At 41.9% G+C, this 72,089-nt stretch overlaps 1 long non-coding RNA gene across 1 annotated transcript; it reads right to left on the bottom strand.

Annotated features, from left to right (window-relative positions):
• Positions 1-52,648: 52,648 nt before the first annotated feature.
• Positions 52,649-57,956, bottom strand: LOC135573376 (uncharacterized). Its single transcript, XR_010464703.1, has 2 exons — positions 55,156-57,956; positions 52,649-53,454 (listed from the first exon to the last, which is right to left on the bottom strand). It is a non-coding gene; the product is annotated as an uncharacterized LOC135573376 (long non-coding RNA).
• Positions 57,957-72,089: the final 14,133 nt, after the last annotated feature.

Here is a 72,089-nt window from a genome sequence, read left to right as displayed (position 1 = left end):
AGGAAAGGTTCCTGTCTGAATCTCACAGCCAACTGACTCCTGGGTTTTTACGCTAATACAAATAGAGTGCTTTCTGTTGCATGCAGACAGAGACAGGCAGGCAGGCAGACAGACAGGCAGGTATAGACAGAGACAGACACACACACGCACACACGCACACACACACACACACACACACACACACACACACACACACACACACACACACACACACACACACCCACGCACACACGGAGAAAAATCATTCATAGACAAACACTTCTCAATGTAATTATATCTAACCATGGGGGGGCAGATATAAAGGCATGGTTGTTACCGTTTCAATATCAACAATATCAACAACGCCTAGGCGTCACGAATAGAAGATAACGACAGAGATAATGCAGTTTAGATTACTCTCCAATCCCCTCTCTCTGAGTTAATGGAACTACTGATTGAATTATTGTTTCATTTTAATATTAAAAAAATGCTTGTCCTAATGACCAAGCTGCTGCTGCCGTAAGCTTCAGGCTATCCTTCCAAAATAGTTTGAAAAACTTTTCATTGAAACTAGCAGTGCTTGACTTGGGATGAAAGAAATGCAGGAGCTGTCTTTTTCCAAGTTGGTCCATTAGACTATGTTCACCAAAATTCACAAATGACATTATGCTATAGAGACCTCTGATTATTCACTGTAAAGGGTTTATACACATTCTCCATGGCTTTTAACCAAATGTTCATGACTATTATTACAGCCTACATGAAAAAAGTATGAATTATTGACATTGGAAGGCTGCTGTGTCTACCGTTGTGCTCTTGATCAAGGCACTTAACCCCCACAGAGTAGAACTGTACTGTTAGTCACACGTTGTCAACATGTGGTCAACCCTCCATCTGGAGAGCTCCTGGGTTTGCAGGCTTGGCTTTTGATCCAGCCCTGAAACACCAAAGTCTGCTTATCAAGGTCCTGTTGAGCAGCTGATGTTTAGGCTACAATGTGGTTAGACGAGGACTTGAACAAAAGCCTGCGAACCCATGCAGTAGCTATCCTGGAGGATGTTGCCACCCTTGATACAAAATATTGCAACATTGCAACCAAATACTTTGGTCTTTATAAAATGATTCCCTCATTCACTGAATCTGCGATCAAATGGATAAGGTAGGCTACTTCAAAGCAAGGTATATAACTAGACATGTTTATACATAAGGCTCAAATATTCATGTTTCAGGGGAGATCTATGCACAGCAAGTTACTTGTCATTTAGGCTATTCATAGAATATTTTATGCATTGTCTCAATTACTGGACCGGGTCTCTCTTGGAAAAGAGATGTTATCTCAATGAGACAAAACCTGTATAAATAAAGGTAAAAAATAAAAATAAAAGATGGCTACTGTTTAGATGGCCAATAGAGGGGAATCCCAGTTTTCCAACGGTGCAGATTTATTTAGGCTCTACAGTGTCGGTGGAAAGGTGACAACAACATTAAGATTTTTGAATTGGCCATCTAGTATATCTGTTGTCTCTCATTATTTTATACCTGCTGCTCTCTCTTCTTGGATAACGGCCCACTCGCACTGCCACACACCCAGCACACACAGACATGTACTGATTTGAAAGTGTGCCTTCATGAATACCATTAAAACAAATTATGAAACTAATTTCCGTTACTTTTGATGACCTTACAAACCCTCATTTGACCATTTGGGACAGCGCATCATGTACATTCAAACGGGCACATTTTCAATCTGCGCAATCTTGAACGACCAACTGTCGTTCGCACAGTTTCACAGACTAGCAGCAAATAGATTTGAACAAAGCGGAATCAAGAAATGAATGCACACTCTCCATTGCTATTCAATGCAGATCCTTCCTTAATTCCTATTTGATCAGCCTTTTTTTGCCTCGGTGTGTGAATCTGGGCCGGTGATAGAGTAGGTTGTCACAGTTTCTAAACCCAGAGGCGCAGCATCGCGAGACTCCTGGGAACGCTTGCGAAACAGACCACGCTGAGCAGGCTGGGGCTTGGGGTTTGAGCACTCAATGAGAGAAGTGAAAAATTATTCCTTAGTTGTGTCACACCCTGACTATAGTTTGCTTTGTATATTTCTATGTTTTGGTTGGTCAGGGTGTGATCTGAGTGGGCATTCTATGTTGGATGTCTTGTTTGTCTATTTCTATGTCTGGCCTGATATGGTTCTCAATCAGAGGCAGGTGTTAGTCATTGTCTCTGATTGGGAACCATATTTAGGTAGCCTGGGTTTCACTGTGTGTTTGTGGGTGATTGTTCCTGTCTCTGTGTTTTGCACCAGATAGGACTGTTTTAGGTTTTTGCACGTTTTGTTAGTTTATTCGTGTACAGTTTCTTTATTAAAGTACAATGAATAACAACCACGCTGCATTTTGGTCCGCCTCTACTTCACCTAAAGAAAACCGTTACAAGTTGTTAATTTTCTTTAAATCTAAAGGCACAACCTAGATTCGAGCGAATGTCTTAAGTAGTTGAACAAGTTATAACTCCAACTTTGTGAAAGTGAAAAACTGGCATGTTTTAATTTTCATAAAAATGACTTTATATCGAAGGAGTGCCTTTGATTTGACAGTCTGCACATGTGCAGTTCGGTGCGAGACTCCCATTAGACCTGATTATCCTTTTCTACGCATGAGCTTAGCCAGAAGCAGTTTCTGCCTATCTTCATACTGTACTTTCTTTGACTTTGTTTTCCTAGAGGAGCCAGTATGGCAACTCCCCAAAAATGGGAAGCCCCAGTATGGCACTCCGGCCCAAGTCAAGCATTGGTCATCTTGCGAAAATGTTATTTTCTGAAAATGTGTTCTCCTAGCACTCTGTCTCTGTATTCAGCTGACACTGTTAAGTAGTGATTCTGCTGTAAACCACACAAAAAAAGAAAACATAGCAAATCATTACCGCAGTAACACTGGCGGCCTTCTGGTCAGGTCAGCAGAATAATGGAGCGAGGGAGATAGAAATCTGAGAAACTTCAAAGTTGGTGTGTGAGTGTTTGTGTGGATAGATGGAGATACTGTACATAGCCCCCTCCCCTGTCTTTGTTTACCATGGAGGGGCAGACCTCCTTGTCAATTTGTTTGTGTAAGCATCTGATTGTGTTCAAAACATTATCCAATCCATACATTTTCACTGTCTGATATGAGCTAATGTGGTATCCACTGTGTGTGCTGGTGCTAATCATTAAAGTGGGTTGAGACACTGAGTGGTTGGTTGGGTTTGTGGTGTTTGTGATTGCTATGTATAAGGGCCCCTCACCAGGGATAGGACTGTAGTAATTGGTCTGCAGTGTGTATGTCCCTCCTCCCTCTGTCTGCTGGTGACTCCTCACCACAGTCCTCTGCAGTAGCTTTAGTATTCAGTGAGAGAAGCAGGTGATGCATCATCTCACACACACACACACACACACACACACACACACACACACACACACACACACACACACACACACACACACACACACACACACACACACACACACACACACACACACACACACGCACACACACGCATGCACACACATGCACACACACACAAAGAGACTCTGTGCAGCTCAATATCCTGAAGCTTTATTAGGAACACCAGTGGCCAAACAAAACAGTGGAGGAATACAGAGAGGAGGATTCACCTTGACTGACCGGGCCAGGCACAGAGGGCTGTTTTGACATGAAACACACACCTCATTTGAATTGTAGTGTAATCATACATTGAAGTAATCTGTTTATGACAGTCAGTGTGTTCATATGAGTTCATATGAGTTCATCCTGGCCTGTGTGTTTGTTTGTTTCAATCAATTGGGTTGGGTCAAGTTGACGTCTGTACTGTAGTGGCTTGGGACTGTGGTGAATGTGTGGACTAACCAGAATATACTGGGACTGGTGAACTGCACTAAACCAAAATGTGTACGTATCGATGTGCAGTTGTGCACTTTCATACATCTTAATTGTACTGCACGAAATGCACTTTTTTAATGTGCCCTCGTCAGATGTCGAATGAATCCCCAGATGGTGTAGGCTACACACTATTTCAGTGGCCTCAAAGTCAGTTCCTAGAAGGTCACAGCGCTGATAGTTCTTCCTCTTTACTTTAATGTCTGATTTGTCGCTGGGAATCCAGGTGTGTGGAATCCCTAGCCAATCAGTGTCATTAAGTGATCAGTCACGTGCCAGGGAGAAACAGTTAGGCTATGGTCTGTTCCCTGCTGTGGTGCTGTAGCAGACAGTAGCAGACCCCCGATATTCATCTGGCCCCTGGACCCCAGAAACCCAGGCAGGTAGAACATCTCTTCAGTACCATTGTCAAGTGGTTCTACTCCCCAAGCAGCTAAAGCCATTACATTCATTAACACTAGTCGTTAAACGCTATACATTGGGTGTGTGATTGATTGATAACCTGTATATTTAGCTTATTCTCTGTGTGTGTGATTAACTATACTTTCCTGCTGTGAGTGACAGTGAAAGGTGAGGTAAAATTGAGTGGGCACTGCGTGCATGCATTTGTGTATGTGTGTGAGATCAATCATCTGTAAAAGTACAGTATCTGAAAAGGCACAGAGTAAATTAAATCAAGGTTTATTGGTTGCGTATACAGTTTAACAGATGTTATTGTCACGACCTCCGCCGAAGTTGGCTCCCCTGCCTGTTCGGGCGGTGCTCGGTGGTCGTAGTCACCGGCCTACTAGCCGCCACCGATCCCTTTTTTCGTTGTCTGTTTGTTTTGTCTTATTAGTTTCACCTGTGTCCTGTTGTATGTGCTTAATGGGCTTCCTTATTTAAAGTACGTGTACCCGCCCTTGTTTTGTGCGGGATTGTATTTTTGTTACGTGTGTGCATTAGGTAGAGGTGTTCGTGTTCTGGACCTGGCACCCTGTGTTTTGGGTGGTCCATATTATTGTCCGCGCCCTGTGTTGTGGGCTTGTTATTTTGTGCCTCATTAAAGTGCACCTTTTCCCTGTGGAACTCTCTGCGCCTGACTCCTTCCTCACCCACCTAGTCCTGCTTGACAGTTATAGCGGGTGCAACGAAATGCTTATGTTACTAGTTCCTAACAGTGCAGTAAAATGTCAAACAGGTACACAAATAATCAATAAAAACTCAATAAAAACAGAAAGAACAACAAAAAAAATCAAGAAATGTCAGAACAAATCCAATTAACAACCAAATAGCAAACAGTAATCCAAATGCAATCTTAATCAAATCAAACTTTATTTGTCACATGTGCCGAATACAACAAGTGTAGACCGTGAAATGTTTACTGTACATCCCTGCTCTGTTCTAGGCCCTCTCCTATTCTCGCTATACACCAAGTCACTTGGCTCTGTCATAACCTCACATGGTCTCTCCTATCATTGCTATGCAGACGACACACAATTAATCTTCTCCTTTCCCCCTTCTGATGACCAGGTGGCGAATCGCATCTCTGCATGTCTGGCAGACATATCAGTGTGGATGACGGATCACCACCTCAAGCTGAACCTCGGCAAGACGGAGCTGCTCTTCCTCCCGGGGAAGGACTGCCCGTTCCATGATCTCACCATCACGGTTGACAACTCCATTGTGTCCTCCTCCCAGAGCGCTAAGAACCTTGGCGTGATCCTGGACAACACCCTGTCGTTCTCAACTAACATCAAGGCGGTGGCCCGTTCCTGTAGGTTCATGCTCTACAACATCCGCAGAGTACGACCCTGCCTCACACAGGAAGCGGCGCAGGTCCTAATCCAGGCACTTGTCATCTCCCGTCTGGATTACTGCAACTCGCTGTTGGCTGGGCTCCCTGCCTGTGCCATTAAACCCCTACAACTCATCCAGAACGCCGCAGCCCGTCTGGTGTTCAACCTTCCCAAGTTCTCTCACGTCACCCCGCTCCTCCGCTCCCTCCACTGGCTTCCAGTTGAAGCTCGCATCCGCTACAAGACCATGGTGCTTGCCTACGGAGCTGTGAGGGGAACGGCACCTCAGTACCTCCAGGCTCTGATCAGGCCCTACACCCAAACAAGGGCACTGCGTTCATCCACCTCTGGCCTGCTCGCCTCCCTACCACTGAGGAAGTACAGTTCCCGCTCAGCCCAGTCAAAACTGTTCGCTGCTCTGGCCCCCCAATGGTGGAACAAACTCCCTCACGACGCCAGGACAGCGGAGTCAATCACCACCTTCCGGAGACACCTGAAACCCCACCTCTTTAAGGAATACCTAGGATAGGATAAAGTAATCCCTCTCACCCCCCCTCCCCCTTAAAATATTTAGATGCACTACTGTTCCACTGGATGTCATAAGGTGAATGCACCAATTTGTAAGTCGCTCTGGATAAGAGCGTCTGCTAAATGACTTAAATGTAAATGTTAATGAGCATTTCTCCTTTGCCAAAATAATCCATCCACCTGACCGGCATATCAAGAAGGTGATTAAACAGCATAATCATTACACAGGTGCACCTTCTGCTGGGGACAATAAAAGGAAACTCTAAATGTGCAGTTTTGTCACACAACACAATGCCACAGATGTCTCAAGTTGAGGGAGCGTGCAATTGGCATGTTGACTGCAGTAATGTCTTGCCAGATGATTTAATGTTCATTTTTCTACCATAAGCCACCTCCAATGGTGTTTTAGAGAATTTGGCAGTACGTTCAACCGGCCTCACAACCACAGACGTACGTGTGTTCTGGCGTTGGGATTATGGTATGGAGAGGCATAAGCTATGAACAATGAACACAATTCCATTTTATTGATACAATTAGAATGCACAGAGATAACATGATGAGATCCTGAAGCCCATTGTCGTGCCATTCATCCACCTCCATCACCTCATGTTTCAACATGATAAAGCACAGCCCCATGTTGCAAGGTTATGTACTGTACACTTCCTGAAAGCTGAAAATGTCCCATTTCGTCTTCCATGGCCTGCATACTCTTCAGACTTGTCACCCATTGAGCATGTTTGGGATGCTCTGGATTGACGTTTACTACAGCGTGTTCCAGTTCCCACCAATGTCCAGCAACTTTGCACAGCCATTGAAGAGGAGTGGGACAATATTCCACAGGCCACAATCAACAGCCTGATCAACTCTATGCAAAAGAGATGTGCCACGCTGCATGAGGCAAGTGGTGGTCACACCAGATACTGACAGATTTTCTGATCCACGCCCCTAACTTGTTTTTAAGGTACCTGTGATCAACCAACATATGCATATCTGTATTACCAGTCATGTGAAATCTATAGATTAGGGTCTTGTAGAATCGCGGACCCAGAGTACCCAAGGGAGTGATAGGTGGGAATGAGGAGGACCCATGATTGTACAAAAACAATACTTGAATTTATTACAGGGGCAGGATTTGTGAGTACATGTGGATTAGCGTGAGGGAACTCCCTACATTAACCGTGAGTAAAACCCAAACAAACTTTGATAGATGACAACTTCGACAGATGACAATGCATTCTGGTTGTGTTTCAAATTTGTCCCAGTCTTCCTGTACCAGGCCTTAATCAGAGCAGTGACTGAGAAGCCTATGACTAGGCAGGTGCACCTGCCAAGAAAGTTGAAAAGATATGAAAGTGAAATGTCTGTAGAGTTCCATTGTAGTTCTTTGTTATGTGTCTGTTAATTGGTAGTGTTTGATGGGCTGGGCTGTTGGACTGTGAAGACCATACACTTTCGTTTATTCAGGCTTAGAGACCAGCATGGACACTCCGTTTCATAGCCAGATATGCACACAGAGCCTTGGAGAACTATCAAAGGATAAGCTTATCAGTCTGTGACAGGCCTCTAGTGGTATTATTCAGAGCACAGTGTGTCTCTAGTGTAGGGCCACTTTCACTCTTCATCTTTCCTGGATCTGGGGTCCTTCATAGGCTTGCGATGGCATCTATGAGAAAGTGATTATTGGTTGTCCTTTAAGAGGCTTTTACTTTCAGTTGGTTAACCAAGTCTTTAGAGGTCATTGATGCTAAGCCTTCTCTCGGGAGCACTCACACACACATGTCAAAAACAGGTACTAAGATCTCAGGCCACCACACAGACAAAGTTATACAGGTTGGGTTTTTTAATAAAAATCAATGATATCAGGTTCACATCATCCATAGGTTCAGTCCCAGAGGTAGTCCATGCTGCTGGCGTGGTCTCGGTGACGGCAGCGGTGGTCACTAATTCGTTGTGGTCCTCCTCGTCTTCTGTAAGGTTTAATTGCGATTGGCATGTTGACTGCTGGAATGTCCACCAGAGCTGATGCCAGAGAATTGAATGTTCATTTCTCTACCAATGTTGTTTTACAGATTTTCGCAGTGCGTCCAACCAGACCCAAAACCACAGACCATATGTAACCACGCCAGCGCAGGGCCTCCACATCCGGTTTCTTTACCTGCGGAATCATCTGAGACCAGCCACTCGGACAGCTGATGAAACTGAGGAGTATTTCTGTCTGTAAAAAAGCCCTTTTGTGGGGTAAAAACTCATTCTTATTGGCTGGGCCTGGCTCCCCAGTGGGTGGGCCTGGCTCCAAAATGGGTGGGCCTGGCTCCTTAGTGGGTGGGCCTATGCCCTCGCAGGCCCCTGCCCAGTCATGTGTAATCCATATAGGGCCTAATGAATTTATTTCAATTGAGTTATTTCCTTATATGAACTGTAACTCAGTAAAATCATTGAAATTGTTCACTATATAATAAAGATCACTGCAAACTAGAAATAAGTAAACATACACAAAAAGGTCTGGTCTCCAATTTGGGGAAAATACTGGATAAGGTAGGGCAACATGTGTAACACACATGCACACTCATGCAGGCACGTAGACAGGCGCGCGCACACACACATACACACACACACACATAGTGACGTCACTCACCATGATTGGCAGTATAGAGATTAATCAGTGTGTACTTTGGCATGAGAGTGTAAAGAGAGGCTGGAGTAGCTGCTCAACATCAATCCTACAGTAAATACTCACTGTCTGCTGCCCTGTTTGTGTGTACATGTTTGTGCGTGTGTGTTTGAGAGAGAAAGAGAATGCAACACAACGTTTGATGGCAGTTATCAGGTGCCTGTAGAGCAGGCCTGACTCACAGAAGACAGTTCCTGCCCCAACCCTGTTGCTTCCTCTCTGGCTGTTATACTGCTACTGTAGACCCAACGTTTGGAACTTATCTCTAAAGTTTCTAAGTGTTGGAGTGTTTGAATATTTTCTTAATCTCCACACCCACATCTCTCTCTTTTTGTGTGTGAGTGTGCTTGCGCTCCAATGGTAGGATTGGGTGGAGGAAGGGGAGGAGGGGAGAGGGTGGATAGGAGAGAAGGAGGAGAGGGAATTGTTCTGAAGGCTGTTGTGTGAATGCAGTATAAAACAACTTGACCAGACCATTGAATGACTGTTGATCTGAGAAATACATTATTTTCAGGTACTCCCCATTTCTCTCTGTCTTTACCATACAAGCACGAACAGATCTTGGTCTGTGTGTGTGCGTGTGCGTGTGTGTGTTTACTCACTGGACAGCCTGTGAAAGAGATTAAGGGTTTGCTTCTGAAATCTCTTTTGTCTTCCTTCCTTCTGGAAGTTCCTTCCCTGTACATGGGTTTCCATGGAGACGCCTCAAACAACATGCTGTATGTAGTCTCTGAGTGTGTGTGTGTGTGTGTTGTCTGCTGCTGTAAGCCGTGTTCAAAGCTCTTATCCCAACTCTCTGTCTCTCTCTCTGTCCAGGCCAGAAATGCTGCCTAATCTCTATGGTTACCTATGGCCTACGTCTCTTTCCTGTCTCCACTGAAACACTTCGTCCTTCTCTGAGGGTAAGTTACACAAAACCTACATTTTCTTTCTTCTTGATTTTCTCATGTATTTCTCATTGAAATCTCATCAAGTTTTTATAGATTTAATGTCCTAAGGACACACAGCTGCGCTGTGCATACTGACTTTTTCATACATTTGTCAGAAATAGTATTTGTTATGTATTTGTTATTAAACCCCTCACGGTAAACTGCTCTTTTGTTCCTGCTAATGATCTTTTAATCTATCTGCAGCATTGTGGAGTTCTGTAGCACTCTCACTGTGACATGCATTTCTGATTTCCGAGTGTGCTGTTTCTTTGCTGGGAATTTAGAAATATAATTTTCAAAGATTTATTTCAGTAAGAGGGAGCACAGGTATAGTCTGACATTTGTCACCATGAGGAGATCACGAGATCAGATATACGTGTGCATTTCTGTGGAAGACCACACGGCTGAAGGCACAAACCTCTAGGCACTAATTGGAGGACAAGGTTAACATGTTGTAGATAGGCAGGCCCTAATGTGTGTTTGTGTAAAGCCTCTGCTGTGCAGGACCATTAACCCAATGAGTCATGCCGCAAAGCCAACACGATTTGGACTTCTAACCCCTTTTAGCCTTTACTGCAGTGGGCTAAATCAGAGTCACACAGAGTGAATATTGGTATTCGTATAAAAGAAAAGTACACACCTCACACACATGATTTTGGGCTTAAAAAGAAGATGACACCTGTGCCATGTCAGATATTATCACGTTTAGGTAAGACCCAGATGCAGACAGTGTAGAAGTAATGATTTTATTACAAACCACAGGGGCAGGCAAAAGACAGGTCAAGGCAGGTCGGGGTCAATAATCCAGAACGGTGGGGTAAGGTACAAAACGGCAGGCAGTCTCAGGGTCAGGGCAGGCAGAACGGTCAAAACCGGGAAGGACTAGAAAACAGGAGCAGGAAAACAGGCAGGAGCAGGGAAACAAACGCTTGTAGGTTAGACGAACAAAATGAACTGGCAACAGACAAACAGAGAACACAGGTATAAATACCCAGGGGATAATGGGGAAGATGGGCGAGATATGGAGGGGGGTGGAGTCAAGCACAAAGACAGGTGAAACAGATCAGCGTTTGACAGATATAGAGTTTAAATGTATTACATTTTGAGTTTGCGTCCCAATATTACACTTTATATACACCACAGACGACTGAAATATAGCAAAACTGTTTGACATAGACACACCCGATTTTCTGCATTTAAAAACAATCTATGTTTGTTCATGATAAAATCATGAAAAATAGGAATAACATTCCACCCATGAGGCCACTAGGTCATTTGACTGCGGGAAAGGGCTACACATTGTGTGTTTGTGCTACAGACTTCTGGGTGTGTCATTGGATTTGTCAAATTACCATTTTACCAAGTTTATGTGAGGGCAGGCAGAACTGAAATAGAGCAGTGTTTGTGAGACAAGGGCGGATACCGAAAACAAGGTCTGTTTACAAAAACGTCTGTAAGAGTCCTAATGGTTTGAGCTACAAACTATTAAAAGCTATCTACTCTCACAAACACTCACATGCAACATGTGTTGCTCTGTGATGCTTAGAAGCTACACAAGAGTCGTTAGAAGGTAAGGGGTTCTTCTACATAGAAAATCATAGGAAAGCCAAGAACATAGTGTTTATAAAACTGCAATAAACTCACATAGTTGCTGTCTTCAACTCCAAACTCCACACAGTTGTTTTTGACTAGTTGAATATTAATTTCCCACTGAGCAAACAATTTGTGACTCGTTTCAGGGAACTAGGCTTATGTTGCGCTTCACTACTTCACAGGAGAGCCGTTTGAATGTAAACTTTAAAAAATATATTTTTCTCAGAAATGCCTTCTGGAACATGTGAACTTTCATGTGCTTTAATAACAGACTTGTATGCCATCTTTAAATACAATTAAAATTGTTAAATTACGAGCCTTGTTGGTTTAGACACGGGAAAAAGACCGGAAACTTCCCGCTAGCCATGATTGGATGAGCTGGATATGCAGACAAATGTGTTGAGATTGGTCTGCCATGTTGCACGTTTCTGTCTATAACATGAGCCGATCAGTACGTGTAGGTAATCCTTTCTAATGCTGCTTTTTTGAAAGATATCACGTAGTAGAACTGCAAAAGTGTTGCTCTGCACTTTCTGGAGGACTGAGTTTTGAAATCAGTGGAATGATAGCTATGGAGATGGAGAAAATGCTGGCGTTTGATTGCAAATATGCAGAGGGAGTCGAAAAGAGAACCCACAGAAGGCTAAAAACACTTGTCTCCAGATGACATCTTCAAACTAAGGGCAACCATGGCATCCGTGACAGAGAGGGAGAAGCGTCCATCCATGTATATGGGTAAGATGGTCTAGCTAGCTGCATTTTCAGATAATACACGTTTCTAATTTTGTCAGAAAGTCATTTTCATATGAAGTTAAAGCGTTAGTTAGCTAGCAAACGTTAGCTGTCTGGCTCTGTGTAGTATTATAATTTGTATCTCAGAGCCATTTGCATTGCTAGTTATAACCTAATGTTAGCTAGCTAGCTAACATTGAGCCTGGTTGGTTAGCTACCTGCAGATTCATGCAGGGTAGTAACGTTATGAGTTGGGATTATAGTTAATTGTTTAGCTAGCTTGCTAGCTACATGTCTAAACAAAATACTCCACTATGCAAGTAACCATTTCAATAGAATGTTCATGATGTCACTGCGACAACTGTTGATGGATTTATCAGGTAAATTCGCTCTGGCTAGCCTACTCCGATATCAGAGTAAAAATGGTCAAAGTGAGTTGTTCTCTCATTTGTGTCTGGAAGTTGCTAGCAAGCTAGCCAACGTTAGCTTGGGTGCTTGACTGCTGTTGTTAGGTCAGAACGTTCGGATCAACCCTACTCCTCGGCCAGAGCATCCAGTGTGGGCTCTGAACACTCCGAGAGTGAAACGCTCTAAATTTATGAACTGACAACCTGACATTGCTCTGAGTTTACGAACGCCCAGAGTGCACTCTGGCACTCCAGATTGAATTTACAAACACACATGTAGTATAAACTAGCCTTTAGTCTTGAAATCTTTGGTTGTTTAGAACCTGGCCTCACATGTAAATCCTTAAAGAGATGGGTGGGGCTAAGGCTTCAGAGGGTGTGAAAAATGTTGAATGGGTGTAGACAAGGAAGAGCTATCCGTTAGGTTTAACAAAACATTCAAGGGCAATTTTCTCAAAAGTTTATCAACTTTTAAAGCAGAATTACTTTCCCATTGTTCCTCAACTGTAGTGTATGATATACAATTTTCTAGCTCTGAATCTCTACTTTAATCCTATGTAAAAAAAAATCAAATAAACATTTCAAATGACCGAATCGAGCCGGTCATTCATATTTCTTTGTAAAAACGGTAATTAAATGGTGTGTAATTTTTACCCCCCTTTTTCTCCCCAATTTCGTGATTAATGATCTTGTCTCATCGCTGCAACTCCCCAACGGGCTCGGGAGAGGCGAAGGTCGAGTTATGCGACCTCCGAAACATAACTCGCCAAACTCGCCAAACTGCGCTTCTTGGATAAACAAGTTATTTTGTCATGAAAAGATGCTATGTATATAGTCGAGCAATCCCGCATCCGGGAGCGTACTCCCGTATCTGGGAGCGTAATCATAGCCTCAAGCTCATTACCATAACGCAACGTTAACTATTCATGAAAATCGCAAATGAAATGAAAGAAATATATTCACTCACAAGCTTAGCCTTTTGTTAACAACACTGTCATCTCAGATTTTCAAAATATGCTTTTCAACCATAGCTACACAAGCATTTGTGTAAGAGTATTGATAGCTAGCATAGCATTAAGCCAAGCATTCAGCAGGCAACATTTTCACAAAAACAAGGAAAGCATTAAAATAAAATAATTTGCCTTTGAAGAACTTCGGATGTTTTCAATGAGAAGACTCTCAGTTAGATAGCAAATGTTATATATATTATTATTATTATTATTATATTATTTGTGTAGGAGAAATCGCTCCGTTTTGTTCATCACGTTTGGCTAAGAAAAAACCCTGAAAATTCAGTCATTACAACGCCAAACCTTTTTCCAAATTAACTCCATAATATCGACAGAAACATGGCAAACGTTGTTTAGAATCAATCCTCAAGGTGTTTTTCACATATCTATTCGATGATAAATCATTCGTGGCAGTTGGGTTTCTCCTCGGAAGCAAATGGAAAAATACACGCAGCTGGAGATTACGCAATAATTGCGACGGAGGACACCAAGCGAGCACCTGGTAGATGTAGTGTAAAATGGTCAATCTTCCAATGATATGCCTACAAATACGTCACAATGCTGCAGACACCTTGGGGAAACGACAGAAAGTGTAAGCTCATTCCTGGCCCATTCACAGCCATATAAGGAGACATTGGAACACAGCGCCTTCAAAATCTGGGGCACTTCCTGTTTGAAATGTAATCTTGGTTTCGCCTGTAGCATCAGTTCTGTGGCACTCACAGACAATATCTTTGCAGTTTTGGAAACGTCAGAGTGTTCTCTTTCCAAAGCTATCAATTATATGCATAGTCGAGCATCTTTTCGTGACAAAATAACTTGTTTAAAACGGGAACGTTTTTTTATCCAAAAGTTAACCTCTTACGTCGACCCGACACGCATGCGTCCCATCTAGCCATCTGGAAATGCAAATGCACTACGCTAAATGCTAATAGCACTCGTTAAAACTCAAACGTTCATTAAAACACACATGCAGGGTACTGAATTAAAGCTACACTCGTTGTGAATCCAGCCAACAAGTCAGATTTTTAAAATGCTTTTCAGGCGAAAGCATGAGAAGCTATTATCTGATAGCATGCAACACCCCGAAATACCCGAAGGGGACGTAAACAAAATAATTAGCATAGCCGGCGCTACACAAAACGCAGAAATAAAATATAAAACATTCATTACCTTTGACGATCTTCTTTGTTGGCACTCCTAGATGTCCCATAAACATCACTATTGGGTCTTTTTTTCGATTAAATCGGTCCATATATACCCTAAATATCGATCTATGAAGAGTGTGTGATCAAGGAAAAAAAACGTTTTAAAACACAACGTCATTTTTTTTAAATGAAAAAAGTCGACGATAAACTTTCACAAAACACTTCGAAATACTTTTGTAATCCAACTTTAGGTATTAGTAAACGTTAATAATCTATCAAATTGATCACGGGGCGATGTGTATTCAATAGCTCCACGTCTTGAAATCATGTTCAGAAATTTCTACGCCAAAACATCCTGTCGGAGACCGGAAGGAATGGGCTCTCTCTTACTCCTTTGACCAAGAAACAAAGCGCAGGCAATTGACAAGACTGGCGACATCGTGTGGAAGCTGTAGGACTTGCAATCTCAGCCCCATCTAATTTGCTTTCCAATAGACAATACATGCAAGTGGCGCATTGATATATTTTCCAGTTTTCAGTGATCAGTTTTTCTTGCGGTTTTCGATGAAACACACGTTATGTATAGTCACAGCCGTGATTTAACCAGTTTTAGAAACGTCAGAGTGTTTTCTATCCACACATACTAATCACATGCATATACTATATTCCTGGCATGAGTAGCAGGACGCTGAAATGTTGCGCGATTTTTAACAGAATGTTCGAAAAAGTAGGGGGTAGACTTAAAAGAGTGCCCCCTATATCCAAGAAGTTAACACCCGCTCGCTTAACCTCTAGCGACGAGCAATCCCGTATCCGGGAGTGTAATCATAGCCTCAAGCTCATTACCATAACGCAATGTTTCCTATTCATGAAAATCGCAAATGAAATGAAATAAATATATTCAAACACAAGCTTAGCCTTTTGTTAACTACACTGTCATCTCAGATTTTCAAAATATGCTTTTCAACCAAAGCTACACAAGCATTTGTGTGAGAGTATTGATAGCCTAGCATAGCATTAAGCCTAGCATTCAGCAGGCAACATTTTCACAAAAACAAGAAAAGCATTCAAATAAAATCATTTACCTTTGAAGAACTTCGGATGTTTTCAATGAGGAGACTCTCAGTTAGATAGCAAATGTTCAGTTTTTCCTGAAAGATTCTTTGTGTAGGAGAAATCGCTCCATTTTGTTCGTCACGTTTGGCTACCAAAAAAAAACGAAAATTCAGTCATCAAAACGCCAAACTTTTTTCCAAATTAACTCCATAATATCGACTGAAACATGGTAAACGTTGTTTAGAATCAATCCTCAAGGTGTTTTTCACATATCTCTTCGATGATATATCGTTCGTGGAAGTCTCCTCTCTCCTCTGAATCACATGGATGAATGCGTGCAGCTTGGAGATTACGCACCAATTTCGACAAAGGACAACGGGCGGACACCTGGTAAATGTAGACTCTTATGGCCAATCTTCCAATGATATGCCTACAAACACGTCACAATGCTGCAGACACCTTGGGGAAACGGCAGAACGTGTAGACTCGTTCAGGGCGCATTCACAGCCATATAAGGAGACAATGGAAAACAGCGCCTCAAAAATGTTGCTCATTTCCTGTTTGAAGTTTCATCTTGGTTTCGCCTGGAACGTTTTTTCATCCAAAAATGAAATACTGCCCCTAGTGTTCCAAGAGGTTAAAACGGGAACGTTTGTCATCCAAAAATTTAAATATCCAAGAAGTTAACCCGGAAGCCAGCTGCACCAATACGTCAGAGGAAACACCATTCAACTGACGACCATGGTCAGCCTGCCACAAGGAGTTGCTAGAGCGCGATGAGCCAAGTAAAGCCCCTCCTGCCAAACCCTCCCCTAACCTGGACGATGCTGTGCCAAATGTGCTCCGCCCTGTGGGACTCCCGGTCAAGCCCGGTAATGACACAGCCTGGGATCAAACCCCAGGCTGCAGTGATGGCACAACACTGATGCAGTGCCTTAGACCGCTGCGCCACTCGGGAGGCTGGCAGGTCACATTTCTGTACTTACAGCATGCATATAAATTCATTTGTATTAGGTTTCTGCTTTGGCTGACTTTATTTCTTTAAATTGAAATTTGTCAATATAGCTCATGAATTCAACTGTTTATGTCAAATTGTTTTGTGTTCTACTTGTAGCCTTGGTTGTCCTGAAAAGAAAACAGTAAAACCTACATTGTGAGGCTAAATATAAGGGCTGGACATGCAGATACTGTATATGAAAGTCAGATAAATGAAAATCTTATTTTTGCTGGGGCCTCGGGACTGATAGGGTTAACAGACAACTGGAAGGCATTTCTTCTCATTAGCCCACAATGACAAATAAATCATCTTAGATGAATTAACAAACGTTGGGAAACCTTGAACTGTCGGCACGGCGCCAGACACACACGCGCACACGCACGCACGCACGCACGCACGCACGCACGCACACACACACGCACACACACACACACACACACACACATACACACACACAGAGAGGGAGCAGAGGATAATTGGCAGCTATTGTTTTTTGAGCGAGTGTTTGTTTGTGTGTTAATTAACTAAATAAGGCTTCAGTCTTACAAGGCTAAAGAGCAACCGTCTGATATGACAATCCCTAAGATTAGAGATAACACTTTCAACTCTGTTAATAGTGTCACGTTCTGACCTTAGTTCTTTTGTTTTGTCTTTGTTTTAGTATGGTCAGGGCGTGAGTTGGGTGGGTAGTCTATGTTCTTTTTTCTATGATTTGGTATTTCTGTGTTTGACCTGGTATGGTTCTCAATCAGAGGCAGCTGTCAATCGTTGTCCTTGATTGAGAACCATACTTAGGCAGCCTGTTTTCACCCTTGAGTCGTGGGTGATTATACTTTCTGTTTAGTGTGGTTTGCACCTGACGGAGCTGTTTCGGCTGTGCTTTTTTGTTTCTTTGTTAGATGTTGTTCAGTTTAAATACATAACATGAACAAGTACCATGCTGCGCATTGGTCCTCACCTTCTTCCACCGACGACCGTTACAAATAGTCACACACACACAGTAACAGCGAGACACAGACAAATATAAACCTACAGTCTGTCTAAGCTTTTTGCTTGCAATTCATATTAGGGAGACAGTTATCTTATTTAGCTAAAATTCTGTATAATACTTGTTTTATTATACTGCTTGTGTTTTTCTGAATTGTGTATATTTGCAGAGAGTTTCACAGTCTTTTGGCTTCCTGAAGAGAGAGGCTACATGCAACAAGTGGAAAGGGGGCAGAGCATCATACTGTACATTCTGTAGCTGTGGGGGTTAGACCTTTAGTTGATTAGTTAAATGAATAATCAGCTCAGTAATCATGATAATAATAACAATCATAGCCTGTCTGATTAGGAACCTACAGTTGAATTCGGAAGTTTACATACACATTAGCCAAATACATTGAAGCTCAGTTTTTCACAATTCCTGACATTTAATCCTAGTAAAAATGCCCTGTCTTTGGTCAGTTAGGATCACCACTTTATTTTAAGAATGTGAAATGTCAGAATAATAGTAGAGAATGATTTATTTCAGCTTTTATTTCTTTCATCACATTCCCAGTGGGTCAGAAGTTTACACACACTCATTTAGTATTTGGTAGCATTGCCTTTAAATTGTTTAACTTGGGTCATACGTTTCGGGTAGCCTTCCACAAGCTTCCCAGAATAAGTTGGGTGAATTTTGGCCCATTCCTCCTGACAGAGCTGGTGTAACTGAGTCAGGTTTGTAGGCCTCAATGCTCGCACACGCTTTTTCAGTTCTGCACACAAATATTCTAGAGGATTGAGGTCAGGGCTTTGTGATGGCCACTCCAATACCTTGATTTTGTTGTCCATAAGCCATTTCGCCACAACTTTAGAAGTATGCTTGGGGACATTGTCCATTTGGAAGACCCATTTGCGTCCAAGCTTTCACTTCCTGATGGATGTCTTGAGATGTTGCTTCAATATATCCACATAATTTTCCTACCTCATGATGGCATCTATTTTGTGAAGTGCACCAGTCCCTCCTGCAGCAAAGCACCCCCACAACATGATGTTGTTAAGTTACAGCCTTATTCTAAAATGCATTAAATTATATTTTTTCCTCATCAATCTACACATAATGCCCCATTATGACAAAGCACAAACAGGTGTTTAGAAATGTTTCCTAATTTATAAAAATAGATAACAGAAATTCCTTATTTACATAAGTATTCAGACTCTTTGCTATGAGACTCAATTTTGAACTCAGGTGCATCCTGTTTCCATTGATCATCCTTGATATGTTTCTACAGCTTGATTTGTGTCCACCTGTGGTAAATTCAATTGAATGATCTAGAAGAAAAAGAAACGCACACCTATTAAGACGAGGTGCTGGCTAGCGGAGTAGAAACTTGAAAATAAAAGAGAGCCGCACACTCTTGGAGCTCAGATGCAAAAATGTAATACCAACGTTTCGACAGCCAAGCTGTCTTCATCAGGGTATAATCACAAACACTGCGGGATGACTCGTTTATATAGTGTCAAAAGACACAGGTGTCTGTAATCATGGCCAGGAGTGGCCTAATATCATTGGTTAATAATCAAATATTAAAATGTCATACAAAGAACAGCATACAAACAAATGGATAGCATACGATCATAGATTAATTTGACTATACAAGTTTACACACAATTACAATGGCAAAGTCACAATAATCACAAGAATGGCTTCAGATCAAAGTCTACGTTGAGACCGAAGGGCGCAAGGGTCTTTAAATTAAAGATCCAGGCAGCCTCTCGTTTTAACAATATATTATCAAGGTCACCCCCTCTCCTAGGGAGGGTGAAATTTTTGCATCTGAGCTCCAAGAGTGTGCGGCTCTCTTTTATTTTCAAATTCAATTGAATGGACATGATTTGGAAATGCACACACCTATCATTGTATTGATTAATGTGGCGACTGCTGTTCGTCGAATGATTAACGGTTCATAATTACGTGATTAAATTAATCCGGCAATTATTAACTCATTAACCTGTGGCACCATGGGAAAGTTTTAGCTTTATTGAGTTTCTATTCAAAGAATTCAGAATATTGATTTTACAACAGTCACGAATTAATCAATTTCTTCACAGTCTCATTCTGAACATCGCATAATCTGGGAATCTGCACGAACCCGAGTCTCACTAAATAAGTCGGTACCACACCAATTGAGCTGATTATTTATTTGCTAAGAAGCTAAAATGATCATATAAAATACACATATGCAACACACAGTCTAGGTTATTGATTAGAACTTAGTACGATAAAACAGGTCCCTAGCAGCCCAACACAATATGACACGTGTTACACAAAATGGGGATTTAGAGAGAGAGAGAGAGAGAGAGAGAGAGAGAGAGAGAGAGAGACAAATAAACTTGGGTGTGTTTGTCAGTTATGCTTATTTTAACCCAACCTTGCCCCGACGGTCCGTCCTGCTAACCGGGTGGTCCTGCTTGAATTCACCAACTTTAGATACAGCTACTCGTCCGTAGCATAGGTTGGGGGTTTGCTGACCACTCAGACCTTGGCTGCAGCTCAGGGTCACTTAGTCTGGCATGTTAATTATTAACTCACATGTTTTATACCTTCGGGTCAGAAATGGGCATTTCCGCCTTTAGGGCAATTCTGTGGGCTTTACAATTCTGTCATCTTTACAAAAACATTATCTTTGATCTGGACATTTTCCACACAAGTCCAATATGCAAACATCAGGCACATATTTGGAAAACTCTTCAAGTTTCAATGTTTTCTTTATAACGTCGTCCTTTAATTATAGTTTTTCTCAGTCGCTTTGGTGCATTTTTCACATCATCCCTAACATGTGCAAAATAATAAGTGCATTTCTCAGAACAATTTGTACAAACTGCAATATACAATAGATATGTTTCTAAAGCTAGTCAGTCACTAAAAATCCTTAGTACATCTCTCAAAAGTAAATATTCATGCCAATGATCATGTCAGTGTCATCAGAATGATAAGTCATTGAGTCATTGTTCACGAACAAGGTCGTCAAAATGTTTAGGCATGTTGTCAATGTAACTGTGTACTTTGACAGTATTACCTGATGTAAACTTAGGCTACAGTTTGGATGACAGTTACTGTATTGAAAATGCACAAGGCTGCACTTCTATGGCATATATCAATTTCAACAGTACTATTTACATATGGCTGTATGTGGGTTATTGATTGAAAGAGACTGGACAACCCAAGGGGCACAATGGAAAAAAAACTAAATTAGAAAGAAACACAGGAAACCACCCCTAAGGCACAACTTTACCCGCAGCACTGTTGTGCTGTCTCTACACATCCAGACGTTCCTGTCTGTCGGCCCACATATTCTCATCCACATCACACCGGATATTTTCCCTTCCAATGCAACGTGGAAAGAATATTTTGGAATGCCTTATCCATCCTCTGCAGGCGTCTACTGTGATGTCCTCACATGCTGCATCCATTGCAGCCAGCAGGGTCAACTGTGTGTGTGGCTGACGATCGTACACCTTCCACCTCCATGCTGAAAATAACTCCTCAATTGGGTTAAGGAATGGTGAATAATGTGGGAGGAATTCTATGAGCATCCTCGGGTGGGTCACAAACCATTGCCTTATGATGTTTGATCGATGGAAACTCACATTATCACAAATGACCCTATACTTTGGCAAATCCTCTCTAAGCAGACCCCTCTCATCATCAGGGATGAGAGCCCTGTAGAGAGTCTCTAAAAAGTTGAGTAGATGCTGGGTGTTGTATGGCCCTATAAGGGGGATATGGGTTAGGACACCATGCTCCGAAATAGCAGCACACATGGTGATATTTCCTCCCCGTTGGCCTGGCAAACCCACAGTAGCTCTGTGACCGATGATATTCCGACCCCGCCTTCTGCATATGGTCAGGTTGAAGCCAGCCTCATCCACGTATACAAAGTTGTGAGAGGGTTCACTTGATTCCAACTCCATTATACGCTATATCCCAGAACACACAGTTGAATTTGTTTTGGTAAGGAAGAGTGACATAAAATGTACATATATTGCATGTTCCTTCCACAGCAATGGAAATGTGTGCAGTTTATGCTTACTGTACTATGTATCACTATAAAATGCTGCTGTAAAGTAGTTACATAGATATATGTTTTACCTGTACATACTGGTACCGTAGCTCCTTAACTCTGTCCTCATTCCTTTGGAATGGTACACGGTACAGCTGTTTCATACTCATCTGGTTTCTATGCAGCACCCTGTCGATGGTTGAGATGCTAACCGTATGGATGTTTTCAAAGACATCGTTGTCTTCTATAATGGTCCTTTGTATTTCCCTGAGTCTCATGGCATTGTTTACTCGGACCATGGTGCAAATAGCCTCCTCCTGTTGAGATGTGAAAAGGCGTCCTCTGCCACCGGTTTGAGGTAATCTTGCAGTCCTATGTGGGGAAAAATGCAGTGATGCATCGCACACTTTCACGTAGACAAAAACTATGCGAACACACATTTTACTGTAAAACATACAGGTGGGTGCATGTAAGGTGCAGTATGTATCTGTATAGAGTATATTTCTGTATGTTGTGAAATACAAGTGGACTACTGTAATATGAAGCATTGTAGGAAGTATACAGTATACTGCTTATATACAGTAACAGTGCACTGTACATTGGTGGACATACCTGTTCTCTCTTCGAAACGTTTGAACTATTGAGGACACGGTTGATCTCCCAATATTCGGCTGCACCCTTCAACCCGTCTCAGCCATTGTAAGGCCATGATTGACTTCATGAGTGAGGGTCAATTTCACCTGCACGATTAATCAATTCACGTTTTTGTACAAAAGGTCTAATAGAAATGTGTAAAACTATGCTTGACAGTTTATGACAAATAGTTCAACAATTTTGCATGTAATGGCTTATGCAAGGAACTAATGCCTAGATGTTTTGAGGGGTAAGACTATTCAACAGAGAACCATCTACTATATTTTGATCAACATGACATGAGCAATTGATAATGTGGAAAAAAGCTGACACTTGTACATTATCAATTGCAATTTGTTCAAATGAATAAGAAATTGCTTTAATGATGTGCACAAGTGACTAGATGATTTGGAATTTCTACAAGTAGTATCAAGAATTGCACTTTTGATCTAAGAAATGCACCAAAGCGACTGAGAAAAACTGTAACTTCTTATGGGCAGGTGGGACGGTCGCGTCCCACCTGGCCAACATCCGGTGAAATTGCAGAACGTGAAATTCTACAGAATTATAGAATAATACATATTTAACTTTCATAAAATCACAAGTGTAAATACATCAAAATAAAGCTTAACTTCTTGTTAATCCAGCCGCTGTGTCAGATTTAAAAAAGGCTTTACGGCGAAAGCACACCATGTGATTATCTGTGGACAGCACCCCGCGTACAAAACCATGAAAACATATTTCAACCAGGCAGGTGCGACACAAAAGTCAGAAACAGCGATATAATAAATGTCTTACCTTTGATGATCTTCTTCTGTTGGCACTCCAAAAGGTCCCAGTTACATCACAAATGGTCCTTTTGTTCGATAATGTCCTTCTTTATATCCATAAAATCTCAGTTTAGCTGGCGCGCTTCAGTCGATAATCCACCCAGCTTCCCTCCCTCAAAATGTATACAAAATGAATCCCAAACGTTACTAATAAACTTTTCCAAACAAGTCAAACAACGTTTATAATCAAACCTTAGGTACCCTAATACGTTAATAAACGATACAATTTAAGACGGAGAATCGTTATTGTCTTTACCGGAGAAAAATACCAAAGATCGTGTGGGAGCCACATAGAAAACTACAATTTCTGGCTCAGTTTTCCAAAAACCAGCCTGAAACTCTTTCTAAAGACGGTTGACATCTAGTGGAATCCCTAGGAACTGCAATCTGGGGGGACTTCGCCTTATAATAAAAGTGACAGCCATTGAAAATAGTGGTAGGCTGAATTATTTTGTTTGTCCTCTGTGTTTTGGGTTTTGTCCTCTGTCCTCTGGGGTTTGCCTGCGATATCAGTTCTGTTATACTCACAGACATTATATTAACAGTTTTAGAAGCTTTAGAGTGTTTTCTATCCAAATCTACAAATTCTATGCAGATCCTAGCTTCTGGGCCTGAGTAACAGGCAGTTTACTTTGGGAACGCTTTTCATCTCATCCAGACGTGAAAATACTACCCAAGAGAGGTTAACTTTGATTAACATAACAAAAATGACATACATTTTCATATTCCATCTATCGTCATTACCACCATTGTTGCTGACAAAACCTATTGTCCCAAAGTCCATTTATTGCATGTTAATGTTCTGAGAACAGCTCCATAGTGAGAGGACAATGGGATTTTCTCTGCTGCCCTCATCTACATACCTCTCGATCTCTTCCCCACTGCTAGATGTGAGAGAGCTCTATGTAGGATTCTGGTCCACGGACAGGGAGGTGACCAAGAACCCGATGGTCATTCTGACAGAGCTCCAGAGTTCTCCTGCGGAGATGGATGGGAGAGCCTTCCAGAAGGAGAACCATCTCTGCAGCATTCCACCAATCAGGCCTTTATGGTAGAGTGGCCAGACAGAAGCCACGCCTTAGTAAAAGGCACATGACAGCCCGTTTGGAGTTTTTCCAAAAGGCACCTAAAGGACTCAGACCATAAGAAAAAAGATGTTCTGGTCTGATGAAACAAAGATTTAACTCTTTGGCCTGAATGCCAAGCTCCACGTCTGGAAGAAACCTGGCATCATGAAGCATGGTGGTGGCGTCATCATGCTGTGGGAATGTTTTTCAGTAGCAGGGACTAGGAAACTAGTCAGGATCAAGGGAAAAATGAATGGAGCAAAGTACAGAGAGATCCTTGATGAAAACCTGTTCCAGAGCGCTCAGGACCTCAGACTGGTGCAAAAGTTCAACTACCCTAAGCACACAGCCAAGACAGCGCAGGAGTGGCTTCGGGATCTAGCCCTGCCAGAGCCCGGACTTGAACCCAATCGAACATCTCTTGAGATACCAGAAAATAGATGTGCAGAAACGCTCCCCATCCAACCTGACAGAGCTTGAGAGGATCTGCAGAGAAGAAAGGGAGAAACTCCCCAAATACAGGTGTGCCAAGCTTGTAGCGTTATACCCAAGAAAACTCGAGGCTGTAATCGCTGCCAAAGCATATTCAACAAAGTACTGAGTGAAGGGTCTGAATACTTATGTAAATGTGATATATCGGTTTATTTTTAATACATTTGAAAACATTTCTAAAAACCTGTTTTTGCTTTGTCATTATGGGCTATTGTGTGCAGTTTGATTGGGTAAAAAACAATTGCATTTTTTTTAGAATAAGGCTGTAACGTAACAAAATGTGGAAAAGGTCAAGGGGTCTGAATACTTTCCGAATGCACTGTACTCATGTAAGTTATATTAATCAACTGTTATTACTATACCACAGGATATGTGGGTGTGATATGGTGCTAGTTTGCTGGGATTCATTGTAGTCGTGACGGTTTGTGTCGGTTTCTGTCTGTTTTTCTCTCCATTTGATTGCTGTTGCTCTGAGTAAGCGTTCTGCAAGAGAACACACATTGACATGACTTAACCTTAATACACACACACACACACACACACACACACACACACACACACACACCACACACCTTAGATGGCAGGGGTCTAGTTTATTCCCTCTGCCAGCTGTTCACACCAATCAAGCAAGCTGACAAACCAAGCCCTTGTCACAAACACTGTTACCATAGTAGGAGATGAGACAGGGGAATCACCTCCAGAATTTATTTTACTTCTTTTTATTCAGCTATCAAACAAATTAAGTAGTCAGTAGTGGTTTATTGTGCAATAACTTTGGTTAGTCACCTCCATATTTGTTCACCATAATAAAAAATTAAGAAAACATTTACACACAACAACAAAAAACATCTGATCATACATCATTTCTGTACATTTAGATGAGAACATGCATTGATTGAACACATACAGCCAGTGAGTCTTTAGGGACTTGATAGATAGATAGATAGATAGATAGATAGATAGATAGATAGATAGATAGATAGATAGATAGATAGATGTTTTCTGAATTGGCTGTGGAGAATCTCTCTCTCTCTCTGTCTCTCCATCCTCTCCACTCCATCACCTAATGTCCCCAACACTCACACAGCTGACCTTCTACATTTCCCAGCACATCTATCTACCACTTTCATCCACCTGCTTTCTCTCTCCTTTGCTATCTTTCCTTCTCCCCTTCTTCCTTTATCTCCCAGCACTGCTCTCTCTTAATAATTATCTTGTGCGTCATAGGTGCTCTCTTATTCCTTTATTCATTTTCTTCAGCTCTCTATCTACCTTTCTACTCGCATGTGCATAGGTGCTCTCTCTCTCCTTCTCCCTCTTACATCTGCATGCTAGTCATCACTTTCATCCTTTATCTTTGTTTCTCTTCATTATTTCTCCCTCTCTCTTGCTCTCTCTTTCTTCCTCTGTTCCAATCAGTCACTATTTTCCTCCCAGTGTTTGGGTAAAATCACCATGAAAGGAAGCCATGAAAAAAATGCCACACGTGACCCACCATCTATATTCGGTCCTATGTATTGTAGCAAAATCTGATTTAAAACGTCTTTTTTTTTACTTTGGATAAACGTTGGGAGCTATAAAATGGTATATCGCTCACTGCAGTTGAGGAACAATGAAAGGTGATGAACTTGTAACCCCACTTTTGAGAAAAATGGCCCATGATTGTTTTGGTACACCTACTGGAGAGCACTTCTTTGTCTACACCCATTCAACATCATTCACACCCTCTTAAGCCTTAGCCCCACCTCTTTAAGGAGTCATATTTATTAATATAAATACACTATCTTGTCCTTGGCTTATATCTTAATCTTCGGTGCAGGTCATGTTGTTCTTCACATTACTGTCTCTGGTAAACACAAACTATATGAAATAAAATCAAAGTTTTATTTGTCATGTGCACAGGATACAGAAGGTGTAAACAGTACAGTGAAATGGCTACTTGCATTGTGGAGTCTTTTGTATTAACATGATAGCTAGCCAGCTAGGTAGCTACACAATGAACCATAAATTAATCCCAACTCATACTACCATGCACCATGCATGAATCTGCAGGTAAACCTAACCAACTATGTTCAATGTTAGCTAGCTAGTCGGCCATCAATGCAAATGGCATTCTGAGATACTAAAAATATTACTAGATCATACATGTAACGTTAGCTAGCGAGCCAGCCAGCTAGCAAGCCAGCCAGCTAACATTATGCTTTAACTTGCTTTAACTATGCTTTAACTTGCAATGAAAATGACTTTCTGACAAAATTAGAAATGTATAATAAATGAAAATCTTACTCGAGACTCTTACCAGTGTTCATCCATGTACATGGATGAACACTGGTTGCCCATAGTTTGAAGATGTAATCTGGAGACAGGTGTTACAACAACCTTCTGTGTTCTCTTTTCGACTCTCCGCATTTGGCAATCATCTCTCTGCTTCCACCGGGCATTCCACTGATTTCAACTTCTTCTGTCACAACATAGCTGTCATCAGAATATTCTACAATGTCTGGCTCAATTAAAATGTTTTACCTAAATCAGGGATTTCCTCATTGTTTGAGAGAGTGGCACATGGCACAATCGTCCTCCAGAAAGTAGTCCATCACAACTTTTTCCCTCTGATTTTTGTCGATAGTGGCTGTTAACATGGTAGACCAATTCAAACTCATCTCTCATGTCCAACCCTTCCATTATCTCAGCCAATCATGGCTAGCGAGAAGGATCCTGTATTTTTATATGGCTGAACCAACTAAGCTTTAACAATTTTGTTAATGTTTACAGATGGCATAGAAGTTTGATATTAAGGCATATGAAAATTCACATGTTGCAGAAGGCATTTCTGCCAAAAACACAAAAATAAATGTTCAAATGGCTCTCTTGTGAAGTAGTGATGTGCGACATATGCCTAGCTTCTTGAAACGGGTCACATATTACAACCTATAATTGTGTTTGCTCTATAGCCTGTTAGTTCAACGCCTTTCCCCCCCTTTGTATATAAGCATAAGCCCGAGACAATAAGAAGACACTGTGGCAGAATAAATTCAACCACACCTTTGTTTCTTCATAAAACCGAAGAGCAACATCTGTCTGGTGAAGTCCACAAACAAACAGTGACATGACCTACTACCGTGCAATTATTTTCCATGGAGGGCCACATTAGAATATATATTTTGCCATCGCAGTCACAATCATATTACAGGATTATACATCATGTGTATGACTGTGTTGACAGATATATCTACTGTAAATCACATCCATGCACAGAAATAAACCACATACATGTTCTCCTTTTAGTAGGTATTTTCATTATTAAACATGCAAAGAACTACACTGAGTAAAAAGTACACTGTGCATTCAGCACCACAGGCTCTCATGCCTCAGACAGATTGCCAGGCTCCTCTGCCTCTGCTGGTTCATCAGGCTCTCATGCCTCAGCCGGATCGCCTAAGGCTTTCATGCCTCAGCCAGATCACCAGGCTCCCCTGTCTCAGCCGGAATGTCAGGCTTTCATCCCTCCGCAGGATTGCCAGGCTCCCCTGCTTCCACCGGCTCATCAGGCTCTTATGTCTCAGCCGGATCGCCAGTCTCCCCTACCTTAGCCGGTTCCCGTGCCTCAGCCGGCGTGACAGGTTCCCGTGCTTCAGCAGGGGTGACCGGTCTGCTCCTGATCCCTGGGTTTGTCCCCTTTGTCGGCGTCCTGCGGCTGGAGCCGCGCGTCGGGCAGGGGGTACTGTCACGTATACTCCCTCTCCGGCCTCTAGGTCATGAGGCTGCTGATTATCACGCACACAAGTCACCATCGTCAAGTGCACCAGCGTCTCATGACACTCACCTGGACTCCATAATCTCCTTGATTATCTTCCCTATATCTGTCACTCCCATTGGTTCTTTCCTCAGGTGTTATTGACTCTGTTTCATGTCGGTGCGTTGTTTGTGTTTCGTGTTCATTGTTTTGTTTATTTATTAAAACACTCACTCCCTGTACTTGCTTCCTGACTCGCACTCGTTACATCAGGTATATTTTCTGACGTCGCTATGCGCAGGATTGGTGAGAGTTGAGAGTCAGTAAGAGATGACCTGTGCCTTCACTTGTTATATTTCATCACTGAAAATGTCTGTTCACATATGTTGTGTATTGGACTACAATTAATGTTATATTATCAAATCAATTCTCTAGGTGTAATTATTACATGACTAATCTAATCATGTAAACATTAATTAACTAGAAAGTCGGGGCACCACAGGAAAATGTTGTTTAAGGAGTTACTATTTCCCGAATTTAACTCTCTTCAGATATTTTCGTATCTTATCAGTCATATTCGGAATGTCGCAAACTCTTGTATATCTGCACGAACCCTAGCATAAATGATGAATCGGCGGTATACAAATTGGCTTAATTTTTTATTCACTAACTAAATAATCACACGGAAATGGATAAACACCCACACAGGAAATGTTATACATTGAGTACTACATAATGCAATGAAAAGTCCCTAGTGGACTAAAACAATATGATGGCTTGTTACACCAAATGAAAAGGGGGGGACAGGTAAGAAAGAGTGTGAGAAAAGACAAAGGACTCCACTATCGTACACATAGCTGATAACTACGCTTGTGGAAATGCTAATACTTTGCACATGAACAGCCGCTCATTCGAAAATAATTGCAATTTATGATTGTATGCCTTTGTCTCTGTTGAAATCGCTGGTCCATCAGCTGGAGAGTCAGTCGACAGAGAGTCTCTGGTCATGTTCCCCATAATTTACAAGGTCTTTTATGGATGTAGCTTGTCCTCTGTTATACTGGATACGTCAGACATACCAATGGTCATTTGATAGGGAAATGTTCTCCAGAAAGGATCTTTCAGAGTACATTCAGTCGTTCGATAGGGAAGTGTTCTCCTCTCGTCTTCGGTTGAGTTTACTAGACTATTTTACATATTCAGCTGCAGACTGTGAATGTGTAGTCTCGTTGTTTTCTTAACCATCTCCATGCTCTCTGGTCTATAGAGTAGTAGCCATTTCAGTGCGGGGACTCCCGTCCCTGTGTTTTCTTGTACATTTGTACATTTTGTCACATGTGCTATTTAAGCACTCAGGGGAAAACATGGCATTCCCCCCTTTTTTCGTAATCTCTATGCTCCTGTGGGCGTAGCCACTGACTTTGTTAAGACTTCATATGAAAAACAATTATCTCATTTAGAAGGCTAACATCACATTACATCTTCTCACAAATAGTTTCATATTTATTCATATCCGTTCCCTCACATTTAGATGCGACCTGACAACTGGGAAATATATATACATTCAGAGATACAGTTATGTTGTTATACTGTCCTTCATGAGATCCCCAAACACATCTGATCTGACATAATGTTCTTCGAGCACCCACGGACCACTCCAATCGTTTCGATTTACAGAAATATTGTTTAATTCCACACTTTAGGATGATAAAGTTTTGACAGGAAGAATATCTTTGTTCTACAGAGTACATCCTCATCTCAATACTGCATGTCCAGTGAAGAGAGTTTCTGAAAGGAATTTATGACCGTCATAAAATGGCCAACTTCACCCCTCTTTCCCTCTGCAGGAGAGAGAGATTACGCTGTAGAGAGGACCCACTGTCACCTGATCCTTCAGATCTGAACAGGAGAGCCATGACATACATAGGTTGACCCAAACAGTACAAACATCTTCTGAGCATGACTCCTAATCTTTGGAAAGTGTTGTTCATCGAGAGATGCATAGAATCTCATCAGTAACAACATTGTTTTGAATAGTTCTCCAATCACTGCGTCAGACTGAAGATCGATAAATGAGAATTTATTGTCAACTAGCCTACCTAGTTAAATTAAGGTGAAATAAAAAAATAAAAAATAAAAAGTTGCAGGTCAGTGGGAGCATTATCCACATTGAAGGTGAAAGGAGAGGAAACCAACAGCATGTAATTTTCCAACACTTTGAAATCATCAAAACGACGAGAAAACTCACCGTTCAAATACGTGCCTTCAAAATAAATGTCCCACAAGCAATCATTACACAAAGGTGAGTATTCATTGGGCTTTTAATTTGAATAACAAATACGTTTTTCAAAACTTTCATATCGCAAATTCTTTATGTGATCTGAGCAGGATTCCGCGGGCCGTATTGAATCAGGTTGTGGGCCACAGACTGGGACGGCTCTTGCCCAGGCCTGTACTAGAGCATGGTCAAGCAAGTTAATGTTTCTGACATTTTCAGTCTACTAATTAACTATTGATTTAGAACCATGCAGAGTTTCCGCAAGCCCCCCAAAAAACAGGAATATTCCAGCACCATTTCAGCTTTAGTATTTTGTCACGACTCCCACCGAAGGTGGCTCCTCTGCCTGTTCGGGCGGCGCTCGGTGCTCGGTGGTCGGCGTCGCGGTCTACTTGCCGCCACCGATCCCCTTTTCCTTTTCTGTTTGTTTGGTCTTATTGGTTGCACCTGTCTCTTATTTAGTTTTTTGATTCAGTCTATTTAAGCCTGTTTGGCCCGCCTGTTTTTGTGTGGGCTTGTTTTCTGTCAGTCAGGTTGTGCATGTTGTGTTCCTGTCCGTTTGTGCCCTGTGTTGGGTTGGACAATTTTGTGACTAATTTCGCCTGTTGTTTTGGGTGTTCGCTTTGGAAACCAAATAAAGTCAGTTTTCCCCAGTATCCTCTGCTCTGCATTTGACTCCACACCCACCACTCAAGGCGTTGTGATATATTTCAACCTCAACAAGTCACTAATAGTCTAAGACAGTGACAACAAAGATACCAAAAACGATTTAGTCCAATCAACGTAAGCTAAATATGATGTGATATGACTGACAACTGGTACTGATTTCTCTCTCTGTGTGTGTGTGTGTGTGTGTGTGTGTGTGTGTGTGTGTGTGTGTGTGTGTGTGTGTGTGTGTGTGTGTGTGTGTGTGTGTGTGTGTGTGTGCGTGCGTGCGTGCGTGCGCAGAAGTCCCTGTTATAATCATTGGCCAGTACGGAGAATTAAGTAAAACTACTAAAACCACACGTCCAAATCCCTATCTCCATCCATGGCTATTTAAGAAAGGAACTATTTTAGCCACCGGAGGACAATGACACAACGAGATGCAACAGTTAAAGTTTTTGCTGTAAATGATGTTTGGCTTGTGATTGGTGTGAAGCCTAATCCAAACTGGCTTCCCTGTCACGTTCTGACCATAGTTCTTTTGTGTTTTCTTTGTTTTAGTGTTGGTCAGGACGTGAGCTGAGTGGGAATTCTGTTTTGTGTTTCTATGTTGGGTTTGTTGTTTGGCCTGATATGGTTCTCAATCAGAGGCAGGTGTTTGTCATCGTCTCTGATTGGGAACCATATAGCCTGTTTTGTGTTAGGTTTTGTGGGTGGTTGTCTTCTGTCTTTGTGTCTCTATGCACCAGATAGGACTGTTTCGTTTTTTTCACATTTGTTGTTTTGTATTTTGTAGTATTCACGTTTATTGTCCTTATTAAACATGTTGAACACTAACCACGCTGCATTTTGGTCCTCCTCTCCTTCAACGGAAGAACACCGTTACATTCCCTTGACACTTTCTTTTGTTGCGCCAGGACCATTCACAGTAGAGCTCACTTAGTTTAGCTCAACGCTAATTGGCTATTATAAAAAAAAATATCAAGGGAAGCCAAATGCTCGCCTGCTTCCCTTGCATTCAATGTTACAGCAGCAACAATGTTATACTCTTTTTGACCAGACAGCATCAGATAGATGGCCTACACATACTAAGACAGAGGGGCACTGTTTCGCTCGCTCTGATGATTTCTCTGGTGAGCTACTGTACATTCAGCCTCTTGTGAATTGAAGGGAATAAATTAAACACAGAGAGACGTAAGATAAATGATTGTATTTTTTTCTTGGTCCATTTTTTGGGCCTGGCTTCCCTTTGGCATCCATGAATATACATCACCGCTTTCTCCATATCTTTTTCCTTCATCAGTCTCTCTCTCTTTCTCCTGTGTCTGGTGAATACTGAGCTAAGTGAGGGTTCCATTGGAATGTAAAGTGATATTAGTTTCCATCTCCACTTTGATCAATGTCTCAGAAACCTCACTGATGCTGCTTCTATTGACCCAGGGAAAGACAGCCCCCTCAACAACAATCCATATACTGTATGACCATGCACCCATCATCTAGAACAGCTCTCTGCGCATATATCACATCAGCATTTAAAACAGCTTTTTTCCCCATGACAGATTATAACATGATGTATGGGCTCATTCGGAGGTAGGCAGGATACATTGGCCTGTCAACCAGCTAACATAAGTCCTGTCACATTACAAGACATAACTGCATGTGAGGGCAATACTGAGGTGCTTATCATAAAATAACATGCATTTGTAGTGGCAGGTGTTTAGTCATGTTATGTTTGTAATAGCATCATATACAGGCACCCGCTGAAATGTGGAACTGTGACTGATGATCATTGCCGTAGCAGTCCTTGAGAGTCATAGAGATTGAAAGAGTTGGAGAGAGAGGTTCATAAAGTGAATGAGAAATACTAAGGGGATAAAGCAAGGGATGAGGCAAAAGATAAATAGATTGGGATAAAATAACAGAAAGAGAGATGGTGTCTCTGAAAGGGAAGAGGTGCTTTTGAACCTATCGCAATGGGAAGAGGATCAGACAATGAGAGCATCCCAAACCATGGCCTGCCTCTCTGCAGCTCCTATCCCCAACTTATAGTCCAATATTATATATTACACTATAGTGTATAACAGCTGATAAGTCCCAATTTAAACCAGTCCTAACCCTGCCAGCTCCCTGCTCTAAGCTCTTAGCTCTCTTATACAGATAGACTGGATTCATTAGTTCTATCAGTGTGCTTTTGTCCTTACAGTACACTTAAGGCCCCTTAACTCACACCCTACATAGGGTCCCTATCGCTTTGTAAGGCCACCAACTCTCCTGTAATGGCTTCTTACCTCTTTGGGGTAACATAACATCCCAAAGATCCATAACTCCTTACTTACTTAGATAATCTTAGGGCACCAAACACTTCCCATAGAGCCCCTATCTTCACTCCTTTGAGCCCCTAACTGCCCTGATGTGGCCAGTTACATCCTTCTTAGTGTGTTCTTACCCTCCATTTGTAGGACATCCAACACTCCATAGGCACCTTTCATCTTGTAACCAGAAGCACTTTGTCCTTTCCTTAAGGCTATTATTCCCCTCTTTATGGCCACTTGCTTCCTCCATGCATAGGGCCCCTAACACCCTATTACCTCTTACTTTGAGTCTTAACCTCATCCTCTCCAGCAGGCCTGAACCTGTTCCTCTGGGCAGCACTTCAGCAGAGAGGAACATTTCAGGCACTGCCAGAGAGGGATAGAGATGTTTGTGTGTGAGAGTGTGTTTGGGCAGCAGAGTAGCATCCCTGTCCTCTCCAGCCCAAAACAGCCTCCTCCTGCTGCCAGTGCCAGTCCTGATGGAATCTCTCTTTCTCTCTCTGGGCCCAAAACAGCCATCTGCCTCCAGACAGACCAGACCAACCGCTTCAGAGGATTACTGATGCCTGAGTGCATGTGTGCCTTTTTGTGTGTGTGCCTTTTTGTGTGTGTGCCTGCGTGTGTGTGTGTGTGCATATGTGTGAGTATCTGTGCACTGAAAGACATACTTTATAGAAGGACTCAATGTCTTAAACCTTGTACTGTGATTCAGTACAAGGTTAGAACCACGGCGTAAACATAATTTTGAACCCGTAAAGTGAAACCCTGAACCCCCTTCTGCTTCTCCTGATTCCATTCTCATATCTATTCTCAAAGGCACTCCCAAGGCCTTTTCTACTCATTGTTCTTGGATGTATTTAAGAGCAGCTGTAAGGAAATGGTCCATTAAGGGGTACAATAGTGTCTGTCTGGGTATGCATTGGGTGGTCCCACTGATGTTATAATATCTCACAGATATGAATATACTGTAACCTATTATCGGATTTCTATGGGAAGGAGACATTGGCAGCTGTAAAACAAGGCTGGATGGTATTCTGTTGTTTATACACTGTGTACAAAACATGATCGTTCTATGACAGACTGACCAGGTGAATCTAAATGAAACCTATATTCACTTATTGATGTCACTTGTTAAATCCACTTCAATCAATGTAGATGAAGGGGAGGAGACAAGTTAAAGAAGGATTGTTAAGCCTTGAGACAATTGAGACATGGATTGTGCATGTGTGCCATTCATAGGGTGAATGGACAAGACAAAAGATTTAAGTGCCTTTGACCGGGGTAGGGTAGTAGGTGCCAGGTGCACTAGTTTGAGTTTGTTAAGAACTGCAATGCTGCTGGGTTTTTCACTGTTTCCTGTGTGTGTCAAGAATGGTCCACCAACTGTGGGAAGCATTGAAGTCAACATGGGCCAGCATCCCTGTGGAATGCTTTCGACACCTTGTAGAGTCCATGCCCCGACAAATGTAGGCTTTTCTGAGGGCAAAAGCGGATGCAACTCAATATTAAGAAGGTGTTCCTAATGTTTTGAAAACTCAGTGTATGCCTCTGTTGAATGTACAGCATTTAAAGTAATACCACGGCCATAGTTTATCCTTTGTAGCTCAGTTGGTAGAGCATGGTACTTGTAATGCCAGGGTAGCTGGTTTGATTACCGTGAACCCCCATACGTAAAATGTCTGCACGCATGACACATATTAGTTATTTTGTGGTACTTTCAAAGTCAAACAGAAGACACCCGAGCCCAGGTGTGTCCCATTTCGCTGACGAGCCACCCAGCTCCGCCTACCGATATCCTGTTAAAGAAAACAAGAGCAGAGAGGAATAATTTTGAAGACAGAGTGGGAGGGTCATCACACTAGCTGATAAAATTATTTACAGTTGCTGATGTTGCACGCTTGCTACAAATGCGAGGTGTGGCGCATAATAAGTTAGCATGCGCCAGGCTAACCAGCTAGCCAACTAACATTTGTTGGTAAACCTAGGTTTAGGTGGCTGGTTGTAGCTTGCTGTTTAGTAGCAGCCATATCATATCATAATCTAGGTAGAATCAGGAATTCCCCAGGGCAGCTGTCTAGGGCCATTACTTTTTTCAATCTTTACTAATAACATGCCATTGGCTTTGAGTAAAGCCTATGTATACGGATGACTCAACTCGATACATGTCAGCTACTACAGCGACTGAAATGACTGCAGCGTTAGTTTCAGAGTGGGTGGCAAGGAATAAGTTAGTCCTAAATATTTCTAGAAATAAAAGCATTGTATTTGGGACAAATCATGCACTAAACCCTAAACCTCAACTAAAACGTGTAATAAATCATGTGGAAATTGAGAAAGTTGAGGTGACTAAACTGCTTGGAGTAACCCTGCATTGTAAACTGTCATTGTTAAAACATGTTAATACTGTTGTAGCTAAAATGGGGAGAAGTCTGTCTATAATAAAGCACTGCTCTACCTTCTTAACCTGTTGCGACGAGCAATCCCGTATCCGGGAGCGTAATTATAGCCTCAAGCTCATTACCATAACGCAACGTTAACTATTCATGAAAATCGCAAATGAAATAAATATATTGGCTCACAAGCTTAGCCTTTTGTTAACAACACTGTCATCTCAGATTTTCAAAAAATGTTTTTCAACCATAGCTAAACAAGCATTTGTGTAAGAGTATTGATAGCTAGCATAGCATTAAGCCTAGCATGCAGCAGGCAACATTTTCACAAAAACAAGAAAAGCATTCAAATAAAATAATTTACCTTTGAAGAACTTCGGATGTTTTCAATGAGGAGACTCTCAGTTAGATAGCAAATGTTCAGTTTTTCCAAAAAGATTATTTGTGTAGGAGAAATCGCTCCGTTTTTTTCATCACGTTTGGCTAAGAAAAAAACCCGTATTCGGGAGTGTAATTATAGCCTCAAGCTCATTTCCATAACGCAACGTTAACTATTCATGAAAATCGCAAATGAAATGAAATAAATATATTGGCTCACAAGCTTAGCCTTTTGTTAACAACACTGTCATCTCAGATTTTCAAAAAATGCTTTTCAACCATAGCTACACAAGCATTTGTGTAAGATTATTGATAGCTAGCATAGCATTAAGCCTAGCATTCAGCAGGCAACATTTTCACAAAAACAAGAAAAGCATTCAAATAAAATAATTTACCTTTGAAGAACTTCGAATGTTTTCAATGAGGAGACTCTCAGTTAGATAGCAAATGTTCAGTTTTTCCAAAAATATTATTTGTGTAGGAGAAATCGCTCCCTTTTGTTCATCACGTTTGGCTAAGAAAAAAACCCGTATCCGGGAGTGTAATTATAGCCTCAAGCTCATTTCCATAACGCAACGTTAACTATTCATGAAAATCGCAAATGAAATGAAATAAATATATTGGCTCACAAGCTTAGCCTTTTGTTAACAACACTGTCATCTCAGATTTTCAAAAAATGTTTTTCAACCATAGCTAAACAAGCATTTGTGTAAGATTATTGATAGCTAGCATAGCATTAAGCCTAGCATTCAGCAGGCAACATTTTCACAAAAACAAGAAAAGCATTCAAATAAAATAATTTACCTTTGAAGAACTTCGGATGTTTTCAATGAGGAGACTCTCAGTTAGATAGCAAATGTTCAGTTTTTCCAAAAAGATTATTTGTGTAGGAGAAATCGCTCCGTTTTTTTCATCACGTTTGGCTAAAAAAACCCGTATCCGGAGTGTAATTATAGCCTCAAGCTCATTTCCATAACGCAACGTTAACTATTCATGAAAATCGCAAATGAAATGAAATAAATATATTGGCTCACAAGCTTAGCCTTTTGTTAACAACACTGTCATCTCAGATTTTCAAAAAATGCTTTTCAACCATAGCTACACAAGCATTTGTGTAAGATTATTGATAGCTAGCATAGCATTAAGCCTAGCATTCAGCAGGCAACATTTTCACAAAAACAAGAAAAGCATTCAAATAAAATAATTTACCTTTGAAGAACTTCGAATGTTTTCAATGAGGAGACTCTCAGTTAGATAGCAAATGTTCAGTTTTTCCAAAAAGATTATTTGTGTAGGAGAAATCGCTCCGTTTTGTTCATCACGTTTGGCTAAGAAAAAAACCCGTATCCGGGAGTGTAATTATAGCCTCAAGCTCATTTCCATAACGCAACGTTAACTATTCATGAAAATCGCAAATGAAATGAAATAAATATATTGGCTCACAAGCTTAGCCTTTTGTTAACAACACTGTCATCTCAGATTTTCAAAAAATGCTTTTCAACCATAGCTACACAAGCATTTGTGTAAGATTATTGATAGCTAGCATAGCATTAAGCCTAGCATTCAGCAGGCAACATTTTCACAAAAACAAGAAAAGCATTCAAATAAAATAATTTACCTTTGAAGAACTTCGGATGTTTTCAATGAGGAGACTCTCAGTTAGATAGCAAATGTTCAGTTTTTCCAAAAATATTATTTGTGCAGGAGAAATCGCTCCGTTTTGTTCATCACGTTTGGCTAAGAAAACCCCCCGAAAATTCAGTCATTACAACGTTAACTTTTTTCCAAATTAACTCCATAATATCGACAGAAACATGGCAAACGTTGTTTAGAATCAATCCTCAAGGTGTTTTTCACATATCTATTCGATGATAAATCACGCGTTGCAGTTTGGTTTCTCCTCTGTTCAAAATGGAAACATGCACGCACCTGGAGATTACGCAATAGTTTCGACGGAGGACACCGAGCGGACACCTGGTAAATGTAGTCTCTTATGGTCAATGTTTCCAATGATATGCCTACAAATACGTCACAATGCTGCAAACACCTTGGGGAAACGACAGAAAGTGTAGGCTCATTCCTTGCGCATTCACAGCCATATAAGGAGACATTGGAACACAGCGCCTCCAAAATCTGGCTCACTTCCTGTATGAAATTTCATCTTGGTTTCGCCTGTAGCATTACTTCTGTGGCACTCACAGACAATATCTTTGCAGTTTTGGAAACGTCAGAGTGTTTTCTTTCCAAAGCTGTCAATTATATGCATAGTCAAGCATCTTTTCGTGACAAAATATCTTGTTTAAAACGGGAACGTTTTTCATCCAAAAATGAAATACTGCCCCCAGAGGTTCAAGAGGTTAACAGCACTATCAATGACTAATGTTCAGTCCTCTTGTCAGGTGCCACAAAAAAAGGACTGCAATTGGCTCAGAACAGGGCAGCATGGCTGGCCCTTGGATGTACACAGAGAGCTAACATCAATAATATGCATGTCAATCTCTCCTGGTTCAAAGTGGAAGAGAGATTGGCTTCATCACTACCTGTTTTTATGAGAGGTATTGACATATTGAATGCACCGAGCTGTCTGTTTGAACTTCTGGTGCACAGCCCGGACACCCATGCATACCCCACCATACATGCCACAATGGGTCTCTTCACAGTCCCCAAGTCCAGAACAGACTTTGGGAGGCGCACAGTACTACATAGAGCCATGACTACATGGAACTCTATTACACGTCAAGTAACTGATGCAAGCAGTAAAATTTCATTTAAAAAAAAACAGATAAAAATACACCTATGGAACAGAGGTGACTGTGAAGGAACACAAACATAGCCACAGACACATGCATACACACACACACACAATAACATGCGCACTATACACACACACATACACATGGATATTGTACTGTATATATGTGGTAGTGGTGGAGTAGGGGCCTGAGGGCCCACAGTGTGTTGTGGAATCTGTGAATGTATTGTTTTTAAAATTGTAGGAAGAGTAGCTGCTGCCTTGGCAACAGATAATGGGGATCCATAATAAATACAAATACAAATATCTATGACTAAAAAGAGAAGAGGTTTTACAATCAAGATACAAAGATTTCCGATTGTATAACCTCTTCTATTTTTAGTCTTAGATATTGCTACCAGTAGTTGTTTAGCTAGCTAACTTAGCTTAGCCAATAGGAACATCACTGAAATACGTTTAATTGCTCTATCGAACATGGACAACCATATCTACACTCACAAAAATGTATTGTGTAATTAGTATAACATAGAGCCTTGGCGAAATGCCACAAAGCAGGTCTATATGTATTTTTAGATATTGCTCCCCTCCATCAATACACTGGAAGCCGTCATAAGGTGCACGAAACCCTGACCTGCCTTCCTCCTTGGGTAATTATGTGTGAAACATATCTCACTGTCCTAGAAATGCCTTAGACATGATAAAAACAAGCCCAGATTCCCCCAGGGTGAAGAGAACATAGTCCTCTTCTGTCCATCTGCTTTGTTTACTACAGAACAAAAAGTTTTCACACAAGAATGCATGCTACTCCCACATGCACACACACACACACACACACACACACACACACACACACACACACACACACACGCACACACATGCACACACATACACACACACACACACACACAGGTGTGTGACCTTGACCAGAGCTCATCTTTGATGGTGACTGCTTGAAAGCCTTGAGAAATAAAAGCACATTGAGAACCATGTTCACTCATCTGACTTACTGGGTCAAGACTGGTGTCACACAAGACTGTGTGAAAGACAGAGTTATTAAACATTTGCCTGCAAGGAATGTTCAGAGACCTGTACATTGATCTTCACTATCTTATTTTATCAGATCCGTGCAGATGAGGTAGACTAGAGGAGGAGGAGAGTGGAGAAAATAGATGAGGAGGAGAGTGGAGAAAATAGATGAGGAGGGGGAAGAGAGGAGGAGAAAGGAGAGGTGAGAAGTAGGAAGATAGAGGACAGGAAGCCATTTTAGACTATTGAGATACACCCTGGCAGTTGCTCCCTCTCTGTCTAAGTGGGTCAGTGCTCTCTCTCTCTCTCTCTCTCTCTCTCTCTCTCTCTCTCTCTCTCTCTCTCTCTCTCTCTGTGTGATCTCTCCTTCATTTGGTATTCCCTGTGAATACGGGCTCATTATTGCATTCCTGGGGAGTATGCTGCAGTTTGACAGGGATACAGAATACTGTAATGACTGTGTCATGTGTCAACTGCCTCACACGCCAACAGCCATACACCCTGTCATCATAGATACATAACCTACTGCTACTGCTCTTTCTCTCTCTTTCAATTAAATTCAAAGGGCTTTTTTGACATGGGAAATGTGTTTACAGTCTCAATTTGGTGTTTGTCCCATTTTGTGAAATCTTGGTTGGTGAGCGGACCCCAGACCTCACAACCATAAAGGGCAATGGGCTCTATGACTGATTCAAGTATTTTTAGCCAGATCCTAATTGGTATGTTGAATTTTATGTTCTTTTTTTTTTATGTTCCTTTTGATGGCATAGAATGCCCTTCTTGCCTTGTCTCAGATTGTTCACAGCTTTCTCTCTCTCTCTCTCTCTCTCTCTCTCTCTCTCTCTCTCATTCTCTCTCAAACTGTATGGCTGTGATAGACAAATGTGATCATTTGGTTCCTTATGTAATATGAATATGATTACCGCCTGTCATACAAGTAGGGGTGTGTTTGTGTATTTGTGTGTGTCAGTTTGTCTGTGTGTGTGACATCTGACATGTTTGGGTTCTGCAGCGCTCTGCTACATTCGGTATAGAGAATGGAGATGAGTTCCGTAGAAGAGAGTCTGAGATAAGGCAGAGCAGTGGTAATAAGGGCTTAAGAGGTCTAGGATACAAAACTCAAATCCCTGTCCCCCATTCTGGAATAAAGCAATCATACCTGAAATCCTGGGAAGAATTTATCATACATGTATATGTCAAGGTCAAGGTATAACTGAATGTAATCACATCAATACTCATTTTACCTGACAGCGCTAGCAGTTTCTGGTCCCACTCATATAATATTTGTGCTGCTCCAATTGTAGTACTGTGTGTGTGTGTGTGATATACAGTCTGACCAGTAACTGGCCCAGTTATACAGGCCACAGAGAGGAGACATTGATTCTCTCTCCAAGCCTCTCGTTTCTCTCTCCTCTCGTCCAGTCGGAAGGACAGAGAGAACATTCCTTCATCTTTTCCTCAGTGAGTTATCTCTGTGTTCTGTCCTAATTCATTTGAAACAATTTCAGTGTTTGTTTTTCAATTGCTCTATTTCTATGTCTAATCTCGTATGGTTGCCAGACCGTTCTGCCAAAATGCGCAAAGAGTCTGGTGGACCAACAAGTCAAACTTGGCCTTTGTTAGCCAATACAGCGCATAGGCATTGGCTTAATCGGCTTAATCTACCAACAAATCCACTCCCACAACACCTCCCCCTTAACCCTCCCCCATACACTAGCACACCACAAGTAGAGAGCCACACCTCGCAGCCGTGTGATTCACAAAAATTCAATGATGACAAATATACTGAACAAAAATATAAATGCAACATCCAACAATTTCAATGATTATACTGAGTTACAGTTCATAAAATAAAATCTGTCAATTTAAATGAATGAATTAGGCCCTAATATATGGATTGCAGCCATGGGGTGCAGCCACTGGTGAGCCAGGCCTAGCTGCCAGGCCTAGCTAATAACAATGAGTTTTTCCCCACAAAAGGGCTTTATTACAGACAGAAATACTACTATTGCCAGATTCTCTAAAACGACGTTGAAGAATTCTCTGGCAAAAGCTCTGGTGAACATTCCTGCAGTCAGCATGCCAATTGCACACTCCCTCGAAACTTGAGACATCTGTAGCATTGTGTTGTGTGACAAAACTGCACATTTTAGAGTGGCCTTTTATTGTCCCCAGCACAAGGTGCACCTGTGTAATGAACCTGCTGTTTAATCCGCTTCTTGATATGCTATACCTGTCAGGTGGACGGATTATCTTGGCAAAGGAAAAATGCTCACTAACAGGGATGTAAACAAATTTGTGGACAAAATAAGCTTTTGTGCGTATGGATTTTATGGTCACTCCGACTAAGGCCAACTTTGAGTGGTTGATATCCCAGGCTTTTATGCGCTGTGCGCAATAGCCTGAGGACGAGGTTAGAGGGGACTAAATAGCACAAAGCCAATTTGGACTGTTGCCAAATTTGCTACTTTGGATTATTGAGATCAGAGTATTGGGTGTTAAATCTATAATTCTCTATCAACATTGTACCAGCTTTTCTCCTTACCTTTTACATGACTGCAATTTTCACCCTTCATGCCCATACTGTATAATGTTAGTATTGTTCCTTTAGTTTGGAGATGCAGAGCTACAAGTGTAGGCCATGACCACCCTGGTGGGATTCTAGGAGTGAACAACTTCCCCAGTCACCTATCTCTAATCTCATCTATATTAGTGGGATGCACTTTAACCCTTATGTTCAGTAGAGGTAGCCTATGCTAGATATTAGCAAGCTATATTAGCCTTAGCATTAGCCAGGGGTGTTATATATAGTGTGGGGCTAAGATGGGCAGATGGACAACCATGATCCTATTACCTCTGTATTCACTGTACTACAGTACCAACGCCATACGGACAACAGTGTCATCACATATAGAGTTGTCATAACAGAGACCAGGAAAAGAGGTGGACACTTGGGCTAGTATTTTATTTGGATCCCCATTAGCTGCTGCCAAGGCTGCTAGCCTCGGGTCCACACAGGCTAGCAGACAAGACTCTGAGGTATGCTGGAAATATGTTTCTATGTCTCTGTATGTGTGTTGTTACTGCAAAGCTGTGGTGTTGTGGTAGGACTATATCCACTGATGTCAGAAAGCAGGCTTCAGTGTGTGTTTGTTTATGTGTGTGTGTGCACGTCTGCCTTCTCCTTGCATATCCCTTTTGAATGCTCGATAGAAAGGAAGCATGATTCTATGTTATCATGTGCAATGAGAGCCAACTAGAACTGGTCCCAGTAGCTGAATGAGACGATCAGAAGAGTTGTCTCTCCATGTGTAGCCTACATTCTGCTCTCTGTTATGGCATCATCTGTGTCTGATCCTAATTACCTCATTGTAGTTAATTTATTTATTTATTTTTTACTTTAAGCTTTATTTAACTAGGCAAGTCAGTTAAGAACAAATTCTTATTTACAATGACGATATATGTAAAGGCCTCCTGCGGGGACGAGGGCTGGGATTCAAAATAATTAAATACAAATATAGGACAAAACACACATCACGACAAGAGAGACACCACAATACTACATAAAGAGAGACCTAAGACAACAACATAGCATGGCAGCAACACATGACAACACAGCATGGTAGCAACACAACATGGCAGTAACACAACATGGTAGCAGCACAAAACATGGTACAAACATGATTGGGCACAGACAACAGAACAAAGGGCAAAAAGGTAGAGACAACAATACATCAAGCAAAGGAGCCACAACTATCAGTAAGAGTGTTCATGATTGAGTCTTTGAATGAAGAGATTGAGATAAAACTGCCCAGTTTGAGTGTTTGTTGCAGCTCGTTCCAGTCGCTAGCTGCAGCGAACTGAAAAGACGAGCGACCCAGGGATGTGTGTGCTTTGGGGACATTTAACAGAATGTGACTGGCAGAACGGGTGTTGTATGTGGAGGATGAGGGCTGTAGTAGGTATATCAGATAGGGGGGAGTGAGGTCTAAGAGGGTTTAATAAATAAGCATCAACCAGTGGGTCTTGCGACAGGTATACAGAGATGACCAGTTTACAGAGGAGTATAGAGTGCAGTGATGTGTCCTGTAAGGAGCATTGGTGGCAAATTTGATGGCCGAATGGTAAAGAACATCTAGCCGCTCGAGAGCACCCTTACCTGCCGATCTATAAATTATGTCTCCGTAATCTAGCATAGGTTGGATGGTCATCTGAATCAGGGTTAGTTTGGTAGCTGGGGTGAAAGAGGAGCGATTACGATAGAGGAAACCAAGTCAAGATTTATCTTTGATATGTGCTGAGAGAAGGACAGTGTACCGTCTAGCCATACTCCCAAGTACTTGTATGAGGTGACTACCTCAAGCTCTAAACCCTCAGAGGTAATAATCACACCTGTGGGGAGAGGGGCATTCTTCTTACCAAACCACATGACCTTTGTTTTGGAGGTGTTCAGAACAAGGATAAGGGCAGAGAAAGCTTGTTGGACACAAATAAAGCTTTGTTGTAGAGAGTTTAACACAAAATCTGGGGAGCGGCCAGTTGAGTATAAGACTGAATCATCTGCATATAAATGGATGAGAGAGCTTCCTACTGCCTGAGCAGTAGTTCAGCCGGATGTGTTTGTGTCTGGGGTGGTGGTGAGTAGGGATGGGCATTTTTATCAATTTCACTATTCAAATACATGTATTGTTTTTTTTCATATGTTTTTAACCTGAGCTGGTTCTACAGCAGGGGGTGGGGGAGCTAGCTAAGTTATTGAGGCTACAATATTCTGCCCTCTTCGTCCTTGTCAACCAATAACAACAACATTCAGAATGAAAAACAGCCTACCTGTTGGTTGTTCGTTGTAGCCCACTCCTTCTCAATTAGCTAACTTTTAATTCCATAATTGTAATAACATTTTGCATTGATTAGAGATCTCTCACTTCACTTGCTACACATGGAAACTGTAGTGCAGCTTTGATTGGCCGACAAAAACAAGCAGCTAAACTCCTGAAACTTGTAGACTACCGATATGTATTTTTTGTGTTGCGCACGGCAAAAAAAAAACATTTGAAAGCTTGTTGTTTTATTTAATTAAGAGATTAAAATGTCTTGGTATACTGAGTAGAGGTGCTGAGTAGAGCCATTTAAGGTTATTTGGTTTTTCCCTGTAGAGGAAGCCTTTTTGGTGATAGGTAGAACAATTTGCAGATGGTTCTAATTAGAACCCTCAATGTAGGGTTCTTCATACAACCCTTGTAAATGGTACTACCTAGAACCCTCTATGAAGGGTTCTTCCTAGAATCCTTTATAAATGGTTATACCAAGATCCCTTTTCTCATCTAAAGGTTCTTCCCAGAACCCTCTATGAAAGGTTTTACCGAGAACCCTTTTAACTTTGAAGGTTTCTTCCTAGAACTATCTATGAATGTTTCCACCAACCTTACTTGATTTTAAATTAAACGCTTTATGACAATATGTTACCTACAGTATATCATAAGGCCTTTTTTTGATGGCCTAGCTATAACCGTAACACAGTGGTGTTAGGAAAGTCCTGGTTTACAGGCCACATCAGGCCTGCAAGTCACATTATGCTGGCTTGCAAAGTGATGTGTCATACCTATTGGAATCCAACAATTGGAACTTTGAATCACCCACAGCCTGCATTCAGATTGACTGCCAGGGTAAGGTAGGGAAGATTGATAAATGAGACAACCTAAACAATCTAAACTGGAACAACCATCTCATTAATGGGTACAATAAGTCCAACTACTTGCAGATTTGATTAGTTTAGAAAAATGTATGTTCTTTTTTTGTAGCATAAGATTAATCAATCAATGTTCAACGAAAAAAAACAGATCAATCAACCTGCCATAGAGCATACTGGGAAATAGGATAATGAGGGTGTGGTTTTGATTGATTGCTTTTCTCTACAGAGTAAAAATTACACAACCACACTCACCTCTGGTTATTAACACCAACACTGGGGTTATTTTACTGTGTAGCATACTGGCTACCTTTACCCTCTAATTTAGACAACTTTAGGCTTATAATTTCCAACATTTGGTTGGCCATATTATAATTGTAGACATGGTAGGCAATTTGTTTGTCAACTATAGTTAGATAGAGTGCATTCGGATGGTATTCAGACCCTTGACTTTTTCCACACTTTGTTACGTTACAGCCTTATTCTAAAATGTTTAAAATGGTTTTTTCCCTCTTCAATCTACACACAATACCCAATAATTACAAAGCAAAAACAGGTTTTTAGAAATATTACATTTACATAAGTATACAGACCCTTTATTCAGTACTTTATTGAAGCACATTTGGCAGTGATTACAGCCTCGAGTCTTCTTGGGTATGACATTACAAGCTTGGCACACCTGTATTGGTGAGGATCGCCCATTCTTCTCTGTAGATCCTCTCAAGTTCTGTCAGGTTGGATTGGGAGCGTCACTGCACAGCTATTTTTTAGGTCTGTCCAAATATGTTTGATCTGGTTCAAGTCTGGGTTCTGGCTGGGCCACTCAAGAACATTCAGAGACATGTCCCGAAGCCACTCCTGCGTTGTCTTGGCTGTGTGCTTAGGGTTGTTGTTCTGTTGGTAGGTGAACATTCCGCCCCAGTCTGAGGTCCTGAGCACTCTGGTGCAGGTTTTCATCACGGATCTCTCTGTAATTTGCTTCGTTCATCTTTCTCTCGATCCTGACTAGTCTCCAGGTCCCTGCTGCTGAAAAACATCCCCACAGCATGATGCTGCCACCACAAAGCTTTACCGTAGGGATGGTGCCAGGTTTCCTCCAGACGTGACGCTTGGCATTTAGGCCAAAGAGTTCAATCTTGGTTTCATCAGATCAGAGAATCTTGTTTCTCATGTTTTGAGAATTTTTGGTTGCCTTTTGGCAAACTCCAAGCGGGCTGTCATATGCCTTTTACTGAGGAGTGGCTTCCGTCTGGCCAATCTACCATAAAGACCTGATTGGTGGCGTGCTGTAGAGATGGTTGTCCTTCTTAAAGGTTATCCCACAGAGGAACTCTGGAGCTCTGTCAGAGTGACCATCGGGTTCTTGGTCACCTCCTTGAGCAAGGTCCTTCTCTCCCGATTTCTCAGTTTGACCACATGGCCAGCTCTAGAAAGAGTCTTGGTGGTTCCAAACTTCTTCCATTTAGGAATGATGGAGGCCACTGTGTTGTTGGGGACCTTCAATGCTGAAGAAATGTTTTGGTACCCTTCTCCAGATCTGTGCCTCGACACAATCCTGTCTCGGAGCTCTACGGATAATTCCGTCGACCTAACGGCTTGGTCTTTGCTCTGACATGCACTGTCAACTGTTGGGCATTATATAGACAGATATGTGCCTTTCCAAATCATGTCCAATCAATTGAATTTACCACAGGGGGACTCCATCAAGTTGTAAAAACATCTCAAGAGTGATCAATGGAAACAGGATGCATCTGAGCTTAATTTTTAGTCTCATAGCAAAGGCTCTGAATACTTTTGTAAATAAGTTTTAAAAAAAAAGAATATTATACATTTGCACAAAAAAAACAGTTTTTGCTTTATCATTATGGATTAGTGTGTGTAGAGTGTTGAGGGAAAAAAAGAGACAAATAATAATTTAACTGCAAGAAATACATAATTTTGCAGGAATGAATATGATATTATTCTACATGTGAAAGGTTATAGGCCTACAGTCAGTGTCCACATTTAAGTTACTGTTCCATTTAACCCATATGATCTTCAATTGGGAATATTCAGATAATTCAGGGATACAGGGATAGTTTTGAATGGGATATCAATGGTGCATGTAAACAGCTTATCCTGAATAAGACCTTAAGTGGTATATGACCTATTATCTGGAATACTGTGCGCATGCAAACACGGTCAATGTCACATGGACAATTTAATACATTTTTGACAAAGCCTTTTCATTGATAAAATAGGCCTATCGTTTATTTTATTTTTTAAGTATTACTCACACAAGTAATTGAATACTAACATCCGTGGTGGTGAGACTATGCTTTGGGATCACACAGTCCTTAGAGTTCTGTTATTAGATTAGGCAGACTAACGGTGATCAGCTACAAGTATTTGACAGACCATTGTAGCTGACACACCGAGATGATCAGTGATCTTTTCCCTTGGTTACGTCATCCTGTTGGTTTCCTCCCCATTAATGCTCCCTAGCTAAAATCAAATCAAATCAAATTTTATTTGTCACATACACATGGTTAGCAGATGTTAATGCGAGTGTAGCGAAATGCTTGTGCTTCTAGTTCCGACAATGCAGTAATAACCAACAAGTAATCTAACTAACAATTCAAAAACTACTGTCTTATACACAGTGTAAGGGGATAAAGAATATGTACATAAGGATATATGAATGAGTGATGGTACAGAGCAGCATAGGCAAGATACAGTAGATGGTATCGAGTACAGTATATACATATGAGATGAGTATGTAAACAAAGTGGCATAGTTAAAGTGGCTAGTGATACATGTATTACATAAGGATGCAGTCGATGATATAGGGTACAGTATATACGTATGCATATGAGATTAATAATGTAGGGTAAGTAACATTATATAAGGTAGCATTGTTTAAAGTGGCTAGTGATATATTTACCTCATTTCCCATCAATTCCCATTATTAAAGTGGCTGGAGTTGAGTCAGTGTCAGTGTCAGTGTGTAGGCAGCAGCCACTCAATGTTAGTGGTGGCTGTTTAACAGTCTGATGGCCTTGAGATAGAAGCTGTTTTTCAGTCTCTCGGTCCCAGCTTTGATGCACCTGTACTGACCTCGCCTTCTGGATGATAGCGGGGTGAACAGGCAGTGGCTCGGGTGGTTGATGTCCTTGATGATCTTTATGGCCTTCCTGTAACATCGGGTGGTGTAGATGTCCTGGAGGGCAGGTAATTTGCCCCCGGTGATGCGTTGTGCAGACCTCACTACCCTCTGGAGAGCCTTACGGTTGAGGGCGGAGCAGTTGCCGTACCAGGCGGTGATACAGCCCGCCAGGATGCTCTCGATTGTGCATCTGTAGAAGTTTGTGAGTGCTTTTGGTGACAAGCCGAATTTCTTCAGCCTCCTGAGGTTGAAGAGGCGCTGCTGCGCCTTCTTTACGATGCTGTCTGTGTGAGTGGACCAGTTCAGTTTGTCTGTGATGTGTATGCCGAGGAACTTAAAACTTGCTACCCTCTCCACTACTGTTCCATCGATGTGGATAGGGGGTGTTCCTCTGCTGTTTCCTGAAGTCCACAATCATCTCCTTAGTTTTGTTGACGTTGAGTGTGAGGTTATTTTCCTGACACCACACTCCGAGGGCCCTCACCTCCTCCCTGTAGGCCGTCTCGTCGTTGTTGGTAATCAAGCCTACCACTGTTGTGTCGTCCGCAAACTTGATGATTGAGTTGGAGGCGTGCGTGGCCACGCAGTCGTGGGTGAACAGGGAGTACAGGAGAGGGCTCAGAACGCACCCTTGTGGGGCCCCAGTGTTGAGGATCAGCGGGGAGGAGATGTTGTTGCCTACCTTCACCACCTGGGCGGCCCGTCAGGAAGTCCAGTACCCAGTTGCACAGGGCGGGGTCGAGACCCAGGGTCTCGAGCTTGATGACAAGCTTGGAGGGTACTATGGTGTTGAATGCCGAGCTGTAGTCGATGAACAGCATTCTCACATAGGTATTCCTCTTGTCCAGATGGGTTAGGGCAGTGTGCAGTGTGGTTGAGATTGCATCGTCTGTGGACCTATTTGGGCGGTAAGCAAATTGGAGTGGGTCTAGGGTGTCAGGTAGGGTGGAGGTGATATGGTCCTTGACTAGTCTCTCAACGCACTTCATGATGACGGAAGTGAGTGCTACGGGCGGTAGTCATTTAGCTCAGTTACCTTAGCTTTCTTGGGAACAGGAACAATGGTGGCCCTCTTGAAGCATGTGGGAACAGCAGACTGGTATAGGGATTGATTGAATATGTCCGTAAACACACCGGCCAGCTGGTCTGCGCATGCTCTGAGGGCGCGGCTGGGGATGCCGTCTGGGCCTGCAGCCTTGCGAGGGTTAACACGTTTAAATGTCTTACTCACCTCGGCTGCAGTGAAGGGGAGACCGCATGTTTTCATTGCAGGCCGTGTCAGTGGCACTGTATTGTCCTCAAAGCGGGCAAAAAAGTTATTTAGTCTGCCTGGGAGCAAGACATCCTGGTCCGTGACTGGGCTGGATTTCTTCTTGTAGTTCGTGATTGACTGTAGACCCTGCCACATGCCTCTTGTGTCTGAGCCGTTGAATTGAGATTCTACTTTGTCTCTGTACTGACGCTTAGCTTGTTTGATAGCCTTGCGGAGGGAATAGCTGCACTGTTTGTATTCGGTCATGTTACCAGACACCTTGCCCTGATTAAAAGCAGTGGTTCGCGTTGCTGCGAATGCTGCCATCAATCCACGGTTTCTGGTTAGGGAATGTTTTAATCGTTGCTATGGGAACGACATCTTCAACGCACGTTCTAATGAACTCGCACACCGAATCAGCGTATTCGTCAATATTGTTATCTGACGCAATACGAAACATATCCCAGTCCACGTGATGGAAGCAGTCTTGGAGTGTGGAGTCAGCTTGGTCGGACCAGCGTTGGACAGACCTCAGCGTGGGAGCCTCTTGTTTTAGTTTCTGTCTGTAGGCAGGGATCAACAAAATGGAGTCGTGGTCAGCTTTTCCGAAAGGGGGGCGGGGCAGGGCCTTATATGCGTCGCGGAAGTTAGAGTAACAATGATCCAAGGTTTTTCCACCCCTGGTTGCGCAATCGATATGCTGATAAAATTTAGGGAGTCTTGTTTTCAGATTAGCCTTGTTAAAATCCCCAGCTAAAATGAATGCAGCCTCCGGATAAATGGTTTCCAGTTTGCAAAGAGTTAAATAAAGTTCGTTCAGAGCCATCGATGTGTCTGCTTGGGGGGGATAAATACGGCTGTGATTATAATCGAAGAGAATTCTCTTGGTAGATAATGCGGTCTACATTTGATTGTGAGGAATTCTAAATCAGGTGAACAGAAGGATTTGAGTTCCTGTATGTTTCTTTCATCACACCATGTCTCGTTCGCCATAAGGCATACGCCCCCGCCCCTCTTCTTACCAGAAAGATGTTTGTTCCTGTCGGCGCGATGCGTGGAGAAACCCGTTGGCTGCACCGCCTCGGATAGCGTCTCTCCAGTGAGCCATGTTTCCGTGAAGCAAAGAACGTTACAGTCTCTGATGTCCCTCTGCAATGCTACCCTTGCTCGGATTTCATCAACCTTGTTGGTCAAGAGACTGGACATTGGCAAGAAGAATGCTAGGGAGTGGTGCACGGTGTAGGGACAATTGTTCTAGACCAGTGGTCACCAACCGTTTCTGAATCAAGATAACATTATGAATCAAAATGCAAGCCGAAATCTACTGCTCAGACATCACTTAAACACGTAAGCCTATGTGTTCTGTAGCAATGAGGTTTGTGCAGTAGGCTACAGGCCCAATACATTATCACTTGCTTGAATTGTCAATATTTTTCTTCTCAGATCATTTAAAAAGTATAGGTATATGATCACACTGGTAATACTGCATATCATTTTTGTATTACTTGTGAGGCACAGATAAGTGAGCATAATCATCTGCTTGTTTTTACTGGACTGATGGCCTGCATTTTATGGTCAGTCTGAGGAAAGTGAGGGAGCAGCGAATAGGTTGCCTCTCACCCGATTCCCTCACTCCGCTAAGAAGAAACGCCAGTCTTCCAGCAGATGGTGAAATTCAAGCCGCTGCATTATTTCTGCCTCATGCACCAATTCATGTTGTTACTCCTATGACGAGAGAAAGTGGAATGCTTTTCTATATATAAAATACACAAGCCAATAATAATAACAGAGCAAAATTATCGGAACACCTTAATATTGATTGCAGCTGCAGTGCTGGTTATAGCGTCAGTGTAAGATGGGAGAATGCACATTTTATTGCTTATAAAAGTGTAGAACAAAGTGTTGATAGTGTTGAATAACAACTTACTCATAAAAAGTAAGTCAAACATTTTGTTGCTGTTCTTTGCTGTATTTGTTGAGCCTCTCTATAGTCATGGTTATTAAAGGTTAGAAATCTCACAGTATCGACTTTGCTGTGCGTTCATGCCTCTTTTTTTACAGTCTATGGCTAGAAAAAACTGTTCAGACACGGTGATCTGAGCTATCTGATTGGCCAGCGGTAGGCTTATAGGTTGATAGAGAAATTCTAAATTCCTTTATGTTTAATTGCCAAAACCAATTAGCACTCATTTCTAATTCATTAATGAATTGTAAGTTCATTAATTATGCATGAAGTAGATTGAGACCAGTCTTAAAAGCCAGGTAAGAGCGTTTAATTCCAGAGAGTACTGAATGCTTACACACATTTCCACAGGTTATAAACTGAAAATGACGTCAGCGTTTTCCAAACGTTCCGTTTCACAAACAGAGGGCCCCTCTAGCTCTCAAGCCTCCGCGTTATCAGCACGAAGTCAAGGCCAGTCAGCATAAATCAACCTTCCCGACCATTTGGAGATGGCCCGTTCCCACCACCTGGAGATTTGTACAACTGAATGAACTAAGGAACAGACCTACATTGTTACTAACTCCTGACTACATTATATACAATTGGGAAAGGGAGCAAGAGGGAAAACTCACATGTACAGTACATTATAGCATTTGGACTAGTCAGTTTCAGATTGGAATGTATACATAATTAGTCATTTCAACCATATTTTCCTCTATCAATCCTCCCTTTGATCAAATATTATACATTCAAATCTACAAAATAAAAATATTATTATAAATGTTTACCCGACTCTTCACCCATCATTAATCAAATCTAACCTTAACTCCAACTGTTTTTAAACCTACATCAGAATCATAACTCCTCTTTCAGGATTTTTTCTTTTTTTTTCTTTTTACAGTCTTTATTAAAAAACTGTTTAATCATTGAAACAAATTACAATCTAATTCCCCTTCATCTCAACACTATTCTCATCAAACATAAATTCCCCACAAATGACAGATCCAGATTCGTCCACTTCCTCTGTAGACATGCCTTCAGTCCTCCATGGGTCAGAACCTGGAACCAGCCCATAACGCACCATCTGTAGTGTCATTGATCTCTCCAGAGTCCTGGAAACAATAACTTTCATACATACACGCAATCAACCACGTACGTACAAGACTAACACAGTCACACCGGTTAAGGTGGCCCATAACACCACATTTTTCCATAAATACTGTCTACCCAATTTAGTTCAGAGAAGTATCCACCCCAGAGTTTCTGCCAACCCGTGAGCCAGGGTGGTCAAACCAGCTGAGGCTTCGGGCACTGATTCGTCCGGAGCTGTGCTACCTGGGATGTAAGACACGGTCCTGATTACCACGCCCACTTCCTCCTTTTATCTAATGCAATTCTATTCTGTCAGGTCTTCCAGCTGATTGCTTCAGTCTGTTCTACAAACCCTTTAATAACCCCTCTGGTAACTATAATTAATCCAGTCTACATTCTTATTGAGAGTAGACCACTCTAATCCTGCTAGTATCTGATTTCTTGCCTTGAACTCATCCGGCACACCTCGTGGAACCCCAATGTTATCAATATATACTCTTTCGCCAAAAGACCTAGATGGAGCATCTCTTCTCTCTCGTTTTTGGCTAACTTCATGTCTTGGTGTTGTATGAGTGTAAAAGGCATTCCTAACCAGTCCAATCAGTCGGCAATACTGCACAAACTCATTCCCCCGCACAACCACCAGATGTCGACACTGGCCCATTTTATTTTATTGAAGTCCCCAGAGTTCAACCAGCCTGTCAATTCAGACATGGTCTCGTCAGTGGTCATATTCTCTGTACCAACTTGGTTCCTGGGGATATAAATAGTGCAAATCAATACAACTGTCATTATTTGGCATTCCTGCTTTCATGAACAGCTTTACCATACATGCCATTCCCTTAGGGGAATTAATTCCGTTCAGTGGAAAAGGGATAGTTGTTAACTGGGGTTTAGCGTTCACACAGGCATAACATTCTTCTTTAGCCACTGATCTGGCCGTATATTGAATCCATTCCAACCATAAGTTGGACTCCCCAAACCCAGTCTCCACCTCTATAACTTCTTTAAGGTCCTTGGTCTGAACTATTCGTACTGTTCCTTTACCCTGGATGATTACACTAGGAATAGCCGTTGTTTTAGAGGGATTGGTTGAACTTCGGCCAATCATATTCTCCTTATCAACTCTAACTTCTGCCACCTGGAACGGTACCATAGTGTCAGTTGAAAACTGGTCGAAGCCCACATACCATAACCCGAGATCCTGAGTATTGACCGCCTTAATGTTAATTTGCACCTTTATACAATACTTCCTTTGCTCGGGAACACAGTCCAAAACGCCAACCCTTACTATACTCCACCTGATCCCACATTGAGTGTATGGGTTTACGTAGCCATCCCTTTCAGTGTGAGCTATGACCTGTCCACGATCAATATGGGAACCTGCACTGATATCTCTTCTATTTTGGAACAAAATCCTCACCGTCTAAACCATGGGTCAAATTACCACTCTCCGCATCTCTAGTAGGGCGTGCTGTATCAGGAATACGTCACCCACGATAAGACAGCTCAGACGAACAGCTTCCATGTGAAACCCCACCCTTTCCCCGAGAACACATCACTTAGCAAGAGCCAGATACATCTTCACTTCTATGAACAAAAACAGGGGTGACAGGACAGGGAGGGTTACTTCATTCGAGAGATGGCCCCCGGAATTCTGTTAATTCCAGTTCTCCTCCCGAACACTGTTTATTTGTTCGACAGAGAAATGTGTATCTTACCCCCCCGCAGTGCGATATGAATCCGGGTGGCCCACGGGACTGGATTGAGTGTCTTCACCTGTAGTTCACCTGTAGTGCATAAACTCTTGGACATACAGGTTTGGTTAATAAAACAGTTTCTTATTCGTCAAACCAATTAACAATTATTTTTTTTATTTTTTTATTATCCCGTAGGTCACATCCTATTCTAGAACACTATTTACCCATCCCCCTTTTGTTACCTGGCTCTGCCCAGGTAACAACCTTGCCTTATTCTTATACAATGACTTAGATAAGATTTAGTGAATTATCCTTATGTCCGAAATTCCATTTAGGAGTGTCCCTTTCATTTTCCACATGTCCAATTCTCACTTTTGTCTCCACTCAGTAACTTATCTACCCACTATGTTATCTTTGCTCGTCCTGGCCCCCCTTCTAAAACTTCTCTGCTCTCTAACCTTCAAGGTCTCTGCAGTGCGGGGGAGGGCTCCTCTGTCTGCCTAAAGCTATGTTTCTCATGTTTTCCAAATTTGAACTACATGTCTCACTGTTTGGCTCCATCCAAACCCATGGACCCTCTTTTAGAAAAAAAACATGTCTATGAGCGGCTTTTCTCCAAATTCCTTAATCAATCTATCTTAATCCTAACAATAATCCTAACTCCTCATAGATGTCCTATATTCCTGTTAAATATAATACTATTTAAAAACTTATAATCTAATAAATGCTAACCATATTAAAAATCCTTCCTACACTAACAAGCCCTCTCCTTAGGGACCCTCAGTATTCTATCTGACAATAACATGGATTTAATGTGTTGCAAAGTGTGGAATAAAACTTTGGTCCTGTAAAACAGAGTAAAGCAGAACAAAGCATTCTTATAACCCATCTGGTCCTCTCAGCTATTCTTATCCAGCACCAGGTGGGCACCATGCCACCCTTCACGACAGGGAGAACAAACATACATGGGTCATCCTCAGTCAGTCTTATCCTCCCCTCAAAGCATGCTTCACCTCAGCCTCTCCAACTGGAGCATCAAGCAAAGGCATCATGCCTGAAGCCTTCACCACATCTGTAACAGACTTCTTAAAACACGGTATGATGCAAGCAGCACATCACATCAATAACAAATAATACAAGAATTAGGGTCAGAAATCCAGTAACCACCATACCACCACACAATTTGTCCCTACCATCAAAACCAGTCTCCGTACCAACTCCCTAATAGCCCATTCAAAAAACTTCACAGCTAATGTTATAAGACAGAATCCTGAACCACTTTCTCATTTGCGGTTCAAACAGTAATTCTAAACCCTCAACCAAAACTGCTTCATTTCTAATGAATTGACCTTAAAACTAGTAACTTAATATGATTCCATTCATTATACAAATGATTCTCCCCTGAGGCTGATCAGACCTCAGAAGCCAGTCATGATAAGGTCAAAAGGCCATACCATATTAGACATAAAGATCCCTTTATCCTTACAATAAAAATAGTCACCTGTGTGAGCGTGCCTCTAAAACCTAATGATAATTCCCCTTTGACTCAAATCAATAATCATAAGTTTTAAACATCGTCTACGGATATGTTTACTTAAATGACCATGCTACCTTTAGATACAATTAACCCGATAACATTATTATTCAATGCATTACTTTTTCTCTCTGCCGCAAATGTCGTACATTTCGCAGTGTAAGGAATCCGTAATTTAATCCCCGATATTTAATAAATATGCATTCGCATTCCCTCATGGCTCCTTTAATTTACTTACTTATGGGTAACTTTCATCCGTTCCGGAACAAAGAGTTCTATCTAAAACCCGCCAGAACACACTGTTCAACTAAGTTAAATCAAACCCTAAAATTGACTATAACCAATAAACAAATAAACAAAACACTTTTATCTCAACTTCTGAAAGGTTACTCGAAGCCTCGATACACACACTAACAGCCATACAGTTTGCTCCGTTATTCCCAGTCTCTGGTGACAAAAGTGTCTCGCTAGTGACGTCATCATCAAGCGCTCAACCTGCCAATTCGTAGCGACTTCAAATGGATTGTAAATAATTCTTGTTCGATTAACCAAACCTAATTTATCACATCTGTTCTAATCCTGAATTATAATTTACCACCCCAACCAACATCTCTAAATTCGCCAATTTTATAAAAGCGATGGGCATAAACCATAATTGTCTCTTTGTTATCATTTAGAATCCATTTTGCTCTAAATACCTGTCTCGTCTTTGACTTAGTATTTTAATTACAACTCTATTCCCAATACGTTATTCACTTGTCTAATTACAAATTCAGACCAGCATTAGTGAGTGCTCGCCTTAAAAATGCCTTGTCTCTGGGAACAGGGAAATCACCTTAACCCAAACATTTACTCCTACAATGACACCCAATAATTCTTATGATCCCTTCACGTCGTTCGTTTTAAATCTCTTGATGTATCATGTAACTTATTTTTCTCTCTTCGAATTGTCGTCCCACAATATTTTTTCCACTGTCATACACTCAAACCACTGTGATTACCATGCACTGTCCCTTTAAGATAAGACTTTTCATTTGTTCCCCGCAACGAGAACGGAAATCAGATCATTTTTAGAATACGTTACTTTTTGTTCAAATTCACTGGTGTTACCTTAACCAAAAATCAATAATCAGAAAAACAATCACAACTTCTTACGATTCAACTATTCTTACCTAATTTATAGTCCAAAGCGTTGCACTATATAGCCCCATTGAGTGTCTAGCAATTCCGTTGCTGGCCATAGCCACAAATCTGCCCGCCTTTGTAAAATATATATTCCCTATTCAGATTGAGTTAAATTCTAATCATCAGAGTAAACCCAACCGAACTTCTCAACTTACTATACCCTAACATTTAAACGCCCCATGTTTTTTGTGTTCAACTTCTCATATTCCAAATAGCCCGAAATTATCGTATCTCTCCGTTATCCCCTATTTAACTTTAGGTAACTCTCTCTTCTATGATACATTTATTTGAATACGACTCCCATCTCAATACATTATTCCACCAGGTCATTTTGGGCGAAATAGCGTTTTACATCGAAATTGTCTCGCCATTATTTTTAATGACTTCTTTTATCAATTCTATCTAGAACACATAATATCCGTTCAGTTATATCTTTTGCAAACACTGGCGACCGTATTTTTCAGGCAAAACATGCAAGTAGGTCGATTACGATCTAAAAGCAATTTTAGTTAAACGGGAACCGAACCGTGGATTACCGTTGGTGAGACTGCCGCGCTCACCATTCCCCTACCAGCACAATGGAATTTGACTGAGACTCTCCGCAAATATACCCATTTTCACAGTTAATTGTATTTGTTACTCCGACATCTAGACAACAGAAAATAGCCCAAATTTAAACGCCCAACGTTTTCTCTCAGTTTAGGATTCTCATTAATCTCGCTCCCTTTGTATCTGTTTTAGAAGGGATTCTAACTTTTCCACATCTAGGCGTCCGTCAAAACCATACCTTTTTTCCCATTTAGGACAGAAATCTACATTCCTTCTATCTTTTTGTTTCATATAACGGTAATCTTCCGTCTTTGCAGAAAGCAGTTTAGAAGGGTTACTACCCATTATAATAAATTCCTGCCCCCCCTAATAATTCCAATCTTCAACCCTTTATGTTAATTTCTCTTTATTGGAATCCTTATTTACTTACGCCTAGTAATTCCAATATTTAACACCTTATGGTTAATATCTCTTTTATTGGAATCCTCATCTACTAAAGTCTGACATTTAACTCACCCATATACAGTAATCACCTGTTCCGTTTCTTCCCACGGAACCTCAACCACACGATCACTTTTCACTATCAAGAACACTGACTACTAAAAACCGGGAAAGACCCCCCCATACATACATCGCTCGATCTCCCGTCAGTTCTGGGGCCTCTTTCGAGGCATTTCTCTCCATTCTTAATCCTTACCGTTACTAGTAGCTATGGTCTTTAAACACTTATCTATGCCTTTCTATATAATTTTAAATTCTATGTGCGTGCAGTTCTATAAATTTGTAATTTACCGTTACTTAGTTACTTCTAGTTACTATTCTGCTTGCCTATGTGTGTGTCCCTTTAAAAATAATCAGTATGTATTTTCCATCTCGGTCGGGTGCGTTTCTCATGATTTAAGTTTAGCTCTTTTATGGAAATCTTACCAATAGCTTTGACTTTTGAATCAGATTTTTAGGTCTAACCTAACAACTATAAGCCCAGGGTTTGTAAGGCCCTAGTTAAAATCTTATTTTCCGGTTGTGTCAGTAAAGAACTCTAATAATCGTTATCTCACGCCGCTAATTGTTAGATTTCCCTCTCGCATTAGATTTAAGTTACACTCTCCTCCTTATTCGGCTAAACAATCCTTCCTTTTCTGTCTTAATCTCTCATGATTAAGTTTAGCTCTTTTATGGAAATCTTACCAATAGTTTTGACTTTTGAATCAGACTTTTAGGTCTAACCCAGGGTTTGTAAGGCCCTAGTTAAAATCTTATTTTCCGGTTGTGTCAGTAAAGAACTCTAATAATCGTTATCTCACGCCGCTAATTGTTAGATTTCCCTCTCGCCTGGAAACCTCATGTCTACAAATATGGCTTTTATCTCATTTCTTTAGATTTAAGTTTCCTTCTCCTCCTCATTTGGATATTTTCCGTAGTATTAGTTGAATCGGGACGGTGATCAATACTGCCACTATTCACATGACCAATCCAGTTATCTTGCGCTTGCCGTCTCTCTACGCCCAGTATTTGTACAAAATCACCGTCCTATCTCCCAGTACCTATTTAATATCCCTTCTTAATCTCGGGCTGGTGTGCCACTCATGACTAAGTTTTAGTTTATTTACGGCAGTGCACATTACCACAGGTTATTTTCGAACCTGCTTCCGTGTATATCGGTTCTACAAAACCCATTGTATGATGATTATACACCCTTGTGGGGATAGCAAAGTTCTCACTATTGATGAATTCTCACAACATCAATTAAAAAACTCAATTCCCCCAAAATCAAGAATTAAGGCTACTTTACCTGGCTGCCGGCTGGGAAGCACTGTTCGTTTGAATCTAGTCACTCTCTCTGTCCTCTGTGATAATACGCAGGCCTGTTTCAATTTTAACCTCAATTCAGAGGTCAGGTCTTTAGTTAAAACGAGTCAAAAAACTCGTCCGTGCACGTTTTCCAGCGTACTATCTTCAGGCACAGTGAGAGTTATTTAGATCCGGCATTCGAAGGACCAAATTGATAGAGAAATTCTAAATTCCTTTATGTTTAATTGCCAAAACCAATTAGCACTCATTTCCCATAGCAACGATAAAAACATTCCCAAACCAGAAACCGTGGATTGATGGCAGCATTCGCGTGAAACTGAAAGCGCGAACCACTGCTTTTAATCAGGGCAAGGTGTCTGGTAACATGTCCGAATATAAACAATGCAGCTATTCCCTCCGCAAGGCTATTAAACAAACTAAGCGTCAGTACAGAGACAAAGTGGAATCTCAATTCAATGGCTCAGACACAAGAGGCATGTGGCAGGGTCTACAGTCAATCACGGACTACAAGAAGAAACCCAGCCCAGTCACGGACCAGGATGTCTTGCTCCCAGGCAGACTAAATAACTTTTTTGCCCGCTTTGAGGACAATACAGTGCCACTGACACGGCCTGCAACGAAAACATGCGGTCTCTCCTTCACTGCAGCCGAGGTGAGTAAGACATTTAAACGTGTTAACCCTCGCAAGGCTGCAGGCCCAGACGGCATCCCCAGCCGCGCCTCAGAGCATGCGCAGACCAGCTGGCCGGTGTGTTTACGGACATATTCAATCAATCCCTATACCAGTCTGCTGTTCCCACATGCTTCAAGAGGGCCACCATTGTTCCTGTTCCCAAGAAAGCTAAGGTAACTGAGCTAAACGACTACCGCCCCCCGTAGCACTCACTTCCGTCATCATGAAGTGCTTTGAGAGACTAGTCAAGGACCATATCACCTCCACCCTACCTGACACCCTAGACCCACTCCAATTTGCTTACCGCCCAAATAGGTCCACAGACGATGCAATCTCAACCACACTGCACACTGCCCTAACCCACCTGGACAAGAGGAATACCTATGTGAGAATGCTGTTCATCGACTACAGCTCGGCATTCAACACCATAGTACCTCCAAGCTCGTCATCAAGCTCGAGACCCTGGGTCTCGACCCCGCCCTGTGCAACTGGGTACTGGACTTCCTGACGGGCCGCCCCCAGGTGGTGAGGGTAGGCAACAACATCTCCTCCCCGCTGATCCTCAACACGGGGCCCCACAAGGGTGCGTTCTGAGCCCTCTCCTGTACTCCCTGTTCACCCACGACTGCGTGGCCACGCACGCTCCAACTCAATCATCAAGTTTATGGACGACACAACAGTGGTAGGCTTGATTACCAACAACGACGAGACGGCCTACAGGGAGGAGGTGAGGGCCCTCGGAGTGTGGTGTCAGGAAAATAACCTCACACTCAACGTCAACAAAACTAAGGAGATGATTGTGGACTTCAGGAAACAGCAGAGGGAACACCCCCCTATCCACATCGATGGAACAGTAGTGGAGAGGGTAGCAAGTTTTAAGTTCCTCGGCATACACATCACAGACAAACTGAACTGGTCCACTCACACAGACAGCATCGTAAAGAAGGCGCAGCAGCGCCTCTTCAACCTCAGGAGGCTGAAGAAATTCGGCTTGTCACCAAAAGCACTCACAAACTTCTACAGATGCACAATCGAGAGCATCCTGGCGGGCTGTATCACCGCCTGGTACGGCAACTGCTCCGCCCTCAACCGTAAGGCTCTCCAGAGGGTAGTGAGGTCTGCACAACGCATCACCGGGGGCAAACTACCTGCCCTCCAGGACACCTACACCACCCGATGTTACAGGAAGGCCATAAAGATCATCAAGGACATCAACCACCCGAACCACTGCCTGTTCACCCCGCTATCATCCAGAAGGCGAGGTCAGTACAGGTGCATCAAAGCTGGGACCGAGATTGAAAAACAGCTTCTATCTCAAGGCCATCAGACTGTTAAACAGCCACCACTAACATTGAGTGGCTGCTGCCAACACACTGTCATTGACACTGACCCAACTCCAGCCACTTTAATAATGGGAATTGATGGGAAATGATGTAAATATATCACTAGCCACTTTAAACAATGCTACCTTATATAATGTTACTTACCGTACATTATTCATCTCATATGCATACGTATATACTGTACTCTACATCATCGACTGCATCCTTATGTAATACATGTATCACTAGCCACTTTAACTATGCCACTTTGTTTACTTTGTCTACATACTCATCTCATATGTATATACTGTACTCGATACCATCTACTGTATGCTGCTCTGTACCATCACTCATTCATATATCCTTATGTACATATTCCTTATCCCCTTACACTGTGTATAAGACAGTAGTTTTGGAATTGTTAGTTAGATTACTTGTTGGTTATCACTGCATTGTCGGAACTAGAAGCACAAGCATTTCGCTACACTCGCATTAACATCTGCTAACCATGTGTATGTGACAAATAACATTTGATTTGATTTGATTTCTAATTCATTAATGAATTGTAAGTTCATTAATTATGCATGAAGTAGATTGAGACCAGTCTTAAAAGCCAGGTAAGAGCGTTTAATTCCAGAGAGTACTGAATGCTTACACACATTTCCACAGGTTATAAACTGAAAATGACGTCAGCGTTTTCCAAACGTTCCGTATCACAAACAGAGGGCCCCTCTAGCTCTCAAGCCTCCGCGTTATCAGCACGAAGTCAAGGCCAGTCAGCATAAATCAACATTCCCGACCATTTGGAGATGGCCCGTTCCCACCACCTGGAGATTTGTACAACTGAATGAACTAAGGAACAGACCTACATTGTTACTAACTCCTGACTACATTATATACAATTGGGAAAGGGAGCAAGAGGGAAAACTCACATGTACAGTACATTATAGCATTTGGACTAGTCAGTTTCAGATTGGAATGTATACATAATTAGTCATTTCAACCATATTTTCCTCTATCATAGGTGCACTTCATTTGCTCTCTTGGCCTGCTGGGTAGGAAGGGTTCTACCTTCAGACACATGACATGGTTCAAAATTGGAACACTTTCCTTCACGACGCAAGATATACTGAATCAGGTGCACCTACGCCAGCAGAGTAAAACGAATAAAAAACAAAGGAACGCAAGGTTTTATCACTGGATTTTTTTACAGAAATGTTTGATGATCGACCAGGAATTTCTTTGAAATCGAATATCGGCTGATTTGATTGGTGACCACTGTTCTGGACTGATGTGTTAGTAACCAAAAACATGTTTAAAAAATCTAAATATATTTGATATTATTTAAAGTAGCCATCCTTTGCCTTGATGACAGCTTTGTACACTCTTGGCATTCGCTCAACCACCTTCATGAGGAATGCTTTTCCAACAGTCTTGAAGGAGTTCCCATATGCCGAGCACCTGTTGGCTACTTTTTCTTCACACTGCGGTCCAACTCATGACAAACCATCTCAATTAGGTTGCTGTTGGGTGATCCTGGAGGCCAGGTTATCTGATGTAGCACTCCATAACTCTCCTTCTTGATCAAATAGCCCTTACACAGCCTGGAGGTGTGTTTTGGGTCGTTGTCCTGTTGAAAAACAAATGATAGTCCCTCTAAGCGCAAACTAGATGGGATGGTGTATCGCTGCAGAATGCTGTGGAAGCCATGCTGGTTAAGTGTGCCTTGAATTCTAAGTAAATCACTGACAGTCTCACCAGCAAAGCACCCCCACACCATCACGCCACCTCCTCCATTCTTCATGGTGGGAACCACACATGCGGAGATCATCTGTTCACCAACTCAGCGTCTCACAAAGACACAGCGGATTTCACACACAGATTTCCAATGGTCTAATGTCCATTGCCCGTGTTTCTTGGCCCAATCTCTTCTTCCTATTGGTGTTCTTTAGTAGTGAAGGCCTGATTCACGTAGTCTCATCTGAACAGTTGATGTTGAGATGTGTCTGTTCCTTGAACTCTGTGAAGCATTTATTTGGGCAGCAAATAAGGATGGTAACTCTAATGTACAGTTGAAGTCGGAAGTTTACATACACTTAGGTTGGAGTCATTAAAACTAGTTTTTCAACCACTCCACCTTGTGAAGATGCTGGAGGAAACAGGTACAAAAATATCTATATCCACAGTAAGACAAGTCCTATATCGACATAACCTGAAAGGCCGCTCAGCAAGAAAGAAGCCACTGGTCCAAAACTGCCATTAAAAAGCCAGACTACGGTTTGCAACTGTACATGGGGACAAAGATCGTACTTTTTTGAGAAATGTCCTCTGGTCTGATGAAACAAAAATAGAACTGTTTGGCCATAATGACCATTGTTATGTTTGGAAGAAAAAGGGGGATGCTTGCAAGCCGAAGAACATCATCCCAACCGTGAAGCATGGGGGTGGCAGCATCATGTTGTGGGAGTGGCGTGCCCATCACAAAGCCCTGACCTCAATCCTATAGAAAATTTGTGGGCAGAACTGAAAAAGCATGTGTGATCAAGGAGGCCTACAAACCTGACTCAGTTATACCAGCTCCGTCAGGAGGAATGTTCCAAAATCAACCCAACTTATTGTGGGAAGCTTGTGGAAGGCTACCCAAAACAATTTAAAGGCAATGCTACCAAATACTAATTGAGTATATGTAAACTTCTGACCCACTGGTAATGTGATAAAATATATAAAATCTGAAATAAATAATTATCTCTACTATTATTATTTCACATTCTTAAAATAAAGGGGTGATCCTAACTGACCTAAGACAGGGATTTGTTACTAGGATTTAATGTCAGGAAATGTGAAAAACTGAGTTTTAATGTATTTGGCTAAGGTGTATGTAAACTTCCGACTTCAACTGTACTTATCCTCTGCAGCAGAGGTAACTCTGGGTCTTCTTTTCCTATGGTGGTCCTCATGAGAGCCAGTTTCATCATAGATCTTGATGGTTTTCGCGACTGCACTTGAAGAAATGTTCAATGTTCTTGAAACTTTCCGTATTGACTGATCTTCATGTTTTAACGGAATGATGGACAGTTGTTTCTCTTTACTTATTTTATATTTTATTTTATTTAACCTTTATTTAAATGGGCAAGTCATTTAAGAACAAATTCTTATTTACAATGACGGCCTATAATCAGTTGTGTTGTGACAAAGTAAGGTTGGTATACAGTAGGTAGCCCTATTTGGTAAAAGACCAAGTCCATATTATGGCAAGAACAGCTCAAATAGTGGCTCCTGAGTGGCGTAGTGGTCTAACAGGCTGACCACACCGCTCAAAATTATTGTTGAAATCTATGTTATTCAATTATTGGACCCACACTGCTCGCGAGCACCAACGAGCGTCTGCGTTGCCAGGGGCTAAAATAGAAATCAGTTCTATTTCTGACGCAGATCTTGCTGCAAGTCCTGCCCCTCCCAGCTCCTCATTGGTTTATAGAAGCAGGTACCCATGTGTCATCTCCTCATTGGTTATACCCACGTGGGTGACTGAAAGACGAACGAGGTCAGTGGCGGTAATGCACCTAATTTCTGAAAGTTGCCATTCGCAATATAAAGTCAAGAGAAGAAAAAGGCCTGGAAGGAAGAGAGATGAATAGAAACGATTCAGTGTGGATTAATTGGAGGAGTAGAGAACCTTGTGCATTTCAGGTAAAATAACATCTCAATGTTTATATCCCAGTACAAATTAGCTAGCAACAGCAAGCTAGCTATATTTTATTTTACCTTTATTTAACTAGGCAAGTCAGTTAAGAACAAATTCTTATTTTCAATGACGGCCTAGGAACATTAGGTTAACTGCCTGTTCAGGGGCAGAACGACAGATTTTTGCTTTGTCAGCTCGGGGATTTGAACTTGCAACCTTACGGTTACTAGTCCAACGCTCTAACCACTAGGCTACCGGACAAATGAGCTAGCAAATGCAAGCTAACTAGCTAAATTGTCATAAATGTTTAATGCTTTTCGACCTGTCCTCAAATTAATCAAATTGTTTCAGAGTTTAAAAAAATATTTTAACCTGCGTGTCGTGATAGCGTTTGGTTTGGGGAGCCAAAATACATTTATGCACGATGGCACTCACACGCAGCCGGTTTGGGTTCCTTGTAAGGCACTGCATCTAAGTGCTAGAGGTGTCACTATAGACCCTGGTTCGATTCCATGCTGTATCACAACCGCCCATGATTGGGAGTCCCATAGGGTGGCGCACAATTGACCCAGCGTCACCCTGGTAATGGTTTGGCCGGGGTAGCCGTCATTGTAAATAAGAATTTGTTCTTAACTGACTTTCCTAGTTAAATAAAGGTTAAATTAAAAGAAAAAATACAATTGGCTCAAACGCATTAAGAAGGAAAGAAATTCCAGAAATTACCTTTGAACAAGGTACACTAATTTGATTTGTTTAACACTTTTTTTGGTTACTACATGATTCCTTGTCTGTTATTTCAAGGTTTTGATGTCTTCACTATTATTCTATGCTGTAGAAAATAATACAAATAAAGAACCCTTGAATGAGTAGGTGTGTCCAAACTTTTGACTGGTGCTGTTTTAATATAAACTCAGCAAAAAAAGAAACGTCCTCTCACTGTCAACTAAGTTTATTTTCACCAAACTTAGCATGTGTAAATATTTGTATGAGCATATCAATATTCAACAACTGAGACATAAACTGAACAAATTCCACAGACGTGACTAACAGAAATGGAATAATGTGTCCCTGAACAAAGGGGGGTTATAGTCAGTGTCTGGTGTGGCCACCAGCTGCATTAAGTACTTCAGTGCATCTCCTCCTCATGGACTCCACCAGATTTGCCCGTTCTTGCTGTGAGATGTTACCCCACTCTTCCACCAAGGCACCTGCATGTTCTCGGATATTTCTGGGGGGAATGGCCCTAGCCCTCACCCTCCAATCCAACAGGTCCCAGACGTGCTCAATGGGATAGAGATCCGGGCTCTTCGCAGGCCATGGCAGAAAACTTACATTCCTGTCTTGCAGGAAATCCCTCACAGAACGAGCAGTATGACTGGTGGCATTGTCATGCTGGAGGGTCATGTCAGGATGAGCCTGCAGGAAGGGTACCACATGAGGGAGGAGGAAGTCTTCCCTGTAACGCACAGTGTTGAAATTGCCTGCAATGACAACAAGCTCAGTCCGATGATGCTGTGACACACCGCCCCAGATCATGACGGACCCTCCACCTCCAAATCGATCCCCCTCCAGAGTACAGGTCTCGGTGTAACACTCATTCCTTCAACGATAAACGCGAATCCGACCATCACCCCTGGTGAGATAAAACCGCGACTCGTCAGTGAAGAGCACTTTTTGCCAGTCCTGTCTGGTCCAGCAATGGTGGGCTTGTGCCCATAGGTGACGTTGTTTCCGGTGATGTCTGGTGAGGACTTGCCTTACAACAGGCCTACAAGCCCTCAGTCCTGCCTCTCTCAGCCTATTGCGGACAGTGTGAGCACTGATGGAGGGATTGTGCGTTCCTGGTATAACTCGGGCAGTTGTTGTTGCCATCCTGTACCTGTCCCACAGGTGTGATGTTCGGATGTACCGATCCTGTGCAGGTGTTGTTACATGTGGTCTTCCACTGCGAGGACGATCAGCTGTCTGTCCTGTCTGCCTGTAGTGCTGTCTTATGCATCTCACAGTACGGACATTGCCATTTATTGCCCTGGCCACATCTGCAGACCTCATCCCTCCTTGCAGCATGCCTAAGGCACGTTCACGCAGATGAGCGTGAATGTGAGCGTGAACGTGTTTTTCAGAGTCAGTAGAAAGGCCTCTTTAGTGTTCTAAGTTTTCATAACTGTGACCTTAATTGCCTACCGTCTGTAAGCTGTTAGTGTCTTAACGACTGTTCCACAGGTGCATGTACATTAATTGTTTATGGTTCATTGAACAAGCATGGGAAACAGTGTTTAAACCCTTTACAATGAAGATCTGTGGCGTTATTTGGATTTTTACAAATTATCTTTGAAAGACAGGGTCCTGAAAATGGTACCTTTCTTTTTTTGCTGAGTTCATATATATAAACCAGGGTTCTCCATCTTTTCTTGCCCATGGCACCGGGCCTGGCCCAGGCAAACAGGCGACCTGATATGTTAGCAAAAATGGAATTAAATCTTGTCTTGTCTTATCAGGTGAATGATAATGGCAAGTAGGTTAATCAACATTTTAAAATGAATAGATTTGGTAGACGGTTTCATTATTTTGAACTCCCCACAGGAAGTGTAAACTCTAACAGTCTATTAGCTCCAAAGGTATCTTGGCGGGGTATATAAAATGCTGTTATAAAGCTAATTTTCTGCAATTCTACACATTTTTCCATTGATCTGAGTGAAAATGTTGCAGTTTTAAAGTTAATTTCCATCAATTGTAAACTGTTTGGCATGAAGCTGAGAGACAATTTTGCAGTTTTAAAGCTTATATTTCCTGCAATTCTATGCAATGTCAATGGGGGTGTGCCCTGAATGCCCAGTATTTGGTATTTTAGATTCTCCCGGACTGTCTGGCTTTTATTCAATTGTTAGTTCTCAAAGATTATATTATAAACAAATGTATAGTTCAATATCTTTACCGGCATCTTTTTATCTGGTTTTGGTCGTTTAAGTTGACACAAACTGTTTTTTCATTCGCAAAATATTGTGTAATTAGCTCCAATGACTGTACTTTCTTCCATATTAAAGGGATAGTTTGAGATTTCTTCAATGAAGCCATTTATCTACTTCCTAGCCTGCTAACTGTTCCTGTACACTTCCAGGCATTGTGCTAATGCTCGTTCGCAATGGCTCATGAAACTACCTCTAACTTCCTTCATACTGGACACAGCAACATAAAAATGGTATTCACAATGGTATTCTGTTGCTGCTAGCGATATTCATAAAATAATTATTTTTCACTTTAAAAAATTCTGCCAATCAGGGCTGTGCATGTAAATATATTTGCAATTGTATCAACATGCCCATACCGCCAGACTGAGCATTTCAATGGCAAAAGGAAATATTTGTTATTTTCACCGGGTCGGACCCCCTTTTGCCTCCAGAACAGGCTACATTTTTCAGGGCATGGTAACGTTGCTCAGTTGAAATCATTCCCCACACCATTACACCACCACCAGCCTGTACTGTTGACACCAGGCAGATTGGGACCATGGACTGCTGCTACTTACGCCAAATCCTGACTGTCTGTAGGAGTGAACCATTTTCGTGAACGGGGTACCTAATAAACTGTCCACTTGGTGTATATGTGTGTGTGCTTGCACGCATGTGTGAGTGTGTGTGTTTGCATATGTGTGTGTATGCAAGAGAGAGAGAAGCTGATAGGATAAAGGCCTATACAGCCAGTATAGCCAAGCCCTAAGCCTCCTCTAATTAAGAGCTTCTGGCATTATCAAACTCATCAGGAATATTAGTGTTACTTCCTACTAACCCACCACATGACATTTACATTCAATAGTTAGACTGAAAGTCACTCTCATTGGGTGAAGAGTAGGATAATGTGGGAGAGCGAGAGCAGGGAGGAGAAAGAGAGAGAGAGGGAGAGAGGTAGCAAGATACAAGAGAGTGAGCAAGCTCGAGAGAAAGGGAGGTAGGGACAGAGAAGAGAGAAAGGGAGGTAGGGACAGAGAAGAGAGAAAGGGAGGTAGGGACAGAGAAGAGAGAAAGGGAGGTATGGACAGAGAAGAGAGAAAGGGAGGTATGGACAGAGAAGAGAGAAAGGGGGGTAGGGACAGAGAAGAGAGAAAGGGAGGTAGGGACAGAGAAGAGAGAAAGGGAGGTATGGACAGGGAAGAGAGACAGGGAGGTATGGACAGAGAAGAGAGAAGGTGAGGTAGGGACAGAGAAGAGAAGAGAGAAAGGGAGGTACGGACAGAGAAGAGAGAAAGGGAGGTAGGGACAGAGAAGAGAGAAAGTGAGGTAGGGACAGAGAAGAGAGAAAGGGAGGTAGGGACAGAGAAGAGAGAAAGGGAGATATGGACAAGGAAGGGAAAACGGGAGGTATGGACAGAGAAGAGAGAAAGGAAGGTATGGACAGAGAAGAGAGAAAGGCAGGTATGGACAGAGAAGAGAGAAAGGGAGGTAGTGACAGAGAAGAGAGAAAGGGAGGTATGGACAGAGAAGAGAGAAAGGGAGGAAGGGACAGAGAAGAGAGACAGGGAGGTATGGACAGAGAAGAGAGAAAGGGAGGTAGGGACAGAGAAGAGAGAAAGGGAGGTAGGGACAGAGAAGAGAGAAAGGGAGGTAGGGACAGAGAAGAGAGAAAGGGAGGTATGGACAGAGAAGAGAGAAAGGGAGATATGGACAGAGAAGAGAGAAAGGGAGGTATGGACAGAGAAGAGAGAAAGGGAGGTAGGGACAGAGAAGAGAGACAGGGAGGTAGGGACAGATAAGAGAGAAAGGGAGGTAGGGACAGAGAAGAGAGACAGGGAGGTAGGGACAGAGAAGAGAGAAAGGGAGGTAGGGACAGAGAAGAGAGACAGGGAGGTAGGGACAGATAAGAGAGAAAGGGAGGTATGGACAGAGAAGAGAGAAAGGGAGGTAGGGACAGAGAAGAGAGAAAGGGAGGTAGGGACAGAGAAGAGAGACAGGGAGGTAGGGACAGATAAGAGAGAAAGGGAGGTATGGACAGAGAAGAGAGAAAGGGAGGTATGGACAGAGAAGAGAGAAAGGGAGGTATGGACAGAGAAGAGAGAAAGGGAGGTAGGGACAGAGAAGAGAGAAAGTGAGGGGGAGCCAGAGATAGAATGAGAGTGGGGAGAGTGTGAAAGAGATGAATGGTGTTTAAATTGAAGTGTTTTATTGTACTGGAGTACAACACTCCATTATTCTCTGTGTTGCTTCAAAGCTGTAATTTGCATTAATAAAGGAAATGGATGGAATGATTAGTGAGAGCCAAAGACCTGGATGTGAATGTTAAGTAATCACACCACATACTGTTATTACACAAGTTACACACACAAGTAAGTCCTGCAGTTATGTTCAGATAGTTCAGACTATAAAACTTTTATAAAAGAAAACAACAGATTAGGCCTATTTGTGTGAAATAGTGAACTGGGCAGTGGTCTCCTTCCCAACCTGTTCCTTCCGCTCTGTGTGTCCCCAGCTGGTTTCAAGGCAAAGTGCTGCAATTGAATGTTTAAAAGGGTGTAAATCTTCACTGGGGCCTCAGTAAAATCCCAATCTGTCTGTGTGCCTGCTGCTCAGAGCTCAGAGAGCTGTCAGATACTGAACCACAGAGAATTGACACAGACAGACATGCTGGCTCCTATGGACTCACTCTGTTTTGAAGCACTGTTTAAATGCGGACAATAATTGGATACGTTGAACACAAGAGTTGTGCTGGTTAGTTGCTGAAGCTGCAAAAAAGCAACAACAAAATAACGTTCACAAACATTATCACGCTGTTATGATGTGATCAAATGCTATGACATATTTACTGTACCTTATCACACTAGTTATTACATTTTCTTCAAAAGGGATTTGTTAGTCTGGTGTTGATGTCATGGTAAATTGAAGGACTTGTTCATCTAAATTAAACATCTGTTTTAGCCTGTTTCACGCATAGCTGTGTGTGTTCAAACTGTTTTTACCAAACAATGTAAATGTCTGTTGGAAATTAAGGAAATCTCTATATCAAACACATGAGTTAGGGGTTTCTACACACATATTAGGAATACACACACACACACACACACACACACACACACACACACACACACACACACACACACACAGTTGGAAATCTCAATATCAAACAGGAGCTTTGCAATGTGCTAATTGTTCAGCCTCAGAGGAAGGGATTAGCATTAGCAAAGTAGCATAATGGAGAAAACACGCT

This window comes from Oncorhynchus nerka, linkage group LG9a (genome assembly GCF_034236695.1).
Source record: "Oncorhynchus nerka isolate Pitt River linkage group LG9a, Oner_Uvic_2.0, whole genome shotgun sequence".
In the NCBI taxonomy this organism is placed as follows: Eukaryota; Metazoa; Chordata; class Actinopteri; order Salmoniformes; family Salmonidae; genus Oncorhynchus; species Oncorhynchus nerka.
This window is presented reverse-complemented; position numbering and strand designations above follow the sequence as displayed.